General features: G+C 30.1%; 5 protein-coding genes and 2 pseudogenes across 13 annotated transcripts; 2 read left to right on the forward strand and 5 right to left on the reverse strand.

Moving 5' to 3' along the window:
- Positions 1–340: 340 nt before the first annotated feature.
- Positions 341–2,108, reverse strand: LOC129286952 (CBL-interacting serine/threonine-protein kinase 20). The gene has a single exon (XM_054923064.1). The coding sequence runs from the start codon at positions 1,889–1,891 to the stop codon at positions 548–550; it is 1,344 nt and encodes a 447-aa protein (XP_054779039.1). The 5' UTR covers positions 1,892–2,108; the 3' UTR covers positions 341–547.
- Positions 2,109–21,814: 19,706 nt separating this feature from the next.
- Positions 21,815–22,555, forward strand: LOC129286211 (protein DOG1-like 4). The gene has a single exon (XM_054922222.1). The coding sequence runs from the start codon at positions 21,815–21,817 to the stop codon at positions 22,553–22,555; it is 741 nt and encodes a 246-aa protein (XP_054778197.1).
- A 7,146-nt stretch (positions 22,556–29,701) lies between these two features.
- LOC129286212 (protein MALE DISCOVERER 2-like) lies at positions 29,702–33,394 on the reverse strand (annotated as a pseudogene).
- A 1,367-nt stretch (positions 33,395–34,761) lies between these two features.
- LOC129286953 (protein MALE DISCOVERER 2-like) lies at positions 34,762–40,905 on the reverse strand (annotated as a pseudogene).
- A 3,380-nt stretch (positions 40,906–44,285) lies between these two features.
- LOC129286951 (disease resistance protein RUN1-like) lies at positions 44,286–48,272 on the reverse strand. The gene is made up of 2 exons (XM_054923063.1): positions 47,657–48,272; positions 44,286–46,968 (listed from the first exon to the last, which is right to left on the reverse strand). Exons 1-2 carry the CDS (start codon positions 48,226–48,228, stop codon positions 46,173–46,175), a joined length of 1,368 nt encoding a protein of 455 aa, XP_054779038.1. The 5' UTR covers positions 48,229–48,272; the 3' UTR covers positions 44,286–46,172.
- An 8,531-nt stretch (positions 48,273–56,803) lies between these two features.
- LOC129286949 (TMV resistance protein N-like) lies at positions 56,804–62,921 on the forward strand. Of its 8 annotated transcripts, none has more exons than XR_008587551.1 (7): positions 56,804–57,518; positions 58,272–59,370; positions 59,472–59,744; positions 60,187–60,993; positions 61,639–62,217; positions 62,302–62,425; positions 62,508–62,921. XR_008587551.1 is itself a non-coding variant. In XM_054923060.1 (6 exons), exons 1-5 carry the CDS (start codon positions 57,013–57,015, stop codon positions 62,197–62,199), a joined length of 3,246 nt encoding a protein of 1,081 aa, XP_054779035.1. In that variant the 5' UTR covers positions 56,804–57,012; the 3' UTR covers positions 62,200–62,217; positions 62,302–62,921. The 8 variants fall into 8 exon arrangements, 3 of the variants coding, with proteins under 3 accessions (XP_054779035.1, XP_054779037.1, XP_054779036.1); XR_008587552.1 differs by having other exon boundaries at positions 62,517–62,921; XR_008587553.1 differs by having other exon boundaries at positions 62,302–62,365; positions 62,497–62,921.
- A 3,617-nt stretch (positions 62,922–66,538) lies between these two features.
- LOC129286948 (disease resistance protein RUN1-like) lies at positions 66,539–72,021 on the reverse strand. 2 transcript variants are annotated; one of them, XM_054923059.1, is made up of 6 exons: positions 71,378–72,021; positions 69,064–70,168; positions 68,695–68,967; positions 67,681–68,484; positions 66,797–67,398; positions 66,539–66,712 (listed from the first exon to the last, which is right to left on the reverse strand). In XM_054923059.1, exons 1-6 carry the CDS (start codon positions 71,884–71,886, stop codon positions 66,619–66,621), a joined length of 3,387 nt encoding a protein of 1,128 aa, XP_054779034.1. In that variant the 5' UTR covers positions 71,887–72,021; the 3' UTR covers positions 66,539–66,618. The 2 variants fall into 2 exon arrangements, with proteins under 2 accessions (XP_054779034.1, XP_054779033.1); XM_054923058.1 differs by having other exon boundaries at positions 67,681–68,487.
- Positions 72,022–72,089: the final 68 nt, after the last annotated feature.

The raw sequence follows: 72,089 nt of genomic DNA on the forward strand, positions 1-72,089 counted from the left end.
TCTCCATTGGTATGAAAAAGCAACCCGTCTGGCCCCCAGCGTTTTCGGAGTTCTGTTCCTTAAAGGTTCTAACTGTTGTTGATCTTGCTAGTTATAAAAAAAAAAAAAAGAAGAAAGAAGAAAAAGAAAAAGAAAAATATAATCATTTATCCCCTACTCTTGTTAGATTTTACGTCTTGTCCTAGGTACTCAGTTGTTATTTTTTGTTAAAAAAAGACGTTGGCGATGAACGACGTCTGCGGCAAATAATAATCGTCTTTGAAGGCATAAAATTTGAACTCTACAGTTCTGTACAACATTATTACACAGCCTAAGGGCAAGACAAGAAGAACAACACATACACGAGAAACAACCTTCACAACTTTGCAGCAAGTGATTCTGCAGAGTGGAAGAACACATATCTGAACAAAATACACATGAAACAGAACAGTGCATCAAATTACATTCCAAAACCAAATTCAAAGAAACATAAACCATATCTTCTGGTGTGTGTATTTGTGTGTGTGTATATATATATATTGTTGCTGATGCTAGCTAGTGCTTCTAGCTACTGCTCGCCTCCTTCCCAAGCCCACACTATATCCTTCAATGAAGGCTTCAAGCTCTGATCCCTAAACTGAATATACTCAAACGTATCTCCTGCAGTTTTCTTCACCTCCACAACATGAAACGATGACGTCACCTCAAATATCTCTGCATCGATTCCAAGTGTTCCTTTCCTACCTGATTTGCTTCCCTCCAATCTCACTTTCCCATCTTTCTTCACAACCTTGAATCTGCTCTCTGCTTCTGCTATTTCTTCCAGTTTCGACACAATTTTCGAGGCCGGCTGAGTTGTGGTGAATCTAGCTTGTTGCCTCCGACGCTTGTCTTCCTCAAACAAACCAGAGAGATCAAATCCTGAAGATAGAGATATTATATCAAACGCATTGAAGAAAGATGGCTTCACTTTCATTGTGTTTTCGTGGGTTTCTTCCTTTGATGGGCTTGATGATGAAGAATCAAAAGCAGCTTGAACGTCAATTACAGGGTTGGAAACTGGTGATTTGGGTGGTTCAATCTGCTGATACCCAACTTTAAACCAGCCATTTTCCATAATCTTAGCAATACTCACTCTTGTTCTTGGATTTGGATCGAGAATTCTGGTGATAACCCTTCTAGCTTGGGGTTGGAACCATTTGGGGCACTTGAAATCCGCAGTATTAATTTTCCGATACATTTCAATTAGATTTTTATCCTGAAATGGAAGAAAACCTGCAAGAAGAACAAACAGAACAACCCCACAAGACCATATATCAGCTTTTGCTCCATCATAACCTTTCTTGTTGAGCACTTCAGGGGCTACATATGCAGGTGTTCCACACGTTGTGTACAGAAGACCATCGTTCTTTCTGGGTTCGTACAAAGCACTCAACCCAAAATCCGAAATCTTCAGATCCCCATTTTCGTCCAGAAGCAGGTTCTCCGGTTTCAGATCTCGATGATACACCCCTCGGCTATGGCAGAAATCGACGGCGCCGATTAGCTGTTGGAAGTACTTTCGCGCCAAATCCTCCTTCAATTTCCCTTTGGCCACTTTGGCGAAGAGCTCGCCGCCTTTGACGTACTCCATTGCGAAGTAGATTTTGGTTTTGCTGGCCATTACTTCGTAGAGCTGGACGATGTTGGGGTGCCTTACGAGGCGCATCACGGAGATCTCGCGCTTGATTTGGTCGATCAAGCCGATTCGGAGAATCTTCTGCTTGTTGATGACTTTAATGGCGACGCTCTCGTTGGTTTTGATGTTTCTGGCGTGGTAGACTTTGGCGAATGTGCCTTGGCCTAACAAACGGCCTAGCTCGTATTTCTGCATCAGAATGGTTCCTTTCTTCTCCGTTTGTTCTGAATCCATCGGGGTTGCAGAGGACGGAATTATGGGTTTCAAGGTTGAGATTTTGGGGAGGAGGAGGAAGGTGAGGAAGAAGATGGAGGAGGAGGAGGAGAATTGAGTTATACGGAAGCTAACGGATTCACAGGATTGTGCCGAAGTCAGTTATTTTCCTCTATTTGTAGAAAATCAGTATATAGATATTACGATTCAGTTTGGTTTTCAGCCCTCGTTTTCTTCTGCCTTATAAAATTTTATCAGACAAAATAAAGGTATAACATTTCGTTAAGTGCAAAAGAATTAAGTAAATTGGCTCTCGTTGGCTCGTTAGAGGTTGAGTATGTCTCAAGGCAACGAGAGGCGTTTAATACAACTGGTCAAGTGAATTATGGGGTCTTGCATTTAGATATTAGAATATGCAATTACATTAAATAAATATAATAAAAACATTCTCAAGTTATTTATGAGAGCTCCATTAGTAATATCAATCTCACATAACAGATTTCGAATTGATCTAAGTGAAAAGTAATAATATCTCAAGTTTTTTAAATTAGCAAGCAATGAAAAAAAAAAAAGTATAATTCATTCGTACAACCATGCAAGGTATTTTGTGAAGAATTAAGATATTAAAAAATATAAAATATTTTTAATATTTTAAAATATAATTATTGTTTTTTTTCAAAAGCATTCATGTTAAATAAATTATTTTATATTTACTTTAAAGTAAAACACCTTATAAAATAAAGGTGAATATAAAAAGATGATATTAATTTAAAGATAATCAATTATTTTATTAAAAGTGAAATTTGATTCAAAATGTCTTATATTATTAAATTGAGAGAATATGTCTCAAGCTCAAAAATCATTAATAAAATTACCTATGATCAAACATGTGTCTTGATAGAATGAGAATTATATCCATGCAATTTTTTTTTGTTACAAACAAATGTAATAAAGTTACACATAAGCCTTTAATATGAGCACATTTTTAAATAAGAATTTAAATATTAATTCATCACTTTATAAAAAATTAACTTTTTTTATTTTTTGGCATTTGGCTTTTGGTTTTTCAAAGTATCCTTATAGTTGCAGCTATAAAACTAATTTCTCCATATATTTGAGTGCTATTTAAGCACTTATTCTTTCTCAAGTGATATTCTTTTACAACAATCAACTTGTTGGTTTGCAATTTTTTTAATAAGAACACATGGATGCAATTTTTTTTTGGGTGCAATCATCCATGCAATTTTTATTAACAAAGTCATAATATGTTTTTTTACCCAAAAAAAATTATAATATGTTGTTGTAAGTTGCAATGAAAGATGACACATGTTGCTGTACTTAATACACACGCACACTCTTTAGAATATAAATTTTAAATATAAGTCTACTTTATTATATTTAAAGCAAATGTTTGACATGTATATTTTTAAATGTTTGTAAGAACGATGTAAATAGATTAATGTTAATATTTCGGCACATGCAATTTTTGGGGTGCCTATTATTTTGCTTACAATATATTTTGGGGAAAAAAGAAAAGCTAAGAATTAATGTTTATATGGTTGAAAACAGAGGTACACAGAATAGATTTTCATTTTATTAAAAAAAAGATTTTCAAAATCAAATAAGAAAAAAACTTGTAGATAAAAACAAATATTCTAGGTTCACTAAAATAATAAACATTGTTTTATTTACATGTTTGTTGTGAAGCAACATGCATGTTCAAGTCTCACACACTTACAGACAATATATAACTTCTTGTAAATGTCATGAAATAAAAAATTAACTAAGACTCTTGGAGTTCCGGAATACTTCCTATGTTGGTTTTGATTGGCTCTCCTCTTCTTTTTTCCCTCTAAATTTTCTTTTATTTTAAAGTTTAAAGACATTTTACAAATTTAAATTCAAACGTTAAAAAATCTAAATTCATTAACGTTATTTTTTTAATAAAAATTCCAATAAGTACAATAAAATGTTAAAAAAGAAAAGTTAGATAATAAAAGTATGGATAAACATAACTTTTGATCCCTGTACTTTACTCACATTTTGCTTTTGATTCCTATATTTTTTTTCAATGTTTTAAGTTTATACATTTTTGTTTTTCATTATTTTCGGTTCTTCTAAAAGTAAAGTGTAGGAACCTTAGAAGGATCTAAAAAAATAAAAAATAAAAATGTAAAGATTTAAAATATAAAAAAATATAAGAATTAAAAATAAAATATAAATAAAGTACATGATTAAAAGTTATATATATATTTTTATTCTAAAAGTATTTAAGGGAGACAAAGGAGGAGTGAAAGTATCTAATGAATACGTGTTGCCGTACCAAAAAAATAAACTTCTCGTCGAATGGCTGAAGAAGATACACTATGTCAAACATAGAGTCTAAGCTTTTGGCGAATAGCTCCCAACTTTATCCCTTGACTTAGTTCAGAACCGGAGAAAATGAAAACACCCAAGGTCATTCAAAATTCAATTTCAACCATTGCAATATTGATGAATCCAATGAAGTATACTAGGAATACATGCAAAAGAAAATTCTAGTGATTTCAAAAATGGAGATTTCTTAAAGATTATGCCCTGCAAGAAAACTCCATTTAATTTAATTATTCCTCCTGCTATGCTATGATGATTGCTTTATTTTTCTCTTAAACTTTTGGCATTTTATCTTCCATGAATGTGTTGGAGTGCTAAATCTGATTAGAGCCCTCAAAACATTTTGATCTACTATTCGCAATTTCAGAAAATAACTCTTAACTTTACTAATAAAAGCAGGTGCTTTTGAAATAAGAGTAGAGTTCAAACTGCAAACCATTTTAATGAAGGCAATTTGATCCTTAAATTCTTGTATGACTTAATCGAGAGTAATTGTGATTGCCTCATGCAGAACTAGAGTTTTTTTTTATGCCAAATTAGACGAATCAAAGTGAAAATACTATCAAGGAGGTAAAACTCCTTGTCCTTGACCAAGGCATCTGTAATCTGTAATCTTCCTGAAGCCACGTAAAAAACCTTATTCAGCTAAAACAAACAGAAAGAGATAGAAAGAACACCCAATCAAATAGCCCTTGTGAAAGGGAATTCACAAAAAGTGTTGAGGAGAGTCCAAAACCTCACAAGTCACAGCCAAAATGACAAAACAAAGATGAATTTTTTTTTTACCAAAAATAAAGTTGAATTAATAACGTTAATTCTTTTGGTGCAAAGGTTCAGCGCAATGCTCTTTAATTATATATGGCATTAATTCCCATCATAAAATATTTAAAATAAATTTAGATGTAAATCCATGCACTTGCTTGGTAAAAGCCCCGAAAAAAACTACATGCATTTACATGCAATAGAAATTTTTTCATAAAATTATTCAAAATTTGAAGAACCGACAAATTATTGACAATAACAAATATAACAACAAGCGCATGAATAAATTATAAAATAAAAAAATATCTGTAAGTCCTTATAATTTTTTTTAATTTTAAATTAGATTCTTGTAATTTATTTTATTTTAATTGAATCCTTATAATTTTATCAATTAATTTTTTTAACACCTGAAAATTCACATTCTTGAATTTTTTTGAAAAAATTAAGAACTTTTATTTTTTATTAAATGATTACATAACTTTAGAATTAATTACATGATTTTTATAACTCAAAATTTATACAATTAGGTTATCTTTTAAACATTTTTATACTTATAGAATTTTCATTAAAAATTAATAAAAAATTTAAAATTTTCATTACATCATTTTAATTTTGGCTGAAAGAATTAAATTAAATTTTCTACAAGCTATAAAGCATTTTTGTTTGGAAAATTTAATTCTTCACTATTAATTTTAACATTCAAGGATTAACATATTTAATAGATCAAACTATAAAAACTTGATTGAAAAAAAATAAATTACAAGAATCTAATTCAAAATTGAAAAAAATTATAAGGACCTGTAGATTAATTCTCTGTCACAAAATAATAGTATTTCTCATCAAATTTTTATATAAATTATTGACATTTCAAACATTTATATAAAGTATATAAATAATCGTTGTTATTTTCTTTTTATTTGTGATGGTTAATTTTTTTTAACCATTCTATTCATTTCCTATCTATTTTTACTATCAACATAAATACTTTTCCATTCATCCACCAATAATTAAATTCCCCATAAATCCGATCTATACTCATACCAAATTAAAGCAAGTAATTCTTGATTTTCCAAAAGGCACAACAAGTCAATATTATAGTTATTATTGTTATATTAAAATTTTTTTAAATGTTATTTCTAATAGATGAGTGTATAACAAAATTCTCTTAAAAATTTCATTGCCAATTTGAAATCTTGTTAGTATAAGATATATATATATATATATATATTACATCAATGTTCATTGAATTGGGAGACACGTTTTGGTCTAGATGAGTTTTTGGGATTTAACTCATCTAAATTTTTTCCTTAAAAACAATTTCTTTTAAAAATATTTGTTTTTCCTTTTGAAAAATTGACTAATAAAAATATTTTTATTTTTATTTAACATAAAACAAGAAGTGTAAGAAAATAAGGGTAGTGGTAAGCAACAAAATTCACAATAATTCCAACTCTTAAAACTTGAGGGTGACAGATGTATAATGTCTGGCTCTTAAGCTGCCAACTTCATTTTCAGTTTCTGAGCTTTCTTCATCAATTAAAACTGTGCCCCCCCCCCCCCCCACCAATAATCAAACCAAAAATAATTAATGCTTGCTTATATAATGTCAAGTAGATTCGGATTCGTTTAGAAACAACTGAAAGGAGCAATTTTCTTAAATCTACATTTTAAGCATCGATCAATGTACTCTTTGAATTAATGACTTGATTACTGATTCTTCTGGTGTATAACTTTATAAAGTTTATATTTTATAATTTTTCTAAAAACTATTTTACATTAAAATATTTTTTATTTTGTGTCCTAATGTTATTAAAAAAAATAAAATTGCAAACATTGATATACAAAAAGAAAATGGTAAAAATCTATTATTATGCTAACAAAATCATTATACTATATATATATATATATATAAATGTATATAAACACTCAACTACCAAAAGTTTTATGTTCTCTTTATTGCACACATAAAATAATATAAATAATATTTTATTAATTTTAAATCAAATTGATTGTTTTAAAAAAATTTAATTTTTTATAATTCCAATATAAATATTGTTTCTGGCCAGGTAAATGAATCTCAACTTTAAAAATGAATAAAAATTCTTTCCCAATGAAGACGCACTGAGGTAAAAGATTTAAAAGCTGTATTATGATTTAAGGAAAACATTATTTATAATTTTTCAAATAAAAATTTTTCATGAATTTTAAAACTTACGTATATTTTATGATAACGTAATCATGAAAATTTCTACCCTGCTTGGATTTTGGACGACATAGGATCCGAATTTATTGATGTGGTCCTATGTGGATATTACTGCCGTGACAAAGAAAGTTAACTCGGTGAGTGGTCCAAACGAAGTAACGAACCCACATTATTAGATTTTTTGGACCCCAGTGCGACCAATAAAACTTGACATTTGGAAGAGCCATGTTGGTGCCACGTGGCTAACAGCATCTCAAGCCATAGTTTTAAATTTGCATTATCTGAAGAGAGAGAAGGAGAGTGAAAGAATTGAAAAAAAAAAGAAAAAACAAGAAAAATCACATCTTAACCATACAATTTAAAATATATTACAAAAGAAAGAACGAGGTTTAAATTTTGTAAGGTACCTCTAGAAATAGGCAAATTTAAAAAGAAAATAATGAGTGAAATTTCTCACTCTTTATACATGGTTAAGAGTTGTGAATGTGTTGGTTAATATATTATATTCTTTTCATTTTAAATTATAAAATATTTTTAAATAAATTTTTATATTCAATAAACTTTATTAAATATACTTAAAAATTTTATCTTTCTAAAATAAAATATAAACTTCTAAAAATATTTTTAATTTAATATATTAAAAAGAGAAAAGATAAAAATTAATTATAGAAAGAAAAAAGATAACATTAAAATTGTTGCATTCAATGAAATTTTAATCTACCCAAAATATTTTATAATTTGAGATCAAAAAATTTCTTCAAAAATGCTCTATAATTTGGAATGGAGGTAGTAGTTAACAAGTGTGAGGTCATTCACCATTTCGAGACAATTTATAAAAATACTCAGTCTATAATATAAGTTATCTTTCTCAATTAATATTGGTCTAAAATATAAGTAACTTAAAATTTATAAATATATTTTTATTTTTTCATCTATTATATCTATTAACCTAGATTATTGTGTTTACTGAGAGTTTATAACATTAATTTCACTCATCATGAATTAGGATTAAAGAAAAAAATAAAAAATAAAATATTATAATATATTTTTTATGAGAATAAATATTTAATTGATATATAAATTGTTATTAAAATATGCTTATACTTTGGATTGAAAGAGTATTAATTAATCGTTAACTAATAAGACATATATGTACATTGAATACGAATTTCAAACCTACGTCCTCAGTTGGCCGACTCTTAATAAATGAGAGAAGAAGAGAACAAGTAAAGCAAAATAAAATCAAAAGCAAAATTATTTATTTCATAATGACATGATAAGGAATTAAAATGACAAAAATGAGAATGTACATGATATGGGATTATTTTGAAGTTCATACAATCTTTCCTCTGACTGTCATGCTTATTTATGACTTTTTTTTTTTTTTTAAGGATTTTGTATCAAGAGACGTGAAAGTGAGAGAGAAATGAGGCTTCAGGTTGGGGTTCATGGATTTGTGGCCGTAGTCATAGGACTTCACTTTCATGAGAAGGTGGCGTGTGGTCCGATATCAAGGGCACGTGGTAGAACCATTCATTCATCTTGAGGCCAAAATCTAGGGGGAGAGATTGTTTTGATAGTGCTTCTTGCAACTTCCGGTTTTGTTCATAAATTATTTTTAATTTATTTTCTTGAAATCAAGACAAGTTTTAAAATTTATTATTTTTTAAGGAAAAATATAATTTTTTATTCTTATAATTTCATAAAATTTTACTTTTAGTCTCTATAATTTTTTCAATATTTTAAGTGCTTATGGGGGCTAAAATCGTTGAAAAAAGAAAACTATAGGAACATAAAAAATAAAAATCACTCAATCTTTTTAAAAATATAGGAACTAAAAACATGGAAAACATTTATATGAACTAAAAATAAAATTCAATAAAATTATGAGGACTGATGATTGGGTTTTTTTTTTTCCTTTTAATTCTAATAATTTTTTAACTTATTTTCATTAAATATATGTAATTTAATAATATATTTAATTGGAGGTAAAATAAAAAAACAATAAAAAATTAATGACATGCCTTGTAAATTTGATCAAAAAAAATTGTTTCCGCTCTATCTTACAAACAGAATAAAAGGGAAGTATACCAACAGGTTTTGGTTCTAATGAAAAGGGCTATGACTATTTAAGAAAAAAAAATCTTGAATTTAAATATGTGTGAATGTAGAAAGTACCTTTGAAAAAATTATCCTCAATTGAAATTGACAATGTTTAAATCTCATTTAGCAAAAGTAGTTCCTATACTTTTTCTTTTTTTTTTAACTTACCTAAGTTTATTTTTGTAATGTTAGTATTTATATTTTTAAATACGATCACAAGGACTTACCAATGGCTAACATGTATATAGACACTGTTATTTCTTGTGCTGATATATTAAAATTATGCTCGGTTGTATAAAAAAATAAGTACCATGCAAAAAAAAAAGATATTAAATCACAATCCTTAAACACATAATAAATGAAGTTTTCGAAGAAATTAAAACTAGGGCATACAGACATGAATTTTAGCAGTCATTTTGCTTATAACAATGTCCAACTCATCATAAGTTTACCAATTTGACAATAGAATTAACAAATTTATGTACATAGCAGTAAATTTAATTCTATCAATGATAGTAAGAACTAATGGTGCATACTGACAAAATTTAAGAGACATGAAATAATGAAAAAAAGGTAGAGGTTCTTACAACAAAAATAGGTTGTAATTAAATAAAAAAATTAATTACTTAATTCTTATAATCTTGACTTAATTATAATTCAGTCACTAAATTTTGATTCGTTATAACTCATTCCATGAAGTTTTAATTCAACTATAATTTAATTCATAAACTTTGACTTTTACAACTCAATCTTTATATTTATAATCATTTAAGTATTCATCCCTATATCTTAAAAAATAAAATTACAAAGATAAAAAAATATTTTAAATTTTTAATATTATAAATATTAAAAGGGATTATCAATCTAAAATATTTTTAATCCTTATAATTTTATTTTTAAAATATAGGGACTAATGATTGAAATTATAGAGATAAAGTTTAAGAATTGAGTTATAACTTAGTTAAAATTATAAAGACTGAGTTACAATAAGTTAAAATTTAAAAATTAAATTATAATTGGGTCAAAATTTAACAAAATAAATTATTAATTTTTCCTTAAATAGAGGACCGACAAAACAAGTATATGTATTTTCCTTTAAAAAAACATGAGAGGATATAATATATACATATATATACTAGACTCGAGAATAAGGGTCTGGCTTAAAAGGTCGAGCCTAGAGACCTATTTAAATAAGAGTTCAGGCTTTAAAAATTAATTTTTTTTAAAGTAAGTGGGCTTGAAAGCCTAGTCCTGATAAGCCCTATGAAAAAGGGCTTAGGCTCAAGCCACCCTGATAAGCCTGATATCTTATATATATATATATATATATATACACACACATACATACATACTACCTCCATTTTTATATATAAGAGGTTTTCTAAAACTTTTTTTATCCATAAATATAAGAGGTTGTTAGCATATTTTTTAATAAATAGATTACTATACCCTTATTAAATTGAAAAGAGAAAAAGATAAGTACTGACATTAATTTACTTTGAAAAAATATATTCATTTTTATTTACAATAATTGAGGGTAAAATTGAAATGTTTATGTGCTTTTAATTAAATAATTAACTTTTATTAGTTTCTGTGATTTGATTAAAAACATCTTATATATAAAGATAGAGAGAGCATATTTGATTGATAATGACACAATTTAATTAATATTTATTGTAGGTGTTGAAGAAGAAGTTGTAAAGATAGTTGACATTAAATTTTTACCTCTATCTTCAACAAGTGGATCTATATATGAGAGATCTGATATTTTATTTTTAGATAATGATGAGGAGGATTTAGATTTACATTGATAAAAATTTTAATCTTTATTTTAAATTTAAAATTTTAAATTTTTATTGAATTTTATGTGAGACTTTGATTTATTTCATGTTGAATTTTAAAAATATTCTGTTTAAATTAAAATGTTAAATTTTTTTTTAAAAAAAGGGCTTAAGAGCCCAGCTTGAACCCTTTAAATAAGGGCCAAATCTTAAAATTAAATTAAATTTTAGATAACCAAACTTTAAAACTTGAATCTTTAAAAACCGAACCTATAAAAACTAGGTTCTCAAGAGTCAAGGCTTACCTTAATTCTCACCTCTAATATACACACATAAATCATGAACCTGTTGCTCTCCAATTAATTAATATTGACCACTGATGGGTCCACCTCGCGGGCCCCGTCTCATTTACAGAGACAATTGCGAGATGTACTGTGATCTTGGGCCAACGTATCCTGCGAAATAAAAACTATTCATTCATTAATCTTACACTATCGGTTAGAAGTTGACAAGGTCAAGCTTGTGTATAACTCTATTAAAATAATATATTTGAGTGGATAGAGTCTCAAAAATTAATTGCAAATTAAAGTAGGTCTCACAATTTAAAAATTATAAAAATATTAACAACAAAGTGTTCATTTCGAAAATGAAGATCAAGAAAATATAACTTTGAGTCTTTTTTTTTTTAGTATTTTAAATTTCTATATTTTTAAGTGACCTAAAATATTAAAAAATAAAAATATAAGAACTTAAAACATGCCAAAAAAAATAGGAATATATAATAAAATGCGAGTGCAAGAATCCAAAATAATATTTTTTTTACGAAGATCAAACCCAAACCACACGTCTTCATGCTGAGGTTTTGTGGATTTGTGGCTAAATATATGCCACTAGCACTTTGATAGGAAGGGTGGAGGATGGTCTGAAATCAAGGATATTTTCTTAGATGCATTAAATTCATTAATTAGCATGTACGTGTTGTTAAGGCAAAACACAATATATAACAGTGATTTTTATTAATTGATTAAAAAAAGATTACATGCACTAATCGTCCAAACCCACAAAAAAGAAAAAAGCATCATTTGCTCATTAAATTGCCGGATCCCATCCAGATCCCAGATAAAATCAGTGGCAGCTGTGTGTGTGTGTGTGTGTTTGCAATTACACCATTTCATTTTAGGGGAGCATTATTTAAAAATAAACTTGCCCCAAACTACAAAGTTATTTGGATTATGATAATGAAATATACTTTTGAATGTATAATTACTAAAAAAATATTAATTTATGATGATTTATAATTTTTATTATACAAATGTAATATTTTTAAAATGTTTAAAAATATGATAAAAATTTAAATACCATAAAATTTAATATGTTAAAGAATAAAAATAAAAAACATAAAGTTTGATATATTAAAAAACTTATATAATAAATTATTCAACATATATTAATATTTAAAATTAACATGATTGAAAAGATATACTCCCTTCATTAAAACATGTAAGGCATTTTTTGAAGAGTTAAATGTTTAAAAAATTTAAGGCATTTTTAATCTTTCAAGGTATTATCATTGCCTTTTTTTAAAAATGTCCCTATTGATAATAACTTTACATTTATTGTAGGGTGTTTAATAGGGGTAAATATGAAAAGATATGGTTAGTTTAAAAGTAGGTAACTACTTTATTGGGGGTGAGATTCAATTAAAAATACCTTATATTTTTGAACGGAGGGAGTATGTGATATATTTTTTTATTCAACAAATATTAAAATATTCGGACAAGCCATTGTTGGTTAGTAAAAATTCTAAATAACATAAAAATTAATATATTAATTAATAACAATATAAAATATAAAATTTGACATATTGGACAAAACTATATAAATAGTTGAATATACATCAATGTTAAAAATTAACAAGATTAATTATTCAATATATAATGCTAAAAACTTTATCTCTAATAATAATTATTTAAATGATAATTATATTTATAATAAATTAACAATATGTTTTAAATAAAAGAGTAACATATTAAAAGGGTAACATGGTCAAATAATATCTCACTTTTTAAATCCTATCTCAAGTTATTTTTGCAAATCCACGTGCAAATTACTTTAAGCAATACTTTTCAAAATCACATTTTTTCAATTATTTGATACTCAAATAACTTTCCATATCTCAAATTCTAAAAATTGTTTTCTCAAATATGAAATGTGATTTACCCAAACACATCTTATGATGTGATATTATAATGGCTACGCAATGAAGGTTGCTGATGATGAAGTGTGCATATCCTTTTTTTTTAAAACAAAGTCAAGTGACATTGGAGTTCAAAAAATCTATATAGCCTAAAGGTGAATCTTCAAACATCATGGTATTATAATTCATTCTTATGAGAAGTTAATTTGATGAGTCTATCAGCATATAAATTTACTTTTTTTAAAGTATGATCAAAGATAACTATCCAATCATACATAACAAGAGACCTGGTCTTCCAGATAGCTGCGAAGAGATGGTATATGGTTCTTGGAAAACTCATTTTAGTTCAACATGAGAGTTTTAAAAAAGTTAGAATAGACATTAACTTTAATGAAATTACCATTCTAACAAAGGGTGAAATGAGGGACAAATCCAAAATCTTCATATTGGGCCATAAAATTGAAACTTTGTCTAAATATGGAGAGCTAACAATGATTTCTACATTTTTCATAAGCAAAATACACTTATTTTTAAAGAAATTTTGGAGTATGAAGAGCCACTGTTACTGCTGGCCTTGCTAAATTCATCGCTAGGTGCAATCTTCAAAGATATCCATGAAATTTGTAGCAATACTAGAGATAGCATGAGCAAAATTATCCAACTCATGACTTAGCGATGGCAACAGTTATTTTTGCATTGAAGATTTAGCTCCATTATCTTTATGGTGAGACTTGTGAGATCTATACTGATTATAAGAGTCTAAAGTACATTTTTGAGCAAAAGGATCTTAATCTTAGACAAAAAAGATGGATGGAGTTATTGAAGGATTATAATTGTACAATTCTTTACCATCCTGGAAAAGCAAATGTAGTGGCTGATGCCTTAAGTAGAAATTCGATAGGTAACTTGGCGTATATGACTTTGACAAGAAGGCCTTTGGTGCAAGAAATTCATAAACTTGAGTAGAGTAGAGTGAAGCTTGAGATAGTTGATAAAGGAGCATTTCTATCTCACATACGAGCTCGTTCTTCTTTAATGGAACAGATTAAGAGTGCTCAATTTTCGAATCTAAAGTTATGTAAGTTAAAGGAAGCAGTTATCTCAGGAAATAACATTGAGTTTGAAATTGATCAGGAAGGGATATTAAAGTGCAATGGTAGAATTTGCGTGCCACAAGAGGAAAATTTAAAGCGACTTATTATGGAAGAGGCTCATCCTTCTGTATATACTATTCATCCAAGAGCAACAAAGATGTATCAAGATTTAAAACAACTGTATTGGTGAGATGGCATGAAAAGGATGTAGTAGACTTTGTCTCACACTGTTTGACATGTCAGCAAGTTAAAGCAGAACACCAGAAGCCAGCCAGGCTACATCAAAGATTAGAAATACCAGAGTGAAAATGGAAAAATGTCACAATGGACTTCGTTATTAGGTTGCCTCATACTGCTAAGGGGTATGATTCTATTTGGGTTATTATTGATAGACTGATGAAATCAGCTCATTTCATTTTAGTGAAAATAATATATAATATTAATAAATATGCTCAATTGTATATTGATGAGATTGTGCAATTGCATAGGATTTCAGTATCTATGATTTCTAATAGAAGTCCTCAATTTACTTCTCAATTTTGGAGATCTTTTTAAGAAGTTTTGGGTACTCGATTGGATCTCAATACCACTTTACACCCACAAATCGATGGCCAATCAGAGAGAACCATTCAGATACTTGAAGATATGCTAAGGTCTTGCATTTTAGATTTTGGTAGCAGTTGGGATCGTTACTTAGCTTTCGTGGAGTTTGCTTACAATAACAGTTATTAATCTAGCATACAAATGGCCCCATATGAAGCACTTTACAGCAGGAAATGTAGGTATCCTATTGGGTGGTTTGATGTTGGCGATACTAAGCTTTTGGGACCGAATTTAGTACAAGATGCTATTGAAAAAGTGAAAATAATTAGAGAAAGATTAATAACAGCTCAAAATTCACAGAAGTCTTATGTTGATAATCGACATCGAGAGTTGGAATTCATGGTTGGGGATAAATTATTTCTTAAGGTATCTCCTATGAAAAGGGTAATGAGGTTTGGGAAGAAAGGTAAATTAAGTCCAAGGTATGTTGGTCTATTTGAAATTTTGGAAAAAATTAATGCAGTTGCTTATCGTTTGGCGTTACTGCTTGAATTGTTGGGTATTCATCCAGTGTTTCTTATATCAATGTTACAGAAATACTTATATGACCTTCTCATGTGATAGAAACTCAAGGGATTCAAAGAGCCCCAGACTTATCTTATGAAGAACTTCCTGTGGCTATTTTGGATTGACAAGTTTAGAAGTTACGGTTGAAAGAAATCGCTTCGGTGAAAGTGCTATGGCGTAACCATTCTCAAGAAGAAGCTATGTAGGAAATCAAAACTGATATGCATGCTAAGTATCCACACCTATTTGGGGATTAAGGTAAGCACAAATTTAAATTTGAAGGATCGAATTTCTTAAGGAGGGAAGAATGTAATAGCCTTAAAAACAAATATATGTATATATATATATACTTATTTAATTAACTATATGAATATATTTTAGTTATGTTTGGGATAATTATAACAATATGAAGTATTGGTAGAATGAAAGTATGTATGCCAAGCAACCTCAAGGTTCCAGGTTCAAATCTCTGACGCAATAAAAGGGGATTTTATTTTGTTCAGCTTCTCTAAAATTATAAAAATACCCCTCTCTCATCAAATTTATTTTTATTCTTCTCTCCCTTATTTGAGTCGGATATAGAGTACAAGAGAGAGCTAGAGGGATCTAAAATTTTAAGGTAACTTGTCTCCTCGTCCCCTTATATCTTCATTCCTCTCCTCGGTCTCAAGGCTCATCGGTGAGAACAGAGAGGTGTCATAGCTTGGAAACTTCTAAGAGGTTCAATCTCGCATCTCTCGTCTCTGTTTCTCTTTTTCTAGTTGCTGTTTGGTTTTTGTCATTTGTGTTCAGGTTATTACTAGCGTGAGACCAAATTGTTGGAGCTGGGAGTTTTACTCACGAGCTTTTCCTTTCCCAGCTCAACCATGAGCTTTGTGCTCTGCTATACTGGTCTGTACTCTCTATTTTAGTTGCCTCTCCATTTTTTGTTGTCTCTGGCCGTGTGACTGTGTCGGGTTGTAGGGAAGAAACCAAGTTTCCAGAGCTATTGTTGTTGCTGTTGAGAGCTGGGTCTGCTGCTGTGATGTGGTTTTCCTCTTTTCTTGAGTGCTATGATCTGTTCTTCCTCTCCCCTATTTAGTGTAAGTTTTGCCTTTCTCTTACTTAAATGTACGTTGCTAGTTGCTGGAAGTAAGGGAGCTTCAAGACTTGCTTTCTCTTGGATAATATACGTGTGATTTGATCATTGAAGTTGGAAAAGTTTGGCTCCCCTGTTATTATGGCTATATGTGCATGAGGAGGAAGTAGAATTTTAATTTAAATAGAAATTACAAGTGTAGAAGGAAGGAGATGATGTGGTAGCTTAGAGTTTTATTTGAAAATAAGTGGATTATTAATGTTGTAAGGGTAAGGAATGTTGAAATCTTGAACGGAAAATTTTTATCTTAGTTTGATAATTATGCCATAATTATTCAATAAAATGAGTAGTAGGAGAAGTAATGCACCTAAAGTATTTGGTGCAAAGATTAAGAGAAGTTTCTGTCTCAAGAAAGAAAAATAATAATAGTAGATTGGCATGGGTAAAACAAGCTGGAGTAGACTAGTGATATAAATGGTACTTAGACTAACTCTAAAGTATGAATATTAATTTTAAAATGATGGGGTTGATTTGGAATTGTGTTAAAAAAATTTCATTTATTTACATCTTGATCGGGTGTAAGGAAGAACGAGACCTTAACCAGAATTAAAGGAAGGATATTTTTGAGAATTTGAAGTTCTAACAAGTAAGTGAATAGCGTTCCCTTTAATTTATTTTTAATTGTATTTCTATTTTTAATAGACTTTCATTGAGATATTTCACTCTTATGAATTATATTAGTTTGAGACTTTGAAATATCGATGCTGGATAATTAAAGGATGATATATGCATTTATTTCCTCAAGGAATATATTTCAAAGATTTATGAAATTAGTTGGTTTATTAAACTCTAGAAATCCTTGATTATTTAGATAACGCAAACTTATACATTATTTATGAAAGACTATTTTCAACAAGTCTTAAATTGAAATTTAAAATGATTCATGCGAGCTTGGTATTGAAAATGCAGATTGTATTTCAGAAATAATTATTCTTCTCGCATGTTTGAAACATAATTTTTGAGAGGATTCTAAACAGAACACTGCTGCTAACGGCAGTTCCGTTAGCCTGTAGCGCGTTGTGGTTAAACACTAGTTAGTTTGGTTCGTAAGTTTTGTTCTCACGTTTGATATTCATGGGCTTTGTACCCGCGTTTGATTTCGTGGCCTGAGCCGCGTTTGGTCATTTATCCTTGTGGAATATATGTCCACGTTTATTTCATAGATTCGACTGCGTTTGGTTATTTACTCTCGTAGACTGGTGCATCCACGTTTGTTTTTGTGACATAAGCCGTGTTTGATTATTTATTCTCGTAAACTGTGTGTTCACGTTTGTAAACTATTTTGTTGAGTTCTCAAAATTTTAAATGTTGATTAATATGTGTTTTTGAAATTTACATGATTTTGGCCAGAAATTTTACCACTTTGAGTTGTATGTGAGTAAATTATTTTCTTTAAGCATGATAACACAAATTTTTTTCAATTTACTCTTATTTTACAATTATGATTATGACTTACAGGCTTATAAATTTTTTTGTGAAATTATTTTTAATTAATTAACATCATTATTAGAGTTTGTTGATTTAAATTTTAAGAATTTTACCATGGGAATGCTATTCATTGAAAAAATTATTTTGGTTTCAGATTTGTTAGTTGACACTGATCCCACAACCGACTTCTAAAGGGCAAAATAGCTACAGTGGGTGGAAATTTTTGATTGGTACTGTTACTTTTAATATAAATATATAATTTGTATGTCTTTTTAATTTAAAAGAAAGATTAGATGCTCTACATAGGTTATCGATAAACTTTATTTTTGGTTTGTATATTGGTTACTGGCTAGAAGGAGCTACGCTCCTGATTTATAGTGTTATCTATAAAAATTTCTGTTGTAAAATTTTTGGAAGATCCTAATTATAAAAAAAGTTCTGCCGAAATTTCTACAAAAACTTTGAAGTCTTCTTATGATAAGTAATATTAAAAGTGTTATAAATTCTATATAATCTGATTATTTTAAAAAAAATGAATTGAATTTTTCATGTTAAGGTTTACGGGAATGCACGATATGGTGCCGATCATCTTCTACTCTCCGGACATGACATAACTTATCTACGACTGAGATATATAAATTTATAATTAACTGAACTGATATTTAGTAGTTACAATTCATTTTTTTAAAAAAAATTATTAAGGATCTAACGGTTATTAGTTAATATGATTTCTTGAGACTTAATTATGTCAAATTTAAATTCGTTTGAAGACGTTTTACACGTAGAATTTGAATGTGCTCCCAGGCCGACACGTCTCACCCCGAAACACATGAAATGAAAGTTCAGGTGTTAGAGATCTGTAGATTTCTCCTCTGTTGTTTCTCTTGGACGGTCACGAAAGCCAAACCCACAAATAAACAAATATTGAATCCTGACCGTTCACAGTAGTCAAAGGTCAGTGTTCTTTGCTAAATGTCGCGCCCAAGGCTGCCAGCTGCCCTGTTATCCTCGATATATTCCTTTCACCATTTTTGCTAATCTTTTCTGAAATTAAATAGTATTTTTCTTATCACAAAATAATATACACTTCAAAATATTTAATATTTTATTATGAATATATATATATATATATATATTTTATCTAGCAAATTTTAAATTTAATATGTTTTTATAAAAAATTTAGGTGAGTTAAATCTTGATAACTCAATAAGTCCAGAACATATTTCAAGCACAAAAAGTGATTAAGGGCTGTTTGTTTTAGATTATTCTAAAAAAATCATTTATTTTTTGAAAAAAATTATTTTGTGAGTTTTTCTTATATTTATTTAAACTTTTAAAAATAATTAAAATTTTAAAAAAAGATTTTTGAATATTTTAATGAGCTACTTTGAATATTTTTTTAAAAATAATTTAATGCAGAAGATGAAAAAGAGTATTTTTAAAAAATGAAAAATGAGATGACATCATAAAATTTTAAAATAATATAATAATAAATTATTTTTATAAAAAAATAAAAAAATCATAAAATTTAAAAATAAAAAACTAATAATCACTTTATTATTATTATAATCAAACATAAAATAATTTTTTCTTTTTATACATTCTCTACAAAATAAATTTTTTTATAAACTCTCTAAACTTTTTAAAAATCATTTATGTTTTTAATATTAAACAAACAGGTCCTAAAACTCACAAGCTTATAAATTATTAGTCAAATCCTTATCATCTAGGTTAATTTTTGTTGTATTTTGATCTAAATTTAACTTGATATTTTAAATTTATTTTTTTATTATGAGATATTTTAAATTTAATTTGTTATATTTGACATTTTATTGATACTTAATATGTTATTTTCTACATGTATGTATGTATTAGTATAATTATAAGCTTTTTATGAGGGAAACGTGAAACACATTTTTTTTAAAAAAAAACTAAACCTTTTATTAGTAGTCAAACAAAATATACAGTGATATAGACTCCATCTGCGCACATCCATTTTTTCTAAAAAATATATTAATTTCTAATAATTAGGCAAGTTAAGATCCTGATCTTTCATGCTTATTTTGTTTTGGTTTTCAAATAGTTTAAATATTAGCAAATTTTTATTTTATTTAAAATATATACTCCATCCGTTTAAAAACATAAGACATTTTTTGAAGAATTAGATGTTAAAAAATATAAAGTATTTTTAATCTTTTGAGGTGTAATCATTATCCTTTTTTCAAAAATGCTTCTATTGATGAATGACTTTATATTTATTATAAAGTGTTTTATAGGGATAAATATAGAAAGATAGGATTAGTTAAAAAGTAGGTAACTACTTTATTGAAAGGTAAAATTTGATTAAAAATATCTTATATTTTTAAAGAGAAGGAGTATATCTAACTTTATATAATATAACATTAATAACAAGTACCAGATATTTATAAATTATGAATTGTGCAACTCCCCTGAAATTCTATACAAAACATGATTAGGCCACTACCTAGTTCAGTTACAAATGAATATAATATTCTTGAAAGATCATCTCAACATCAAAGGCTGATAAGGGTGCTGTTTCCATATAATAATATTCAGATAAGGGTGCTGTTTCCATATAATAATATTCAGATTTTAGTTTTTCTTACTACTATTATTTATTTTTATAATTTTTTATTAATTATTATTTGCTTTATTAAGAAGAAAAACGTAGAGATATGTAATGGAGAATTTAAAATGAACGAAAGTAATTTAACATTATATATATATGTGTGTGTGTGTGAATAATTTAATCAAATAAGTTATAATGTTATATTATTTTAATCAATTAAAATTTATTTAATTCTTGTACATCAGAGCGGAAAAAAAAAAAAAAACCTAACAAACTTTTAAGTTTCGAACAAAATTATAATATTTTTTTAAATATTTGAATTGTCATGTAATTTTTAAAAAATATTAACTGTCAGTTATTCTAATGGCAACACCACTTTTTTTTTTTTAAAAAAAAAAGTCTTGGATTCGAACTCAATGTTAAACGTACTTGTGTGGATATGTCTGTTTCCCTTTCCTATGAAAAAAATGTTAGGCTAAGGGTGAAATTTTAAAATTTTTTAAAAATGTAATTTTAAAAATAATTTAAATAATATTTTTTAGCGTACATTTTTGTAGTCCTAAAATCCTTGAAAAAATCATTTATGAGTAGTCGTTCTTTTCTCCCCTTTGAAGTTATGGGTCTATAGCTCTACCCAATTTCTAATGAGTCTAGAGTCTAGCTTGACCGTAACTTAATTCCATTTACCAACAAACTTTGATTTAGAATTGGTCGACAAGAATTCAACTCATAATTTAGTCAAATTCATGTTTTGGATGTGAATATCTAGTGAGTGTTCTTTAAATACTTTTGTAAGAAACTAATGCAATTTAAATTTGAAGGCTTACCTTAGTGAGAACCCAATCCAGCTAACTTAATTGATATATATATATATATATATATAATTCCATTTTTGGTTTTATTTATTTATTAAAAAAAAACTAGAAGGAGAGAGTCAAGAGATGATGGTGATGTACCTGTCCCAAAGTGCAAAGCGTCAAACAGAGCTTGTAACGCACTAGTACCCATCTGCTGCGCGTAAGCCATGCATCCATTCTCCACCTCTTCTCCTTCCTTCCGTGGCCTTCCCTCCTTCCTCCATCTGTTCTCTCCTCCTCCTTTTTATACTCTCTCTCCCTTTCTCACTCCCTCAGTACTCCCCTCACTATCTCCTCCTCCTTCCACCATGAAATCCCAGGTCCAGGACAGGTTCCGTGACTTCTACCACACCTGGTTCTGCAAGCTCGAAGAAATCCTCCACCAGCTTCTTCAAGTTTCCCAAATGGTGGCCTCTGCCAACGACCAACACGTCGACGTTCAGCATTTGGTCAACTCTGTGACATCCCACATCAAGCAGTATTACACCGTCAAATGGGCTGAGGCTCGTGAAGATGTGCTTCCCTTCTTCGCTCCCACGTGGCTCACTCCTCTCGAGAATGCCTGCTCTTGGATCACCGGATGGAAGCCGTCCATGGTCTTCCGGTTGCTTCGGAGTCTCGCCTCCACGACGGCGTCGTTTGGCATGAGTGACGAGCAGGCTAGGAAGATAGAGGAGCTGAGGATGAGGATGAGGATGGAGGAGGAGAAGGTGGAAAGAGAGATGGAGAGGCTGCAGGTGGCCATGGCTGACCACAAGATAGTGGAGCTCGTCAAGCTCTCGAGCCGGGTGACGGCGGAGGGAGGCGGTGACGGCGGAGGGGTGGCGGCGAAGGAGGTGGAAGTGGGGTTGAAGGGAGTGTTGGACGGGTTGGAGAGGATGATGAAGGGGGCAGATTGCGTGAGGCTGAAGACACTGAAAGGAGTGCTGGATGTGCTGACGCCATTGCAGGGTGTGGAGTTCTTGGCTTCAGTTCTTGCTATGCAGCTTCGTTTGAGGCAATGGGGGAAGAAGGAGATCGACAGACATGCTTCATGTCCCCCAGATTGAATGAGCCACGACAAGTTATTAATTGAGTGCGGATAAAAAACTGCGTGAACTTGTAGGCTGTTTTTTTTTTAATGTTTTATTTAAACTTCTTGTGTTTCAAGAGAGAAAAATCTCAAAAAGAAAAAAATATTTATGACATTTTAGTTTAGAAAAATTACATGAGTCCCAAATAAAAAAACTTATTTATATATAAGTCTCATGAATTTGTGAAAATATCTCTAATCTCTTGATTGTGATTAATTTAGGATAAAGGTGAAAACTTAATTAGCCACGAATTATTTTTCTAGCACCACTAAATATCAAATACTACGAGTTGAAACGAAAAAGATCATCAACTATAAGAAACGTAGTATCCACAACCTTTCGTCCATTTTGTCTAGTGTTCATTGATTAGGTTTGTGGGACCTATGAATTTTCACGTTGACTCGCTTTTTACCAACCTTTCAGCGCATCAAACCAGTCTCTTTTCTTCACCATCTTTGTTGTCTCCCATGGCCAAATGAAAAGCACAGTGGAGATCTAGTTGAGAGAGGAAAAAAGAGGGTGAATGAAGCTAAGAAGTGGGATAAGAAAAATCAACCCATCATCAATCAAGTGAACGAAACAATAAATTGAACAAAAAGGTAAGAGTTTGATGGAAGGCAAGAAGCACAAGTGCCGACATTAGAGAACATAAACACAGGAGCACCAATTTTTTTGGAACTGGTGCTTATTCCTAACCTGGTTAAGAAAGGTTGAACCAACGATCTCTACTTTCTTAGTCTAATGAACACAGACCAAGTTTCATCAAATGGCCCAAAAAATGCATTTTTATGGAAAAGAGAGGGATTATACCCTTTCTTTATTTTAATGAAGGGGAATACAGTCACTTATTACAGAAATTATTAGCCTTTTTGAAAATGAGCTTCTAGTTACAGATTAAATAAAAGAAGCAGCAGATGGAGGAGGAGCTCCTACTCTACGAACCTGAAGTCGAAGAGTAACAAGCGACAGCCCTTGCTATCGTGATAGCAAGTTCAAGGTTTCTCACTGCTTTTGTTTCATCTGTGAGGTGTTGTCCTGGATCATGCTTTCGAATTGCCTCCATTTTGTGTTCAATATTGTGGAAATATGGATGAAAAATATTTGAGGAAAAGAGGAGACTGGTTTGATGTGCTAAAAGGTCAGGGAGGAGTGAGTTAGTGTGAAAATTTGTGGGTCCCACAGTCATGATAAATGGACGTATAAAGAAAATGGATCAAAGGTTGTGGATGCTATGTTTTCTATAGTTGATGATTCCTTTTGCATCACCCATAGCACAGGATACTTAGTAGTCTTTAAAAAATAGTTTATAGTTGAATTATTTACACATGAATCCATTAACTTATGAGGTAAAATTATACAAATACCCTTGAGCACACACTTCTTTGACCAGCGTTGACCGACAATTGGAAGTTGTTGACCAGTGGCCAGCATCAATTAACTGATCACTAGTGGCGCCGACTGGCGAAAATAATTTTTTTTGAAGAAAATATTTTTATTGGATTCTTTATATTTTAATATTTATTAGTTAAATGTTGTAGATTCATGAGTTAAATTTTGTAGATTTACAAGTTAAAAATCTTAAGTTCATAAATAATTTTTTTAAAAAAAATAATATTTTAATATTAACATGTCAATATCCTAAATTTACAAGTTACCAATATGGTAGATTTAAATGTAAATCTACATACTTTTTACATTGATTCTTCAAATCTTATAAATTGATTTACAAGTCTTTTTACATTTACAAGACATCTATTTAAATTTAGAAAAAATAATAATAAAATTCTTTTAAATTATATAAATGATAATTTAGTCCCTCGAAATGTTATAATACAAATGAAGTTTCTAGGAGCTTTTCTATCATTAAAAAATTAATATAAATGATCAAATTGTCTTTAGTTTAGGATTTCAAATATGAACTTGCGAATTGCTATTACATTTTTGCGATTTTAAAAAGAAAAGTTATAAATTTTGGAATAAAACTTCTAAATAATAATTGATATTTGCAACACTTGAGGAATATCAGAATTTTAAATATAAACTTATGAATTGTTGTTGAATTCTTACAATTTTAAGAAGAAAAATTGTGAATCTTGAAATAAAACTTGTGAATGACAATTGATATTTGAACTAAGGACTATTTAGTCATTTATATTAATTTCTTAATGATAGAAAAGTTTCTAAAAACTTTATTGGTATTATGACATTTTAAAGGACCAAATTATCATTTACATAATTTGAAGGGATTTTGTTATCATTTTTCCTTAAATTTATAAGCCAACATTGAAAATTAAAAAGTTAATACGGTAGAAAATGCTTAGTCTATTTGTAGATTTAATAGAGTGATTTGAAAATTGGGTTAAGGTTCAATTTTATCCTTGTACTTATTTTTTAAGAGCGTTGAGCACCTTATACTTTTAATTGGAGCAATTTTATCCCTGAACTATTTTTTGGAGAAGCAAAAAGCTCCTTTTATTAATCAACTGTTTTTTTTTTGTTTTTTACTGACGTGGCATGTGTGTGGGACCCATGCACAGTGACATGTCTTTTGATGTTAATTTGCCCTTAAACTCTTTTTTAAAAGTACTAAGCACTTGAAAATCTTTTTCTTGAAGCACTGGGCACCTTGAAATCTTGTTAAAATAAAATTAATTAAATATTATTAAAATATTAAGTATTTTAATATTTAATAATTTAAATATTATTATTTAAAACATTACACCACCTAATTTAATATTTTTTATATTTAAATATTATTTTTGCTAGCATTTTATAAATTTATAGGTAACTTTTTATTTTTTATATATCGATATTCAATTTTACCTCTGATACAATATCCAAATTATTATGCTTTTTTGTGTGTCAAAACTTACTTTTATATATATATATATATATATATATTTATACCAAAATTTTTGGAAGGTGGCTGAGCTCGCCCAAGATCTAAAGGGTAGGGAGCAATCTCCATTCCTCCTAAGTGATATCAATGTTGGGCAGGGCAAGCCATCAATTACCCTCAGACGTTTTACCTAGGCACCTCGAAATTAGGATGCCTCCCCCAACGCCTAGGGCAACTCCATAATCGAACCTCCTCCATGATGTGAGAGAGTCCAAGGCCTTCACCAATTGAACTCAAGGATGAGGGGTATTTATTTATATTTTTAATATTGATTAAGTTTTTGAATTTTTTTGATCAATTAATAATCTTCCTTCAAAATATTACATTATCAAAATTTAATACTCTATACTTTGCAATGTTAATAGTAAAATCATAAATATGACAAATCTAGAACTAACCATATGACAATAAAAATATTTATTTAAAAGATATTATTTATTTTATTAATATGTTACAAAAAAAGTTACGTAACAAGAGAAAAATGAAGAGATGAGAAGAAAAAATTTTCTTCATTAACTTGGAGGTTCATTTGCTTCATTTTTAATACAAAATTAAAAAATATTAAAATATTAAATTGGGCGGTATAATGTTTTAAATAGTAATATTTAAATTATTAAATACTAAAATACTTAATATTTTAACAAAATTTATTTAATTTTTTTAACAAAACTTCAGGGTGTTTAACGCTCTAAGATAAAGACTTTAGGGTGCTTAAAGCTACTAAAAAAAAAGATCAAGGGCAAATTAATACTAAAGGATATGCCATGTTTTACATGTCACTGTGCATGAGTTCCACGCACATGCTATGTCAATAAAAATTACCTCACTTGAGAGTATAGGGTGCCTAGTACTCCTAAAAAGTAAGTATAGTGGCCAAATTGAACCTTAACCCTTGAAAATTTTGTAAATCAATATGTAAAATTTGAAGGATCAATGCCAAAAATATGTAAATTCATCTGTAAATTTATGAGGTTGATTTGTAAATCCAAGGAGATTGAATTATGAATATCAAAATTTCAATTTTTTAAAATATTTAATTTTAATTTTAAGACTTACAAATTTACGAAATTATTTAAGTTTCAAATATTAAAATATTAATATTATATCGTAAGAGATTAATTTGTAAAACTTAGCCTCTAAGCACAAGGTTCTTGTATCGGTGCAACATGTTTGTAAGAATTAATGGTATTTTTATCTTTTAACTATTGGCTCATAAGCATTTGATGTTCTAAACTTACGTGTAATATATTTTTTCATTTCAATATTTGAAAGCGAAGCATTTAGTAACTGATAGTTAAAAAAAATTATTTTGACTATTAGTTAGTAACAAAGAAAATTACAAAAAATGACTTAATGATTATAGAAAAAGATCCAAAAAATTATAAATAAGTATTCTATAAAAATATTAGTACCTCCTAAAATTACAAGTAAATATTAAAAGGCAAATGTTATTTTTTTTACAGGAAGATAAATATTATTTCTTGTCCATGTTAAAGACCACAATACTATTCAGACCAATAAATTTGATTGGTTATCAAGTGATTATCTATCAGAAAGAGGAAAGAAAAAGAGAGAGAAGAGAGAAATGAGTAGGAGAGAAAAATTATATAACTTTTATTCAAATGTTGAAACTGAATATAATCGAAGAATTCTATAATTATTTATAAAGTCTTAAAAATAATAAAAATAATAATAAATTTAAATTTAAATCTAATTATAATATAAAAGATGAAGATAAGGTATCTAGTTTGACTAAATATTTTATTTTATTTAAAATAATACTTAAAGATAAAATAACAATCTTTAGATACTAAATTAAATTTTAATAAATCCTAAATCAAATCAAATATAATTCTCATCACCATTATTAGTAAAAATAATGGTAATAAGTAATTAAAAATACTATATTTATTTTAATAATATTTTACTAGAATATTAATACTTCAATATATAATAGTATAAATAATAATAATATTATTATTTAATATCTTAGTGGTGATGCAATTTTCTCACACTTTGCTACCTATAAAAAATTTTAGGATTTTGGGCATTTTGCCCCTCAATTATTCACATACTTTTATGTGATGTAATTTCCTCTTCAATATTTAAAAACTGTGCATTGGGCATTTTGTAATTGAAAAAAATTAACTTTAATTATCAATTAACTTAAAAATTGTGAAAAAAGACTTTAAAAATTGTAGAAAATAACCTGTAAAATTACACAAAGTACTTTATAAAAAAATTAATATTAATTTAAATAAATAAAAATAAATTTTCCTTTGTTAATTATAAAGAGAGAGGGCAAAAATAAACACAACAATAATCATTCAGATATATTATTAAACTTACAAATTTCCAAAGGTGCCTTTAGTTGAATGTTCTTGTTTCCCAATAAAAAATTGGTCTTGACTTGGAGCATGATCAGGTGGAGAATTAGAAGCTGGTACAGGTGATATATTCTGTTGCTTGGCATGTGGCATAACAGGAAAAGCTCCACTACTCAATGTCGCCGGAGCAGAAACAATAGGCTTGGTTGGACCAACACTGACAAGTGCTGCTGCAATGATCAAGTAACCTATGATGTGCGGAATTGATGAGGTTCAATGTTTTGAAAATTGTACTTAATGAATTTGCAATATTGGTGAATTAAGATTCTCATAATTTAATCAATTAAACAGGTAAAAATTGGTAATGTAATAATAAAATATAAAAAATTAATATTTATATTGCATATATAAAAAATAAAAGCATTAAAAATATTGATATTATTCCCAATTCAGAGTTGTTCAATAATAACATATCAAGGTTTAATATTCTCATTTATTTCACACACACATATATATTTTATTTACTTTATTTGTTCTTTTAAAACAAATGAGTCCTCAATTTTCTCTACTTTGTCATTCATATAATGTCAATAAATAAATTATGCATTCAAAATTTTACTACAATAACTTAGAGGTAAGTTGACATTAATATTTCTAAATTGAATAAGATTTTTTATTAAGAAATAAAAGTAAAAAGAAAAAAATAGTTCAATCTATTCAAGTTTCCAGTTAATTCTAATTCTTTCAAAATTCCCCATGTTTGACTTACTTATACAGATTTACTTATATAAATATGTGATTTTTAACTTGTAAATATTAAAATATAAATAATTCAATAAAATTTTTTCAAAAATTCATTTTTTTAACCAATTAATGGCTGTTGATGGTTGCTTAATGCTGGTCAGCGCTAGTCAAAGGGGTGTGAATGCATGGGTATTTATGTTATTTTATGTGGCAAATTAAATACAAACATGTTTTATGAAACTTTATATTTTTCATAAATTCGTGAGATTTCGTTGTAAATAAATTTCTTACATGGAACTCATTTATAATTTTTCTACTTTATATCTTATTGTGGTGCAATTTTCTGATATTTTGCTCCCTATAAAAAGTTTCACTTGTGCCCGCCCAAAAAAAAAAATGCCTACCGGCGCATTTATTTATTTTTAAATGTATACAAATTTAAAATTTTTAGTATATTGATTTAATAATTAATTAATTAATTAAAAATTTTATATTAATTTAATAAATATATAAAATTTTGTTGTTGTAAAAATTGATATATTATGCACAATTTTTTTCATTAACTAATTTTTTGCTGTTCACTTGAAAAGTGTTTAGATTTTACGTCTTCACATCCGTAAATGTTACTCTTACCAGCTAATTTGATAAAAAATATAATAAAAAAAAGATGGGCCTAATTTTCTTGTTCCATTTTTATAAAAATGTGAATTCTTACCAACTAATTTGATAGAAAAATGTAACCAAAAAACAGTTGGGCATCATTTACTTGTTCCACTTGGATAAAAATGTGAAATGCATGTGGCACAGTGGCAGAATGAAGAGCTTTGCACTAGGATTATATACACACACAATCTCAAATAACTATATTAAGGGGATACAATATTTTAAACACTTGAGATGAAAAACCCATACACTGATTTTTTTTTTTTTTTGGTAAGAACCCATACACTAAATTTTAAATTGAAAAGTTATATATTTAAGAAAAGTTAACAATAACCACAAAATTTTTTTCACTTGCCTTTAAATTGAACTTTTTTAATAGTTGCTTATCCCCCTAAAAGAGTTTTTTTTATTAATTATTCAAAAAGCTCATTAAATAAAAATATTCTGAAATTTAAATGATAAAAATGAATTTTTGTGAGGGTAGAAAGGAACAATAAAAGAATTTCGTAAATCCCATACATTAATGTAACATCGTGAAGGATAACAATTTAAGAATCTATAACAGAAGTTATAGAGTACACCCTTAATTGGCCTCTAGGGACAATATTTCCAGTTCAGCCCACCAAAGAGGAGAAAGCCTTGGAACTGCTTGATCAGGTGATATACTAATGACTCCTCTCAATTTAGAAACTGCATCCCTCATTGTAGGTCTTGACCTTGGATTGGTTTGAATGCAATCTTGTATTACTTTGCAAATGACATCAAGTTCATCCTTTTCATATGATTGCAAAATGGGATCAATCATACAGCTCATGCTTCTGTTGCTTTTTATTCGCTCAGCAGCCAAAGAAGTTCATAAAAAGTTTAATTTAAATATTAATAGAAAGACCGAAAAAAGCCTAAAGAAATTTATAAGGATTGAATGATGTTTGAAACTCACTAGTTCTTTAAGATGACCTTGTTCTTGAGAGTAAAGGAGTTTTCCAGAAATTATCTCAAGTAATACCATTCCAAAATTATAAACATTCATTTCAGGATCTGCATTGGGTGGCAATTGAGAATGGCTGGACCTTTTTCCTTCGATTGACTTGTCTTCTAGTATCAATAGCTTATCAAAATGACTATCTGCTACCTGACTATTAAAATTAAAAATATATTACTTGATATAGTGATAAAAAATAACAAAAAATTAAACTTTTTTTTGAGGGGTTTAATATCAACTTTAAAGGGATCGATTGAGTGTTGATGAGAATACACACAATTTACATTTTAGAAGAAATGATTATACCTTAGCAGCAAAATCATCCGTTAAGTATATGGAAGATCAGGTAAGGTTGGAATGAAATACTGGTGGATTTAGATCATGGTGCATATACTGCAAACAATAAGCAATTCCCATAATAATCCTTGTCCTTGCATTCCAATCAAGATGTTCATCTTCCTTAACTGAAAATTCAATAATATAGGTATGAAATCAAGATTTTCAGTTATAAGAATATATAAATTAACTTAGATTTGTCCTATGTGAAGTGACAATTAAAGGCATTACCATGTAGATGCTCAAACAAGGAACCATTAGGAGCATACTCAAAAACCATCATCCTTGTGAATGGTTCTTCTTCCTCACAAAAGCCAATAAGATTGATAAAGTTCTTATGGTTCACACGACACAATGTACTAATCTGAAGTTTTTAATAAAAAGTAATTAGTAAGAGGAGTTTGAGAATGTATAGTTCTATATTCAATTGAATCATAGTTTTCAAATCGAATTGTTTTACTGTCATTGGCTTTAAAAGCAACCAACCCTTTTCCTGTAGAACATATGTGTATTCTTTGACCATTCTTTAGAAGAAGGCACATTAGTAGAAACAACTGCAATCTCAACTCCACTGGACAATGTTCCTTTATATATGGTGTAATCATCAAAATTATCAATAATATTACTGAAATCCTCACAGGCTGTTTCCAGCTCTGGTCGATTCAGCTTGGGAACTCCTGCATTTAAATTATAAGTCAACAAAAAGAAAATAACTGAATGATAACTTATAGGCATAACTAATTTTTTACACTAAAGATTTCAAACAGCATCACTGCAAGATAAGTCAATTTCCTCTTTCTCATGACTACAAAAAAAAAACATAAAAGGAATTCTTCCTAAAAATGCTACTCTTCAAATAAAAAAGATGAAAAATGCACAAATTGAAAGGGTGAGCCTACACACCGAGTTAGCTTGGGACTATAAGTTATTAATTATTTTGCAAATAATCGAATCCTATTTGTTACAGGTTAACCTTTAGAAGTCAAAAGAATCGAACTATATCAGGGGAAATGTCCCATTACCTTGCATTTGACAATAAGAAATTGTAGTTTGTATCCACCTATGAAAGTATTGCCTGTTATAAATGCTTTTTGCAATTGTCCACTAATTCCTGTCTTCCAGGGGCTTATGGTTTTTTATGCTCATGCCTGCCACAAACAAAATGTAACCACAGCAATAATGACCAGTGCAGCTACAAATGAAATGATAATAATTATACAAATCCATAAATTTTTAGAACTGCTTTTTGTTGGATGTTCTTGTTTTCCAGTGGAAAATTGGTCTTGATTTGAAGTATCAGGTGGCGAATTAGCAGTTGAAGGTGGCACAGATGATATGTTTTGTTGTTTGGCATGTGGCACAGTTGGGAAAGCTCCACTACTCAAGGTTGCTGGAAGAGAAACAATATATTTGGTATAACCAACACTGACAGGTACAGCTGCGAGGTTACTAGATTGATCAAGTAAACTACAACGTGCAGAATTGATGAGGTTTGGTAGAGTTTGGGGAATCCCAGGCTCATGAAAATCTACATGAATCAAGGAATGTTTAACAGTCATGAATATTGCAATGGCTAAATAGGTCAAAATTCATGAAACAATATTCACTGACCATGATGATTGTGAAAGATATTCACATGACAAACATCAGGAACTTTGTCTAGCAACCTTCAGAGAAGCAAATACATATTTAATCATTAAAACATAATAAAAAGAGTAATATAATAAAGTTGCACATGAGATAACAAGTCTATTAGCATGTGAAATATATTTTAACAGTTTATTAGCATATTATTTTTGCTTTATAATACGTCTAAAATAAAGTTGATTTTATTAAAACAGAACCTTATAATGAATGGACATTATTGATCTCAGTGTTTATTCAAAGACCAACAGTCAGGAGTTTTTTTTTTTTTTTTTTTGGTTGAAAAAGGAAACCAAAAGGACAGTCATCCGATGTCTCTTGACATCGATCCGAGATGCCGTTGATACTTACGCTCAAATGCGTGGTCATCTGCTCACCTTGCTCATGATTTTCTTATTTTACATTCCTTCTAATCTTATTTATAAAACAAATAGAGAAGATTTTCTTTTAATTTTATTTATAAGTCATCTCATTAAATTTTTAATACAAATTTCCTTGTTTATCCTTCACAGAATATTGGAAAAAGAAAATATATTATTAAATATATATATTTAATAAGAGTAAATTTAATAATTTATTAAACTTTTTGATAAAGTTAATAAATTTTAAGACTTTTCTTGACTGCATTACAATGTATTGAAAGTTGCTTATAAATCAAATTAGTGAAATAGTAAACATGCCAGCGCCGGCTTGCGTTTCTTGCTATGCAGCTTCGTTCCCAGATTGAATGAGCCACGACAAGTTATTAATTGAGTGCGGGAAAAAAAAAAGCGTGAACTTTTAGGCTGTTTTTTTTTTTTAAAGAAAAGAAATGTTTTATTTAGCTTCTTGTGTTTCAAGAGAGAATAATCTCAAAAAGAAAAAAAAATTATTTATGACATTTTAGTTTGGAAAAATTACATGAGCCCCAAATAAAAAACTTATTTATACACAAGTCTCATGAATTTATGAAAATATCTCTAATCTATTGAAATTTAATTGTGATTGATTAAGGATAAAAGTGCAAACTTAATTAGCCGCCAACTATTTTTCTAACACCACTAAATATCCTATAAGTAGGTATAAAAAAGATCATCAACTATAAAAAATATAGTATTCACAACCTTCTGTTCATTTTATCTAGCGTACATTTATTATGTTTGTGAGACCTATAAATTTTCACATTGACTCACTCTTCCCCAACCTTTTCGCGCATCAAACCAGTCTCTTTTCTTCACCATTTTTGTGCTTGTTTGGATTGCTTCGTTGATTGATTTCTGAAGTCAAAAATTGATTATTTAGAAAAGTTACCCAAACATCAATTTTATTTGTTAATCGATTGTTGGTAAGTTGACATTAATATTTTTAAATTGAATAAAATTTTTTATAAAGAAATAAAAGTAAAAAGAAAATAGTTCAATCTTTTTAGGTTTTGAGTTAATTCCAATTCTTTCAAAACTGCCCATGTTTGACACATACAGATTTACTTATATAAGTATGTGATGTTTAACTTGTAAATATTAAACTATGAATAATTCAATAAAAAATTTTCAAAAATTTATTTTTTTAACTATTTAATGGCTGTTGATGGTTGCTTAATGCCGGTCAGCGCTAGTCAAAGGGGTATGAATGCATGGGTATTTATGTTATTTTATTTGACAAATTAATTACAAACAAGTTTTATGAAACTTTATATTTTTTATAAATTCTTGAGATTTAGTTATAAATAAATTTCTTACATGGAACTCATTTATAATTTTTTTTCTACTTTATATCTTATTTGTGGTGCAATTTTCTGATATTTTGCTCCCTATAAAAAGTTTCATTTGTGCCCGCCCAAAAAAATGCCTACCGGCGCATTTAATTATTTTTAAATACATACATATTTAAACTTCTTAGTATAATTAATTAATTAATTAATTAAAATTTTTATAATAATTTAATAAATAGATAAAATTTTATTGTTGTAAAAATTGATATATCATGCACAATTTTTTCACTAACTAATTTTTTTACTGTTCACTTGAAAAGTATTTAAATTTTACGTCTTCATATCTGTAAATGTTACTCTCACCAACTAATTTGATAAAAAATATAATAAAAAAAAAGCTGGGCCTAATTTTCTTGTTCTCTATATAAAAAATGTGAATTATTACCAACTAATTTGATAGAAAAATGAAACAAAAAAACAGTTGGGCATCACTTACTTGTTCCACTTGGATAAAAATGTGAAATGCATGTGGCATAGTAGCAGAATGAAGAGCTTTGGACTAGGATTATATACACACACAATCTCAAATAACTATATTAGGGGGATATAATATTTTAAAAACTTGAGATGAAAAACCCAGACACTAATTTTTTTTTTTTTTGGTAAGAAACAATACACTACATTTTAAATTGAAAAGTTACACATTTAAGAAAAGTTAACAATTACCACGACAATTATTTTTAACTTGCCTTTAAACTGAATTTTTTTAATAGTTGATGATACCCCGTAAAAAGTTTTTTAATTAATTATTCAAAAAGCTCATTAAATAAAAAATATTCTGAAATTTAAATGATAAAAATGAATTTTTGTCCTTAATTATAAAGAGGGGGTAGGAAGGAACAATAAAAGAATTTTGTAAATCCCATACATTAATGTAACATTGTGAAGGATAACAATTTAAGAATCTATAACAGAAGTTATAGAGTACACCCTTAACTGGCCTCTAGGGATGATATTTCCAGTTCAGCCCACCAAAGAGGGGAAAGCCTTGGAACTGCTTGATCAGGTGATATACTAATGACTCCTCTCAATTTAGAAACTGCATCCCTCATTGTAGGTCTTGACCTTGGATTGGTTTGAATGCAATCTTGTATTACTTCGCAAATGACATCAAGTTCATCCTTTTCATATGATTGCAAAATGGGATCAATCATACAGCTCATGCTTCTGTTGCTTTTTATTCGCTCAGCAGCCTAAGAAGTTCATAAAAAGTTTAATTTAAATATTAATAGAAAGACCAAAAAAAGCCTAAAGAAATGTATAAGGATTGATGTTTGAAACTCACTAGTTCTTTAAGATGACCTTGTTCTTCAGAGTAAGGGAGTTTTCCAGAAATTATCTCAAGTAATACCATTCCAAAATTATAAACATTCTTTTCAGGATCTGCATTGGGTGGCAATTGAGAATGGCTGGACCTTTTTCCTTCGATTAACTTGTCTTCTAGTATCAATAGGTTATCAAAATGACTATCTGCTACCTGATTATTAAAATTAAAAATATATTACTTGATATAGTGATAAAAAATAACAAAAAATTAAACATTTTTTTGAGGGGTTTAATATCGACTTTAAAGGGATCGATTGAGTGTTGATGAGAATACACACAATTTACATTTTAGAAGAAATGATTATACCTTAGCAGCAAAATCATCCGTTAAGTATATGGAAGATCAAGTAAGGTTGGAATGAAATACTGGTGGATTTAGATCATGGTGCATATACTGCAAACAATAAGCAATTCCCATAATAATCCTTGTCCTCGCATTCCAATCAAGATGTTCATCTTCCTTAACTGAAAATTCAATACTATAGGTATGAAATCAAGATTTTCAGTTATAAGAATATATAAATTAACTTAGATTTGTCCTATGTGAAGTGACAATTAAAGGCATTACCATGTAGATGCTCAAACAAGGAACCATTAGGAGCATACTCAAAAACCATCATCCTTGTGAATGGTTCTTCTTCCTCACAAAAGCCAATAAGATTGATAAAGTTCTTATGGTTCACACGACACAATGTACTAATCTGAAGTTTTTAATAAAAAGTAATTAGTAAGAGGAGTTTGAGAATGTATAGTTCTATATTCAATTGAATCATGGTTTTCAAATCAAATTGTTTTACTGTCATTGGCTTTAAAAGCAACCAACCCTTTTCCTGTAGAACATCTGTGTATTCTTTGACCATTCTTTAGAAGAAGGCACATTAGTAGAAACAACTGCAATCTCAACTCCACTGGACAATGTTCCTTTATATATGGTGTAATCATCAAAATTATCAATAATATTACTGAAATCCTCACAGGCTGTTTCCAGCTCTGGTCGATTCAGCTTGGGACTCCTGCATTTAAATTACAAGTCAACAAAAAGAAAATAACTGAATGATAAATCATAGGCTTAACTAGTTTTTTACACTAAACATTTAAAACAGCATTACTGCAAGATAAGTCAATCTCCTTTTTCTCATGACTACAAAAAAAAAAAAAAAACATAAAAGCAATTCTTCCTAAAAATGCTACTCTTCAAATAAAAAAGATGAAAAATGCACAAATTGAAAGGGTGAGCCTACACACCGAGTTAGCTTGGGACTTTAAGTTATTAATTATTTTGCAAATAATCGAATCCTATTTGTTACAGGTTAACCTTTAGAAGTCAAAAGAATCAAACTATATCAGGGGAAATGTCCCATTACCTTGCATTTGACAATAAGAAATTGTAGTTTGTATCCACCTATGAAAGTATTGCCTGTTATAAATGCTTTTTGCAACTGTCCACTAATTCCTGTCTTCCAGGGGCTTATGGTTTTTTATGCTCATGCCTGCCACAAACAAAATGTAACCACAGCAATAATAATCAGTGCAGCTACAAACGAAATGATAATAATTTTACAAATCCATAAATTTTTAGAACTGCTTTTTGTTGGATGTTCTTGTTTTCCTGTTGTAGATTGGTCTTGATTTGAAGTATCAGGTGGTGAATTAGCACTGGAAGAGAAACAATAGATTTGGTATAACCAACACTGACAGGTACAGCTGCAAGGTTACTAGATTGATCAATTAACCTACGACATGCAGAATTGATCAGGTTTAGTAGAGTTTGGGGAATCTCGGGCTCATGAAAATCTACATGAATCAAGGAATGTTTGACAATCATGAATATTTCAATGGCTAAACAGGTCAAAATTCATAAAACAATATTCACTGACCATGATGATTGTGAAAGATATTCACATGACAAACATCAGGAACTTTATCTAGTAACCTTCAAAGAAGCAAATACAGATTTAATCATTAAAACATAATGAAAAGAGTGATATATATGCCCACATATTGAAAATAAGATAAGTCAGAAGTTATCTACGCACAGTGGCAGCACCAAAGCATTGAAGTATTTCACAAGTTCCCCTTTAATTTGAATAACTATAGAAACAGCCTTGTTTAACAGTATAATATGTCTCTGCCATACACTGCGCATGTCATGCGTTTAAAGTTAGAAAAACAGGGCTCACAATTATATATAAATTGATTATTTGAACTCATATGTAAGACATAAGCTTCTAATTAATTAAGGATGTGATTAAGAAAGCACTGGTATGCTTCATCCTTCATATATTCTGCATAGACAAATATTTGAGAAATAAATAAAGGTACTCTACTATTTCAACTTAATCAGTGGGCATCTCTATGCTATGTGGGAAGGTGTTGTCACATGATTTCTGCTGCGCATGAAAGTTAATACCAGAAAGAATTTATGTGACATTCCAATTTACAAAAGCAATATTTCCGGAAAGAAAATTTGTCATCCTCAGTGATCAGCCTCAAGGTATAAGGAAAAAGAAAAAGAAATGGAAATAAAAATTAAATTGGATTAGAAGAAACAATAGAGTTATGCTTACCCATTGCCAAATTTTCTATTCAAGCCAACAAAAACAGATGTTATAGGTGAAGTACACTTGTCGACAAATAACCATTTAGAGGGTAATTTGGGCTTTTCAACATCTTGACAAACATTGACTTCAATTTTATTGCCACAAAGCAACCTGCAGTAAAAGATACTTTCCTCTAAGTAGCCAAATATTTAACAAAGCATGCTAATTAAGAATATAGTTAACTTACAAGTTTTTTAGTTCTGATAAGCTGCTAATTTCCACAGGAATACTTCCGGTAAAGTTGTTGTCCCTAAAATCCAATAACTCCAATTTGGCTAAGCCTCCAAGTTCCTTGGGAATGGTTCCAGAGAAATTGTTCTTGCACAACACAGTGATTCAAAGAAGCAAAGGAAGATCCATAACATTAATAAAAAGGGTAGTTGGATAGAAAATAATAAATTGAAACAACTGCATGATAGTAACATCTTTTGACAGTACACGAACAGCTAAACTAGTAAGGCAATAGAATAATTTAATAATAGATGCACAACAAAAAACAATTCTAACCGAAAACTTAAGTTTTCATATTACATAGCATTCTAACAATAACACAAGTAAATGATATATTTTTGAAGTTGATTGAGCTGAGAGAAAACTAACTATATTTTTGAAGTTGCACATTAGTACATGTTAGATTAATTTTTGGCATGTTTGGACGAGAGAGGCAATACATACTTAGAAATCACATCACATAGAAGATGGAGTGGAAAGATAAAGATAAAAAAATAGCAGAGTTAAGTTACCGCAAGTCATAAATTTGATGTTTGCATTCTTGATGCAATGTAATACATATAAAATTTAACTAAGAACTGGGAAAATGTTAACAAACTCTATTTTTCCAATTGAAGAACAATTACATTGATAATATCACAAGTAGTCCTAGCAAAAAATAGAAACTCAATCATTCAGAAGCCCACATTAGGTACAAATCTGAACTGTATTTCAGATTTATTGACTATGATGGAAATGAGAGAACATGGTGAAAAAAAGGGCAACTTCTAAAGAATAGATAAACCAATTTCAGGGAGGAAACACGGGAAATATATATATATATATATATATATTATACAGCACCTCATGACCACTATTTGAATTTCACAAAAAATAAATTCATGAGAAAGGTACAGTACTTTGATTAAGTCTTATTTTTTACCATCTATCGTCCATTATTCAAATATTTCGCTATATTTCAACTTAGAACTCAACTGGCTCAATGTAACTTTCATCTCAACATGTCTTCTGTTGACGAACACAAAAATTTCTTAGAAACAAAAAAACAGAAACATTTTGAACAATACTTACAGAGATTTTGAGTGACTAAGCTTCCCAAGCTCTGGAGCCAATGTCCCTTCCAAAGATAACGAGTTTAAGTCACTACAAAAAAACAAAAAAAAAAAATCAGCAGAAGAAGAAATATCCCGTAAGCATTTAATAAGTGCCATGTAAAACATTAGGAACACCCAACCATTAAGAAAAATTGCAAGTATTTGTCTGAGGAAAACTAAAAAGAAACTTACAGAATTTGAACTTTACTGTCAATGCAATGAACACCAAACCACTCGCAAGGGTCACCATCACTTGGATTACAATTCATCAAAGCTCCATAAGGATCAAACGTTATTCTATCTCGGAACTCCAGCAAGGCTGACCCTGCTTTTTTATTGATGAATGTTCATCAAAGCAAAACAAATGGCTTACAAAGCCCCTATGTTAAAAGAAGAAGAAAGACAGATTGTTGGAATTACCTTCATTGTTCAGCGACCAACACACTTGAATTTCCCCCAAAGAAATCAAGGCAACATAAATTTTGAACCATAATCCAAATTGGTTCCATCTATACCCCATTGCTTTCTGAAGCCAATGCCAGAGCAGTTAAAGCAGAGGGAATGATATGTAACACAAAAATTGCCAGGTTTTTTCGTTTCTGTGCAGAAAAAACAAACCCTTAATCTTCAATCTACTGAACTTCGCAATATGCAGAAAAACTTTCACTAGCTATACAAATGAAGACGAAAAGCAAGGGAATGGAAGCACTGGGGTCCGAAGATCGAATCAGGGTCCCTCATTTTTTTTTGTAACTTAATCTCTCGTCTACAACCTCTTGCTCAACATGGCCATAAACAAGCTCAGTATCTCCCCCTCAATAATACTCAGCAATATGGTCGGATTGAACCTGGAATCTCACCTTAAAGGAAAAAGAAATTTGCAAAATGAATGCTAGAAAACAAAAGGAATATGGAATAACCTGCAAAGCAAGCGAGCTTGCTTCTCAGGCATTAAAACAAAAACAAAAACAAAAACAAAAGAATAAAGAATAAAATGCAATGAAGCAGCCATTCACGGAGAAAAGGGGGGGGGGAGAATGTACCTTGCGGGAGGGAGAAAATGAAAGAATGTACAGGAAAATGAATGCCTTCAACAATGTTTGATGATTCAGGGGAAGAAAACGAACTGCAATCTGGGGGAGGGGGGGATCGGTGGGGGTTGATTGAGGAGATCAAAAGATATATATCATAAATTATAATTTTCTTTTTGTATTGCTGCCCTTTTCTCAGGATGATTTCAGAGGACGATCCTCTCTTGAACCATCTTCCTCCCTGAGCACTTTCTTTCTCTATTTCGTTCGTTTTTTCCCCCTTTCTATTCAGATTCTCTCTCTTTTCCTCTCAGGTTGGCTCTCTCTCTCTCTCTCTCTCTCACTGTGATCTACCCCCACCTGCCACTCCCCAACCCAACAAGAAGAAGTGTGAATCTCAATCGATCTTGCATTCTCATTTTTCCCCCTCTTTTCCCTCTTTCTTTCTGACGATCTTTTTCTAAATTATTTCTTTTGCTAAATTTTTTATCACACACACAGATTGCGACTCGCACCATTGAATCAGAATATAGAAAAATGCAGTTGATCGCGGCCCACATTTCCCGCTCGCACCTTCTCTCTGACGGTTTGGGTTTTCTCGCTGCCTTACGTGCTCCCCTCTTTGGATTTCGCTGCGTGATCCCCAAAGATAGACATCCGCGTCGTTGCAGGTTGACAATCAGGTTGGTGTAGTAGAGATGTAGATTGGACAGCTAGAATCTTTACATGATATATTGTTGGGATGTTATAGCTCTGTTTTTTTTTTTTAACAAAACAAAATCTTATCTTGACTTTTCTTTTCAGTTTTAATTACATTAGTTAATATAATCAATCCATAAAATATAAAATAAAATTTACCAAATGGATAATTTTTGTTTCTAAACAATACACAAAAAGATATAAATATTTTTAAATTTAATTATATGTCATTTTTATTTTTTAATTTTAAAAATTCTTTCTTTCATTATTATGATGTTAAAAACATTTAGTACCGATTAGTTTTGAGTAAATTTAACTATTTTTTTAATATTTTTTATTAAGTTAAGAATTATTTTTTCTTCTTAACTTTTATTTAAAGGATCATTTTTACCTCTCAACTCAAATATTTTAAATAAAAAATAAAAAATATAATATGATGCTTACTAACGATTAATTAATAGTGACAAAATGGCAAGGTGATGATTAAAGGAATATTTAAAATTAAGAAATTAAATTAATTAATAGTTGAGTTTAGAGATATTTATAATTTTTTGTATACAATTTAAAAACAAAAATAACTTTTTACTTAAAAACTTATAAAAGCAGCTTATGGATACTAGATTCGAACCCATAACCAATGACCAACTAAAAATAAACTTCATATTGCTGAGTCATGCAGCCATTGAAAACTCATTTTCAAACTATATGCAGCACTAAGTTTTTATAAATATATATTCTTTCCAGTTCTTTAAGTTAGTTCTCGAATATTTATCACAATTAAAGAAGGGCTTAAAATTTATTAACTCTCTTGAAAATTAACAAAGTTTTTGACTTTGCGCATATGAAACCCATCATTTGAAAAATAAAAAGCCAAGAGTCCAAGACAACATAAACCAATATTAACTAAGGATAATATGAGAAAAATAAGGTAATACATTACAATTATCATATAGTGCCTTGTAAAAGGGATAAATGATCTTTTTACCAACCAATGAACCTATAACCAAGTGCAATCAAGTTTCCCGTCAGGGGAGGAACCAGCATTAAAACTATGGAGGGCCAATTTTTTACAATTAATTTATATATTTAAATATTTCTTTTAAACGATTTTTACAAATAATTTTATAACTTAAAAGAAAGAGATCATCAGATTAAAAATTGTGTATAACTATATATAATATTTTAAAAAAATGTTTCAAAGTGTAAAGTGATACATCTGATATTTATATATATTTTTTAAAAAATATTATAAGGTTTAGATATTTAAAATAATTTTAATTAACATTATATACAAATTAAGCAAAAAATAAATATGTCTTCATACAAAAATTCTTGGCTTCCAGAAAATTTAATTAAAAAAATAATGTTTATATAATATTAACTGAAAAAATAATTTAATTAATATTAACTATTTCTTTTATTTTTAGGAGTGAAGATTTAATAAACTAAAATCTTTTAATAAACTGGGACATTATGTGCTTTATTTTTACTTAAATATATTAACAAGAAATTATATATAACTAGTAGAGGGAGAATGACAAATAAGAACATAGCTAGTAAAACCGTTAATATCAAATTAAAATTTTTTAACATTGACATTTTCAAATTTCAGTATTCTTTTTATCATGTTTTGATGTTAAAGTTCTTAATTTAATATTATTGCTTTTAAAAGGTCCTTACTTATCATTCTCCCATATATTTATATATTTATAGTAGTGGGTCCATTGGCCTTGAGAGGGACACAATATTGCATACCTAAGTGCTTGCTGGAGCCACTATTTGCTTGAACCTTACTCCTTTCAAGAGACATTTTTTTTTAAGATTTGAATGTTAAAAAAATATAAAGTATTTTTACTATTTTAATATATAATTATTGTGTTTTTTTCAAAAATATCCCTAAAAATAAATTACCTTATATTTATTTTAAAGTAAAATATTTTATTAAATAAAAGTAAATATAAAAAATGGTGTTAATTTGAATATAAATAACTATTTAATTGAAAATAAAATTTAATTAAAAATGTTATATATTTTTAATAGATAAAAAATTATAAAAAAAGAACATGGAAGAGTGTGGGGGGCCTTACTCCAACTTCCGCCCCTGTTTCCCACTATGCGGATTGGATCCTGCCTATTTTCAAGAGTTTTCACACAAATGTTCCTTTATTAAAAATAATCTTATTCAAAGAAAGGTTGAGTATTAAACGTGGTCATCCTTTCACTAAATTTTTTTTTTGAAGCACATGACAAAGTACAATTCAATAATTAATAACTGAGTTCAATCTCAAAGTTAAATGATTTTTTAAATAGTTTTTATTTTATTTTGATATTTTTTTCGACCACATAGAATGAAGGATGTGGACAAAATAATACTTTATTTTTGAAAAATAATTACATCAACACACACATGTATATATTAGAATCTAAGTTATCCTGTTCACAAGTTATATAAACTAGACTAGATATCTAATCATTCAAATTTCATACAATGCACAGCAAAAAAAAAAAAAAAAGAATATCTACTTGCTTATATTGCACTGCTACTTTTCATTAATTTATATGAAGAAAATGTACAAAAATATATACTAAGAATTTATCTTTTAAAAAGATAAGTTATCATTCAAACCCTAACACAAATGCAGAAAAAATAGATTGAAATACTATTTGGTCAAGAAGAAAATAACTTAGTGAACCATAATTATGTATTATTGTCATGATCGAATTATAGGCTGTTGAAAGAAGAGCGACAAAATTGGGCTGTCATTTAAATAGGGCTCTGTTATTGTCAAGCTCCGAAGAAATTTGGGGGGGGGGGGGGGGGGGGAACTACCAGACCAACACTATCCAAGGTGGTCCAGGCACGCATGAAACCCTGATGTTTTCTGTGATTGGGGTTTTCATTGAATCTTGATGTTTAGTTTTAGGATGGTTGAACGAGGGTTGTAACTTTGATGAATTAGATGTCATATAATCATATCAACGGTAACTTATATCCTTTATTGATAACAAGTCACCTCCTTGACAATTGGAACACGTTCATCAACCTACTCAAACAAAAATTATAGTAGTATGATGCTGATCTGTTGATACTGAAATTGAAGCCATTTCTCAGTGACCACTCTCTTGGCGGTAAACGGTTAAAAAGAGCATAAAACTTGAATCAATCAATAGGCATCCGTTATAATGGAAGGAATTAATATTATAGTCCTTTATGTAGGGTTCAAGTCAATGTGAATGTAAAAAATACCTTTGGAGAATTACTTCCAATGAGACCTGACAATATTTAAATCTGACCTAATCATATAAACCGATCAACCAGAAAGAAAACTTGTACGAGAATTGCTTGATACTTGTACCAAAACTTAAAATTTACATGTGTGGGCCCAAAATGTTGAATTTTATTCCAACAGTATGATCTCGGGATAGATACACGAAGCTCAATTCACATCAGAAAAGGAAGCAGAGACAATATCGTTATCTGAACATTTTTGGTTAAGCTGATTCTGATATTTAGTTATACATACATACACATTGATATTGGAATGACTGATTATAATTAGCTCAAGTAGAGTTTTCCCATGCGTCATGCACCATATCTGCTAAACTTATGCTTGTTATATCTTTACAAGCTGCCTCATTTTTCGTCTCTACGTTACCTGCAGTTTCGCATCAGGTTTTGATCACTGGATGAGACGCACAATCCATCTTTCAGCCTCCTTCTAGCTCAAATTGAACCCCTGAACGTTGAAGAGTAAAGACTGAGGCAAAAGCATACATCACAATAGTGTTCCTGCGTATGAATGAATGAATATTAGTCCATCAGAAATGTATAAACTAAGGGGATCACAAAATTAGATACCAGGAATAACCTACATGTCAATCCGTCAGTATATTCTGCAATATGTCAACGATAAATTGCCTAGCATTTTCAAGCGACTCATCTCTCAATTGCAGGTAACTATCATATAATAAAGAACTCACGGTAACACTTAAATATGAAAACCACCAGCAAATTGAAAATCAGCAACACAGAGAACTAAATAGAGTTGTTGATGTTTTTTTTTTCAATATCCAGAGGCAAAAGCTTTCCCAAACAAATAAAACCATATCCAGAGGTGTATTAAAGCAGTTGCTCTGTGTGATATCATTATTAAGAGACATATACACGTATACAAAAATAGTGTCTCCAAAACTCACATCCAACAAACAAAATACAATTTTTGCAACACTTCTAACCTGTAAATTGACTCCAAAAAACCAGAATACAAGAGAGCACCTTCATATAAGTGGCTTCCCAAAGCAAGTAAAGCATATATTCAACATAGGAATACGCTAGTGCTGCAACACACTTACCATGTGTATTGACTCCAAGAAGCCAGGCCACATGAGTGCAAATATACATGCATAAACTATTGATATCACTTATTCAGTGTACATCAGAAAAACATAAATTTAATTGTTTCAAATATTCATTATATATCTTCTTTTTTTTTTTTGGGCCATATATAAATTACATATCTATCTTATAACAAAATGAGTTCAATAAGCCCTTTCAACGTCTAGTAAGGATAGGAATACAAATACCAACTTATTACCAGATAGCTTGACATGAGAAGCTTGCCTTTCCTGCCCCATGGGGCCTTCCATCTTTGCTATCTCAGAATAAAGATGATCTTTTCAGCATTCAAGTCAGTTTCATATGCTATTTGATCGCACAATTCATTTGTCACTAGCCGGAGGCTTCAAGGCATGTTTTCATGGCCACTTCTCCCCTTTCCCTGGACCCAGAAAGTTGCTTCCCTCGTATTTTGTCCCTGGGAACTAGGGGTTTTGCCATTGAAGCATCAAGGTACAGTCGGCCATTTCAGAATTAAGGTCAGTACCATAATTCTAATCAGTGTTCAATAATGTCACGGGAAGATGGTCTTCCCCCCAACCCATACCAAGGGTTTCAAAGTGAAAAAAAGCCCGCTCTTAATTCCTAGAAGTTGCTTCCCTTTTGACTGACTAGCCAGACAGAGCAAGCAAAATTTGAGGTAGTTATTCTATTAAATAAATCCTGGCCAAAAAAAAATCTATATATGAAGTAAATATAAATCATGCATAAAAGGTTATATTGCTGAACAAAACCTAACATTTCAGAGACATTAAACCAAAGTAATATGTGTGTGTGTGTGTATTCATTAACTAAGGACAAAAGGGTAACATTCTTCATAGAAATTCTGTGTGTACGAAAGAATAACAAACATTAACAGTTCTCGAGCATCCTACTTTCCCATTATTTTGAGAACATCTTCAACCTTCCTTCCTGGAAGTCTCTCCAATTGATCTAATGCACATTTCCATGCTTCCATGCTTTTATGATTTAATTTGGAGCCCGTCACTTTCAAAGCCAAAGGAAGGCCTTGTGCATAACTCACCACACGTTTAGACATTTCTTCATATTCTGCTGGAGGCTTGTCCAAGTGGAAGGCATACCGAGAGAAAAGCTTGAGAGAGTCATTGTCGTTTAGCTCCTTCATTCCATATTCATTATCAATATGACCATCAATCAGTAATTGCTTGTTTCTTGTTGTTACAATGATTTTGCTACCATTTCCACACCAACCACAATATCCCGCAAGTTGTTCTAACTGTTCTATCTCATCCACATCATCGAGAACAAGAAGAACTCTTTTATGGTGTAGCCTCTGCTTTATCTTAGAGATCCCTTCATCAACACTTCTTAACTTGATCTTCTTCTTCTCATCAAGAATCTCTGATAGAAGCGTCTTTTGAAGACGTAGGATGCCTTTGCGTTGTTTTGAAGCTTCTCTGATGTTGAAAAGAAAACACGCCTCTTCAAATTGGTGGACAATTGAATTGTATACAGCTTTGGCAAGTGTCGTTTTGCCAACTCCCGCAGTTCCATGAATTCCCAAAACAGACACAGTATCAAGAACTGAAGTCACATCTTCCATGCAAGTGTCGAGTCCAACTATATGCTCCCCAGTATGTAAGCGTTTAGGAGGTAACTTGGAAAACGCTGCTTCAACAATCTTCTCAACGAAGTCATATTCAGATCTACACACGAGTGCATCAACGATTCTTTATCACCATGAAGTTTTAAGGATAAATTTAAGTCATTTCTTTTTCATCATTTCATCAAAATAACACACAAAATACAATGGAGTAAGCAAAACCTGCGAGTTGAAAATTACAGCTTAGTTTGTAATCAGCAAGTCATGTTAATAGTTGGTGAACACATTGGAGCTTCAGCATACTCACATAACCAATTATACTTTAGTCTTCATAATTCATATAACAGACTCAACTAATTTGCTTATGTTCACGAGTTGATTCTCTTCTGGTCCAATAAACAAGTTAATTCTCCAAATACACAATATTTTAATTTAGTTTTCTAAAGTTTAAACATCTTATTTTAGTCTTCCATAGAATATTTTACCTTCCATATCCTCACCCCTTAAGTCCTGACTAATTAGCAAAATATTCTAATGTGGCCTAACTTTAAGTTGAGTATGAAATTTTTTTGGACACATTTTTAAGGACCAAAACATCAATGTACTCGATTTTTATTGGAGTTATTAAATTTATAGATCCCTCTTCATTTTATCCCAACATTCCACCCAGGATAATCTGCAGAAAATTCATCTTTTGACATATGATAAATAATATAATTTTTAATTAAGTATTAAAAATATACAAAATTCAATTCAATATCTTTAACCCATAAAAAATGCACGGTACTTACCCTTGTTCAAAATGCCATCCGGACAAACCGGCGGCTTCCTTCAAAGCCGACTTCCATTTCTGAACCCGTTCGTCTCCGAAGCTCTGTTGATGAGCAACCATGGCTTCTTCATACACACTTTTCTGATGCCGAACAACTGTTGGTTCTATTTTGTAGAAGATCGGAAAAACCACTCGCTTCTTTTTCCTCCTACATCTCATAATCTTGACGAGCTCATCAAGGCACTCAGGGGAAGAAACATAATCCTCAGAGAACACAAGAATCGAAACCTTTGATTTTCCAATTGCTCTAAGAGGATCAGGTGATGCGAAAACTTGTTTCCTCTTCCTCTTCCTCTTCCTCAGTTTCTTGGGGTCGATGAAGATGTTGCGGATTCCCTTGTTGCCCAAAGCATCGCAGAGAGCGGTAGTGAATGTTGATTCGCTTGTAAAATTCAGGAAAACATCGTAGTGAATGGGAGTTGATTCGCTGGAGGAAGATCCAGCAGATGATAGCTCTTGATTTGGGGTAATCATAACTGACAGACCAAGGTATTGGGTTTGGAAAAATGCGATTGACTTGCGTTGAAACATATAGCCAATATGTGGAGCTTTCGTGCCCGCGTTGTGATTTTCTCCGCTTCTTCGTAGTTCGCACGGCACCTCCAACGCCTATTTGGGACGCGGGAATCGATTAAGAAAAAAAATATTCATAAGTAAATTATATATTATTCACAAGGAAAAATAAGGGTCGGGTCCTGACCCATGTTCTCAATGATTGACACGGAGAAGCGAGAAGGAAACTTCTAGGTTCTTCTTACCACGTTCAAAGTCCAAACTTGCTTCACGAACTCATGGCTTAATGGCTAGAGTTTGTGAGACAATTTTAACAAAATTTTATTTCTTAATAAAATAATAATTTATTTTTAAATTAATCTTATTTTTTATATTTATTTTTATTAATAGGATATTTTAATTTAAAATAAATATAAAGTGATATAATTATTTTTAAAAAACATCATAATTACACCTTAAACAAATTTAAAATATCATACATTTTTAAATATTCAACTTCTCAAAAAATCTATTACATTTTTTTAAATTAAGGGAGTAAAAGTTTATTTAGTAAAAATTAATTTGATAAAAGTACATTGTATTTAAATTTATGCTTGAAAATATTTTTCTTAAAGCACAGATTATTTAGATTGTATATAATAAAAAGTACCTTTTCTAATGCATTATTATTAAAATATTTAAAAAGAGTATTGATTTTTATTGTTCATAAGTTTTGTTACATAAATACAATATGTTAGAAATATTTAAAAATTATATATGATTGAATACTGTATATAGTGGTTTGACCTAAGTAAATATAAAGCCTCCCTTATTATTAATAAATAAAATCACACAAAAAAATTGTTGTGTTTGCCTGCAACAATTACATTACTGTGTTTGATTGAGTGTCCCCTTCTCGTGTTGTTATTGTCCTTTTTTCAAGAGTAGTTTGATTTGGATCTTATTTAAATCACATTACTATTTTTTATATTTACTATTTAATTGAATGTTTCACTTTAAAATAAATATAAAATAATTTATTCATTAGGGGTACTGAAAAAAATAATGATTATACCTTCAAACACTAAAAATGTCTTATATTTTTTAACATTTAATTCTTAAAAAATAGCAGCAAAAAAATTCATTATATTTTTTAACAAATGGAGTAAGTTTACTAAAATAATATTCCAAATATGTAAATGCCAAAAAAAATTTAATGAAATAAAAGATAAATTAGTCAATATAATTTATATTTGTTCTTATTTAAATTTTATAATTTTGATAAAATATTTTTAAATTATTAGCATACTCCTTCCATTCAAAAATGTAAGACATTTTTTAAGGAGTTGAATGTTAAAAATAAAAAATATTTTTAGTCTTTTGAGGTGTAATCATTGCCTTTTTTTTTTCAAAAGTTTCCCCATTAATAATGACTTTATATTTATTATAGGATGTTTAATAATAGTAAATATGAAAAGATAGGGTTAGTGAAAAAGTAGATAACTACTTTATTGGAGGTGAAATTCAGTTAAAAATGTCCTATATTTTTCAGTAAAAGAAGTATGTAATTGTTAAAAGTTTTCTTTGGTAAAAAATATACTGTTAGAGTTCATAGACAATTTAATTTAACACTTTTATCTAAAAAAGGAAGAAAATTTAATTTAATACACTGTTTATATTTTATTATTTTTATAAAAAAATTATGTATAAAAAAATTTAGAAGACAGCATAATTATATAAGTTTTGAATTATAAAAACCATGTAATTAATTCTAAAATTATATAATCATTTAATAAAAACACAAAATTTCTTAATTTCGTTTTTTAGGAAGAATTTATGGACTTTAGTTTTTAGGGATTAAAAAAATTTAACCAATCAAACTATAAGGGCTCAATTCAAATAAAATAAAATGTAAGAACTTAATTTAAAATTGAGTGAAACTGTATGGACCTGCAGATATATTTTTTCTATTATTTATAAATCATAATTATAATGGTTGTAAATTAAGAAAATAATATAATCCATGTTATAACATCATTTATTAATTATATGTACAACCATTACAAGTAACATAATGATTATTAAAAAAATATTAATTGCACAATGGAAGATAAATTCATTAATATTGTAAAATTAATTTGGAGCCCATAATTTTTTTTGGCTTACACTTGGAGCACATAACTACATTAATTTTTTTTATAGGTTTTCAAACCATAATCAACTTTTACATACTCCCTTCGTTTAAAAATATAAGACATTTTTAACTGAATCTCGCCTCTTAATAAAGTAATTACTTACTTTCAAATCAACCCTATCTTTTCATATTTACCCCTATTAAAAACCCTACAATAAATATAAAGTTATTATCAATAGAGACACTTTTGAAAAAAGACAATGATTATACCTCGAAAGACTAAAAATACCTTACATTTTTAACATCCAACTCCTCAAAAAATACTTTATATTTTTAAACGGGGAAAGTATAAATAATTAAGTAATAGAGTTTTATACCTTATCCATTTGAAAAACATGAGAAACACTTGTTATATATATGCTCACATAATCTATTTTATGATTTGTCACCCAGTGTTAATAATAAATTATTTTTATCTAAATTGTGTTATTCCCATATAAATTTCATTACATATCTATCATATATTATTTTTACTAAAAATATTAAATCCACTTCTAATTTTTACTATAGATCCTACATAATTTTTTAAAATATAAAAATTTTATTATTTTTTGCACTTTATTTAAAATTTTAACATTTACAAATGGAAATTTATATGACAAATATTTGTATCCTATGCAAATAAATTTTATTAATTAAACTACAAGTCCCATAATCATTTTCTTTTACTATTGGTAATTCTTTGCATATTTATCACCTATTATTTTTATTAAAAATTTTATATTTATCGCCAATTTTTATCTAGGATTCTATATTATCTTTTAAAATACAAAAATCTTAACATTTTTTACATATTATCTAAATTTTTAACATTTATCAATGTAAGTCTCACACCCATATTTTTTAAATAATAGATCACACATTCACTTTTTTATCAAGTCTATTACACCCCAAAATTAATGATGTGACCAGTATGAAATATGAGATAAACGCACATTTCATAAGTTTTAATTAATCAAAGATTAAGCTAAAGTATCAATATATAATTTATATATAATTACAAAATTTGTAAAGTTTTAAATATTTGTAAAAATTTCAGCAAAATTTCCTCTATAATATAGACTTCTCAAATTTTCTATAATAGCAAAACCTGTCAACCAATCTAACAAAGAAGCTTAACTTCATACTAATAAATTATATACCAATAAAATAAAACTTGAACGTAATTACAATATACGTTGAGTACTAAATTAAAATCATATAATATAATACATATTTTCACCAAAATAGATTATCAAAGTGTGCTTCTACTATTCAAAAAGCAATGTAGCCTCTTAATGATCAGTAGAAGGCACATGGTCAATTACAATATATGAGATTAAAGAAATTTTTAGCGAGCATCATTTCAATCAAAATTATAATGAAAAAATATGAAAATAGTAACTAATAAATTTAGTTTAAAAATGAAATGATTAAATATATACTTAAACTAACAATAATTAACGAGGTTGCTCAATAATATAACTGTAAAATTAAATAATGATGATAGAACCATATGAGTTTATCAAAATTTGTATTGCTTATAAGTTATAAAAAAAATTCAAGTAATGGTACAATTAAGAAGAATGTTTTTAGAGAATTAACATAAAAATAATCAATTTTAACTCAAATCTTGAAGGGTTTTATCAGAATAAAAAATGAATAACAACCTTAGCTCGAAGCTACAATGACAAGTGCAAACATGAAACTCACGAATACAAACGCAGACACAAGGCACATAAAAACAGACACAAGCACGAGACTCACGAATAACAATCCTTCTGTTCCATGTGCGTTGGCTTTTGCATGAAACTAACACCTTCTATAAATATCTTGCTAGCTAGACGTACCATGATGCATCAGGGGCTAATAGCACTGATGTTAGCATCTAATGCTTTGAATTCAGTTCCCCTACCTAAAATCAAGCATGTATGAAGCAAGAAAAACAATTTAAAATTTTTTACTTTCAAACATACTGTTCAACCAATTATTTTCTATTGCCCAAATTTATTATCATTTTTCTTTGTACACAAATCATTATACTAAAAATTTTCATATCAAACTAGAATTAAGTAATTAAGTTGCTTCTAAGAAGTAATACCATTTGTCATATATCAACTTCAATAATCACTTATCAAAAACATAAATCATTGGTAAAATTAAGATATCATCATTAATAAAACAATTATTAAAAAATAGGATTAGCAAAGATATTTGTATAATTTATAAAAGAAATAATAGTAAAATTTAAATAAAAGAATTTTATCAACACTTTGCTAAAAATTTATTTGGAATGCTACCTACTCATATGAGTGTTTTCAATAATCATATAATTAGACTCCCTTAAATTCTTACTATTTTAGTGATGCCCCAAATTAATCTAGCACATGAACCAACAATTCTTATATCATTATGATTTTCCTTTTTAATATAAGCAAGCAAAATTTACATCAAAGCTATTCAATACTCTTTCTAGACCACAATATAAGTCATAGTTAACTAATTTATAATTTATGAATAATTTTAGTTAAAATCTTAAATTTCTAAAAATGTCCATATTTTTTCATTTATATCCTTAATAAATACCTTATATAAGGGTATTAGTAATAGTAATTTAAAATTTCAATACATGATCTCTTCAAAAAGAGTAATAAATGACGTAGGGACATAGTTAAAAAATAAATATAAAAATTATCTAATGCTCTATATTTTGAATCAAGTAAAACTTATAAAAGATGCCTTATATTGTGGTTTGGAGGGAATAATTCTTTAAATTTCTCATTAACCCCTTAAACTCTTAATAAAACTTTTAATAAATTTTATCAAATAGTCAACAACACTTGACAGTATTTAATCCCAATCATTAACACAGCTCTTATTTTAAGGTTAATAAAAATCTTAATTGCCATTTAGTCTAACAATTTTCCTTTAAGTGTCAAGAAATCGTGCAAAGTGTTAATGAATTATATTGTCTTTATAATTCTTCTAGGCTTTAATATGGAATTTAAACAATCTCATTTCTATCAACTTCTTCTTTCAATCATTCCTACAAAGCTCTATGAAAACATTTAATATTAACTAAATTATGAGAAGAACATCCAATGAAATTCAATAATTTCTAACATCTAATTTCTGCACTAATTTTCAGCTCATCAATATAATAAAATAGTATCCAATATTAACCAAACCTACTACCAAATCTCCCTACAAAACTCACAACCGAAATATTAAGGAACAGGGCACTTCTTCAGCCAGTGGAGTAAAAGGATGCTTCACGTTGCTACTGAAATCTAAGGAGGAGAAAGAAGAACCAGTGTCCTGCCTCTAACCAAAGTGCAGTAGGAGCTATCACTCCTCAGCTCATAAACCACACCAAAGAAGAGGATAAGACTTTCGCCTAGCTACTCTTAGAGGAGGATAAGAAGCAAAATTAATTGACCCAAAAATGGGAAAAACTTAAGCTTACAATTCACACACACATGGATGTTCAATAGCTAAGGAGGAAGGAAGATGAAATCTAAACTTACTCACACACCACAAGCAGCCTCATAGCAAAGAGAAAATGAAAAAAAAAAAAAAAAAGCAACCACTTACCTCCACAGTGGCGAGCAAACAATAGGAAAAGGGAAGCAGACAAGTTGCCGAGGGTGGAGAGAGGAATGAAGGACTAGGTAGTCTATACTATTAAATGACGTGAAATAAATTTTACAATTTTAAAAATAAAGCATCTAATAACCTTTGTTAATTTTTATTTAATGGATGTTAATTTTCATATGGAGCCCACAAATTTTTGACTAAAATGACACATGATACTCTAACAAAGCAAAATAAAGGTACAAGTTTAGACACAAATTATTTTTAGAGGAGCACTAGGTAGCCTTTTCTATAAAAAAGGATCATCTAGTACCTTCTTATTAATTTTCACCAAATGTTGTTTATTTTTAAACTTATAGGACCCACAAAGTGTCAGTGTCTCAATCTTTTTGCTTTCATTCTCAATACCGGGTCGAGAAGAAGATATTCAAAAAGTTTTTATTTAAAGACATTCATGAGAATGATGTCAATGAAGTAGAAGAAGAAGAGGAAGAAGATAAGGCTTTGTTTAAATCTATGTGGTAATTTAAGTGAAGTATTAATTTGAATTACGATGGTACTACACGTGAGAGAAACTTGATTCTAGTTTAATTTAATCACAAATTATTTCTTCTACTTCGTTTGTATTGTCTTTATGAATGTCTTTAGATAATTTTTTTTTTGAACTGCTTCTTCTCGAATTGATATTGAGAACAAATACAAGAAGATTTAAGAGATTGACGTGTTGTGGATCTCATAAGTCTAAAAATAAATAACATTTAGTCAAAATTGATAGAAAAATGTTGGATGATCTATTTTTTTGTGGTAGAGGCTATTTGGTATTTTTCAAACAATAGTTTGTTATTAAATTTATACCTTTACACATATTGTGCCACGTGTTATTTTAGTCAAAAATTTATGAGCCCTACCTAATGTCCATCAAGTGAAATTAATGGTGGATTATTGAATGCTTTATTTTTAAAAGTTAAAACTTTATTTCGTACCATCTAATAGTATAGGTTATTTAGTATTCTTGAAAAAATAATCGATAACTAAATTTACATTTTTACCTAAAATTAAAAAACAAAAAAATTAGATGGATACTGTAGATCCACAATACCCATCTAACTATAATTACAATATATTATAGATTATAGATTTAAGCTTTAAAATTTTCATTTGGTTGGCAATTAATAGATTTTGTTCATAAACCTATGTTTATAAAGTTATTATTTAACATGTAGAGAAAAAAAAAAACTGAGGAATTAATCGAAGAAGAAGGTGAAGGATATACGGCCATGGGGCGACAGTTTGAAAAGTGGAGGGACAAATGAAATGGGGTGGAGAATCAACGGAAGAAGACACGTGGCAAGAAAATTTTAAAAATAGGAAAAATTTAAATCCTTAATCTTATATATTTAAGATATTTATTTCTTATTAAACTAAAATATACATGTATTTTATAAATAATTTATTTTATGATAAATTTTTATTATTAACATTATTAACTCATTAAAATTTATTTATTCTAATTTGATTAGATAAAAATATATTAAATATATAAAAATTTTATTTTAAAAATATATCTTACACTTAAATTTACTCCCTTTGATCCTATTTGCTTTGGAGTATTTAATATCCCATATTTTTATGTCGTGCAATTTTTAAAAATTTTTAAAAATTGTGCATTAAATATCATGCTATTCTATTAAAAAGTTAATTCTAACTCTTAGTTAGCTTTAAAATTATAGGAAAGGAGATAAAAAATTATAGGAAAGAACCTATAATATTACATATAATTAATTTATAAAAAATTAATATTAATTAAGTTTCTTAAATTATATATAAATTATAGAATATACATGTTACTTCTTACCTGTATAAAAGGATAAAATATGATTTTGATCAATCATTATTTTTGAAACTTAATTAATATTAATTTTTATGTGATACTTATTTGTAATTTTATGTGTCTTTTTTTATAAATTTTTATATTATTTTTTTATAATTTTTTACTTAACTACAATTAAAATTAACTTTTGTAATGATAAAATACTCAATGTATTATTTTAAAAAATTAAAAAAAATTACATTTAAAACATAATGTATTTCTAAGGGAAAATGATGATAATTTTTTTTAAATTATTTAAATGATATTATGATCTCTTAAAAAATTATAATTTTCCTAAAGTTTTTAGAAATTTTTTTATCATTAAAAAATTAATATAAATGATTAAATTATTTTTAATTCAAATATCAATTGTCATTTACAAGTTTTGTTATGAGATTAACAATTTTTTTTAAAATCATAAGAATTCAACAGTAATTTACAAGATGGCATTTGAAATTATGATGTTTTTCAAGTATTACAAATATCAATTTTTATTTATAAGGTTTGTTTTAAGATTCATAAATTTTCTTCTTAAAATTATAAGAGTGTAATAGTAATTTATAAGTTTGCATTTGAAATTTTGAACTAATGGCAATTTAATTATTTATATCAATTTTTTAATAACAAAAAAGTTTTTAAAGATTTTTAAAAAATTATGATATTTTAAAATATTAAAATATTATTTATATAATTTAAAAAAATTTTGTTGTCATTTTTCCCGCTTCTAATAACAGTTGAGAGGGTAAAAGTTTTCTTTAAACCTTATATAATTTAATAGAATATAATAAATATAGTTTTGAGCCCGATTTAAAATAACAGTGACATCACTGAAATTCTCCCTTGTTTCTATTCATCCACCGAATCCGTACTCTTGAGTCTTGACATAGACGCGGTTTCTCAGGTCATGAAAGCAGCGATGAGGACGAGGCGTCGCGTCTTTCTTTCTTTCTTTCTCCCCCCCCCCCCCCCCGGTTTTTTGTTGTTGAAGAGTTTATTTTTTGGTTGAAACGCAGTGAGGCATCTTGATGAGCATTTTGCCAGGTGAAAGCATCAGATCCCATAGGGCGGCCAGCTGGAATTAAATTTGTGCCTCACTCTTCGCCGGTGAATGACACTTCTGTAAAATTTCTCTCTGCTTACAGAATCAAATATCAATATCTAGCAATTTGTCGTGGTTATCGCAGCCATGGCGATTCAAGTTCCATCACCATCATCCTATGGCTTTGCCCGCGAACCAAAGTTTAGATATGATGTTTTTCTGAGCTTTAGAGGTGAAGATACTCGTCACTCCTTCACTGTCATCCTCTACGATGCTCTGCGCCGTAAGGGAATCAACGCCTTCATAGACGACAAGAAGCTCGGGAAAGGGGAACGGATCTCACCGGCGCTTCTTAAAGCCATAGAGAAATCGAGGGTTTCGATCATTGTGTTCTCTATGAACTACGCTACTTCCACATGGTGCCTAGAGGAACTGACCCACATCATTCGATGTAAGAAGGAGAAGAACCAGCTGGTTATGCCAATATTCTACAAGGTGGATCCAATGGATGTCCAATATCAGAGGAATAGCTTTGGCGAAGCCATGGCTGCTCATGAAGACAGGTTCAGAAATGATTTGGAGAAAGTGAGAAGATGGAGGTTTGCTTTGTCTGAAGCAGCTAGTTTGTCGTCGGCCTGGCTTTTTAAAGATGGGTAGGTTTCTTTATTTTATTTTCTTTATTGCATTGTGCTGATAGAATTTTCAAATTCTTGATTACTGGTTGCTGATGATTCGAGACGCTATTGAATATATCTGAAATTACTGGTTGGTGCACTTTAAAAGGTGAATCCCTTCACTTGGGGTCTTAACAAATCGTGTAGAAGAAATGTTATTAAACAGAGTATCTATTGTTGTTGAGAGTTGTACCTTTTCTTTCTTGTTAAAGTTTCTGAATCCAGTTCATAACTATTTCTATTAATTCTGCTTAATTTGAAATCCAATATTATTGTGGACAATCATATATGACTATAGAATACATTAGCTTTTGGGGTGCACTATCTGATTTATCACATGAATGATAGATAAGCTTCACTATTTGTGTGGATCGGTAAGATATTATATTTGACATTAATGGTTATTTGTTATTACTTTAATATTTTTTTTGGATGGCGAGTTATTACTTTAATATTTGAAAAGCATACTTTTTTTTTCGATTTATATTTTTTTGGGTCTGATTCTATCTGGTCCATCGGCAAATATTTTTAAATTAAATATATATTGTATATTTTTTAAATACTTTTATTCTGTTTACAATACGAGAGCTAATTGATACATATTGATGTCATCTTTGAAACATCAAAATATGATTTTATTAAAAGATATATGGTAAACTGAAAAAAAAAAAAAATTGAAGACATTTTGCATGAATATCTTCATTTTAAGAGTAGAAAATTTCCTTTTTGTAGATACGAATTTGGGTTTATTGAAAGGATTGTTGAAGATGCATGTGCTAGGCTGCCTCCTAAACGCTTCCATAACACTGATTACATGGTTGGACTTGAGCCTCGTATAGAAAAAGTAATGTCACTTCTGGGTGAAACTGATGATAGAGTTTGTATGTTGGGGATTCATGGAACCGGGGGGATTGGCAAAACAACCCTTGCAAAAGCCTTGTATAATACAATCTTCTACCAATTTGAAGGTGCATGCTTTTTGTTTGACGTTAGAGAAGAATCAACAAAATATCATGGCATGGTTCGCCTTCAACAAACGCTTTTATCAGAGATTCTTGAGGAAAAGAGGATAAAGTTTAGCAGTGTTGATGAAGGAATATCTATACTAAGACACAGACTCTCACATAAAAAAGTTTTGCTGGTTCTTGATGATGTTGATCAGCTTGATCAGTTAGAACAACTTGCAGGAGGGTGTGATTGGTTTGGCTGTGGAAGCAAGGTCATTATAACAACGAGAAATAAGCAATTGTTAGTTGCACGTGACATTGAAAAAACATATGAAATGACGGCGCTGAATGATTATGACTCTCTTGAACTCTTTTGTTGGCATGCCTTTCATTTGAGCCATCCTCCAAAAGGCTATCAAGATATGGCAAGTCATGCCATAAGATATGCACAAGGCCTTCCTCTTGCTTTAAGATTAATAGGCTCCAATTTGGCACATAGAAACTTAGAAGAATGGAGGTCTACATTGGAACAATATGAGAGGATTCCGGAAAGAACAATTCATAATATACTAAAGATGAGCTATGATTGCTTACAAGACAATGCTAAGCGTATTTTCCTAGATATTGCTTGTTTCTTTAAGGCAAAGACATTTGTATACATTGAAGACATAATAGAAGCTTTTGATTTTGGTGGAAGGTTCTATTTTGAAGTGCTTGTTGAAAAATCTCTTGTAACTATTTCTGGTATTGGTAAGTTGTGCATGCATGATCTAATACAACAGATGGGTAGAGAGATTGTTAGGCAAGAGGCACCATCAAGTCTTGATAAACGCAGTAGAATATGGTATTACAAGGATGTTCTTAAAGTGCTATGTGAAAATTTAGTAAGTATCTAAATCTTGTCTATTTCCTAGTCATGTACATTCAATTTATTGTGCTATTTGACCATGTCTAACAATGTTGTTTATGTGGATTTTCATTATAGGGAAACAGTAATATTGAAGGAATAATGCTTGATCCACCTCAACAAGAAGAAGTGAGATGGAATGGTATGGCCTTTGAGAAGATGACTAATCTTAGGATTCTTGTGATTCGGAATACCCAATTTTCAACTTACCCTAAATACTTACCCAATAGTTTAAGATTGCTTGATTGGGAGGGATATCCTTCAGCAAATTTACCACCAGATTTTTCTCCTAAGAAACTAATTTCCTTGAAGTTATGCAATAGTATCTTCAGACTGGAAGAGCCGTTCAAGGTACTTTTTTTTAACCTTTACGATGGTGTTCTTGTCAAATTTCTTTACCTATTATTTGTTTTTTTTTTTTGGGAAAATGTCAAGCTACATATAATTCTAGCTTATAAGAATCTAATATATTTATAAAATTGAATAGATAATTTTGTTTTACAGCTTGTTCACATGTTAATAGCTACTCTGTTTACTTTAAAAGCATATATACTCGTCTTTCCACAATAAAAAGGATATGCGTGTATCTATTTCTGAAAAATAATTATCAAATTCATTACAATAATAATCTAATAATTAATGCAATAATTTATGGTGTTCAATACAAGGGAGCTTTTTCAGAAATTGGAGGTCTGTATAAGCTTAGATAAGAGACAGGTTAGAATATTTTACTCCAAATAATATCTCTTGATAGTTACTGTTAATTAAATTACCTAGTTTTTTTGTTTTGCAGAGGTTTGAATGCGTGACATACATGAACGTTTCACATTGTGAATTCATAACTGAAGTACCTGATATGTCTCAATTCCCAAATTTAAAAAACTTGTTGTTTAGAGAGTGTTGCAATCTGAACACAATACACTATTCCGTGGGATCTCTCTCTAAGCTAGTCCACTTAGATGTTAGTAACTGCAACAAACTTACAAGCTTTCCACATGAAATCAACATGCCATCTCTTCAAGATATTAATCTTAGCCGTTGCAAGAGTCTTGACTACTTCCCACATATAGTGGGGAAGATGGATGCATTAACGGATATTTGGGCAGAAGACACTGCTATTAAGGAGCTCCCACCTTCCATTGGAAATCTTACCGGGCTTGAATGTTTAAATTTAAGCTCTTGCAAAAGTCTCAGGGAGCTTCCAAACAGCTTATTCACGTTGCAAAATCTTGAGTGGCTTGAGTTGAGAGACAGTCACCCTCCTAGCAGAAAATCTTTGATGAAATTAATGCAAGAGAGGCTACTAGCTGTTAGCTGCGCAAACATAAAGTTCTTGAATCTTGAAAACTGTTGTCTGTTGGATGAAGATCTTATCCTAATATTGAAATTTTTCCGGGATTTGCAAGAGTTAACTCTTTCAGGGAATGATTTTGTGTCCCTTCCTGAGTGCGTCAGAGAGTGTGCTGAATTGCTGAAATTGGAAGTGGATGACTGCAAGAAGCTGAGAGACATACCAGAGTTGCCATCAAAGCTAAGCGACATTAAGGCAGAGAATTGCACATCATTAACTACCAAGTCATTTGATCATTTATGGTCTCAGGTTTGCCTCATATCTTTTTTGTTTTTTGTTTTCCCGTTTGTTATGTAACAGATAAATCAAATTAAATACATCTGCAATTAGTAAGACAGCTATTGGTAATTTTCATTTAGGATATAGATACATTTTTCACCCTCTATTTTCCCTAAACAATCATTAATTCATTTCTTGACCTTTGGCCAAATTTTTTCCCCTTATAATTCTTTGTTTTATCTGGTCAGATTTATTGGTCCATGTTCATCATGGCCCCTCTGTCGCTGTCACCGCCGCTGCAATTATTATTATTATTATATGTAAATCCTTTCCTTAAAATTCCTTTAAAATTGTTGCTGTAGCTTCTCTTCCGTCACTTCCCCACAAATTAATGGTCAGGTTAACCGATTTCTGTGTAGAACTCTTTGCATTGCATGTCAACAGTTTAGGCCACGTCACACGTGTTAAACTCTTTTGCTTAGATGTCACCAGTTAATTTTTGAAAACATATTAATGTATGGGAGATCAACTCATAATGAAACACCTATGAGTGCCTAAATTGCAAGTGCACTCGTCTATTAGGAATGGAAATAGGAATATTTTATCTTCATTCTTTCACCTGTTGTTTTCAAATCTGAAATCCCCTTTGGTACCCGGCCCCTTTGGGTAAATCAGGTCAAGAATGAAATTGATCTCTTGAGAATATGTATGCCAGCAACAACATTTCCTGATTGGCTTGATGATTGCTGTAAAGGAGGGACACTGTCTTTTCATGCTCGCGGGAATTTCCCTCGCGCTGCCCTAGCATGTGAGTTGGGGAAAGCAGACAGGAGAGGGAGACACTTCTTCCATGTTTCTGTGAACATCAATGGTCATGAAATACTAAGGAAACAAGATGTAAATTATGGAAGTACACAAGGTCACGTGTTCTTGTTTGATTTAAGATGGTCTTTTGAGGGAGCAGAGTGGAAGAGGCTTGATAGGCATCTGAACTTGGATTGGAATGATGTGGAAATACAAGTCACATGTTTAACACCAAACTTGCCTGTAGTTTGCTGTGGAATTTACGTGTACACACAGCACACAAACATGGAGAATGTGCAGTTCAATTCTTCTCAGCTTTCCATGAATGCTCCTACATCTCTGAAACGAACAGAGACTGCTTCTCCTCCTAATGAACCACCCAACAAGTTCCTGAGAAAGTTCATGGCTGCTGATAAAAAGAAAACTCAATAACTCAAAGAAATGGACAAGGTCAGCCTCTACTTTCTACTAGTTGTTTTTTTTCAAGGTTTCTGCTTATTATTAATATTAATTTTCCTCTTTCCTATGTTATAGGAGAGTAATTAAACGACACCAAATTTTTCATTCTGTCGCAAGAGAATGATAGTATTTCCTATGGGTGAGCATGTTTGGGGGTTTTCGAAGTACTAGCTATCAAATGTTAAAGAATTTTTTTTTGGTAACGATGATTATTAAATTTCTTTGGTCAAAGATGATTATTATTATTATTATTATTTTTTGATAACAAAGGCCCTAACTAGGGGTCACAGGCACGTTGCATCTCCTTATTTAGCAAAGCTAGAAGACTATCAGAGGGAGCACTAAGAATATAGAAGCCAAGATCCATGTCCAGCGCTTGTTGAGCAAGATGTGTGCTGCTGCGTTTGCAGACCGAGGTAGATGGGTAAACATAACTGTCCATTCACGCAGCGGGCAAGTATCGATCTCATTCAAGACTTCATAAATGGGATGAATATTGTCTCTCTCTCTCTCTCGGTGTTTTTTTTTAAATATCGTTATAAATGGGTCATGTACGTTTATGAGGAAAACATTGGCATGTCTTATTCCTTCCTTATGTTGGAAAAATTAACCCTTTTATTTTTTATAGTTTGCACACATTTCCAACTCAATCCCTATGCATCTGTTTCAATATAACTCAGTCCTAATTTAATGCTTCTATTAGAAAAAGTTAATCATTGTAGTTTGATTTGAATTTTTTTTTTTTTTTTGAAATTTATGTGAGTCCCTCCACATAAGTAGGTGTTGTGTTAGAGATAAAGAAGTTAAAGTCCTACATCAAAAAATTAAGAGAAATTTTAATGAGCTTGAGTCTTTTGAGCATAACAATTGTAGATACAAATCGAGTATCAGCTATGACAAGTAACTTGAATGGCACAAATTCATTAAAAATTGCCAATTACATATAATGACACATGATGAATGTTCTAATAAAACCTGCATCATCCTTAACCTCTTTTATGCAATGACATTCGTCACATACAATTTCATTTGCATTTGTGTTTTTTGCTGCACATGTATTCTTTAATATAAGATTGAGCGTATGCACAACACATGACTTCTAAAAAATGGTGGGATACTCAGTTTCTATAAGTCTACTTGTGGATTTGCAAATAGATGCATTATCAATGATTATTTGAACTACATTTTGAGGCTTGACCTCTTCAATTACTTGACGTGTCATGTCTTGATATTAAGGGTATGATCGGTTATCTCATATTTCATATTAGGGTTAAGCTAGAATATTGATATATAATTTCTATATATTATAATAAAATTCGTAAAGTTTTAAATGTTTTGTAGAAATTTTAGTAGAGTTTATCTTGTAATTTGAACCTCTTGAAATTTTTACATTGACAAAACTTGTCAACCAATCCAGCAAGGGAAACTAGCTTTACATCATTTGAAGTTAGAGCATCTTGTCGGGTTGTAACATAACCCCATGTTTGTTCTTGCCTTAAAGATTGTCCTCATTTTTTAGATGTTTTTCTTGACATACCCCTGTGGTCAAGGGCAGGGTCATAGATATGCTAGGTTAAAGGAGGTCAACTCTATAGGCAAATTCAGGAAATTTTATATGAGGCTGAACCTTCAGACCCTCAATCTCATGAGAGTGTTTTATCATCTACACATAGGGGAGAATGGAGGCTTTGAAAATGGGTTTGAACAGTTGAATAGTTTGCAAATTAGGGCTTTAGTCAAATTTTTTATGCAAAACGCAGCATCCCACATCGAAGCTGTGTCCCATAGTATCCCTCAGTGCCCCGCCATGTTTCCAGGAAAAAAAAAAAAGTGTTGAACATGGACGTATTCGTGTGAAGCGAGTGTTCATGTCTGGTATGTATTCGACACAGATACGCCACCAAAATCAACATATCTGTGCTTCCTAGTTGGGTTTATAGTATAAACCCATTTAACAATTAATTTTTTTTTTCTTTTGTCTCTTACCTTTGCTTGCCTTTCTACTCATTGTCGTCGTTTCTTTCAATGTTTTTTTGGCCAAGTTTCTTTCATTAATTGTATGAGGATTGTGAGATTTGCATTTGCAATGAATGATTTTATTATGAATAAAAGTGTATTTTTGTCTTTAAAATATTTTTTAAGGAGCACCTAACATCCTAACATTTTTGGTAGGAGCATCTTAACACTTTAAATTTTTGAATGATCAACATTTAAGGTTAACGTGAAAATTTTGAAGAAAAGGACAAAAAATTCTGTTTTAATAACTTTAAGGGTAAAATTGCTTTAACAAAAATATTAGAGGTGCTTTTTGAAAAATATTTTGGAAAAAAATGTATCTTAATCTTTTTATTATTTTCTTTGAACGAGGATTATGCAATTTGCATTTATGATGTTGTATTCTACTTTATTCCTAGAAGAGTTTGATTGGACTTTTATAACTTTAATGCTGTAATTTACGTTATTGTATTCAATATTTCACGATAATATTAATTATGATTGATTCAATTGATTGATTTAGTGAATTCTTTAATTTTATAAACACTAATTCATTGTAATAATATATTTATTTGATTCTATTATCGATTATGACATCGATCAATTCCTTGAAGCATATTAGAAAAGATTTTACTGCAAACTTACTATTCAAATTTACCATGCAAATAACAATTTAATAAAGATCAATAAGTTTCTAGACATAAAATTTGTATTTAATTTTATCTTAAACTTATGAAGTGAGAATTGAGAAGCATAAAACTTAAGTATATTTGTAGTGAAAGAAATTGAACCCGCCAAAGAATTCAAACTGGGGACGGCTGGTGAATTTGAACTAGAGGCCGAATGCTTTCATAAGTTTGTAATGGCCAAGATCTAACTACAATCCTAGAAGATTCATATAATTATATCCCTTTAATCAATATTTATACTTTATGGCTCTTTGACTTTTTTAAGCCAAACTACACTTTATGGGCCATTGATAACCTTAAAAAACATCCCATAAGTTACAAATTCATAAATTGGGAAATCGATTTATGTGATTGTACAAAGTGAAGCAGTCGAGTTTAGAATAATAACTAAGAATAAAGATCAAAAGAAAATCCATTTAGGAGAGTTACGGGATATATAACATCACTAAACATGGAAAAAAGTTTTTAGGAGATTATGGGCATATATGGATCCACACTGCGTACGCGTGCACTCATGTATGTATGATAACATTTATAAGAATGAACTATTTCAACAATTTACTATTGATAGTGCATTAGAAAATGAAACTATTTGTTACACTGAAATCCACAATTAATCTTGTTTCAAAAAAAAAAAAAAACTTTATTTGTTTAACTAAGAGATGGGTAGCAATTGTAACCTTTGATAATCCTAAAGACTTGTTTGATATGATGAAAGAGTTTAATGAAAATGAAGATGGAAGTAGAGATGAATATAAGATTTAAAAATATGTTTAGTATGCTGTTGGAATCATAATATTATTTTTATTTAAAATATAAATATTTAAAATATTAAAAAACTAAAATATCTTTTTTTTTTTAGACAACCCAGACTTGTATATCTACCCTCCACTAGTATCACCATTGGCTACCTCAAACCCCAGTCAAAAAAAAAAAAAAAAAAAAGCAAACCCAAATCAACATTTACCTTCAACATCGAAACCACATACATACTCATTCCAGAAATCGCCACCCACCTTCATCATCTGACCCACCGGAACCATTCCAGACCAATATACCCGATACTTAAAAAAAAAAAAAAAGTAGCACACGCATTTCAACACCCACTTTCGTCACCTAATCAAGGCCTTAAATCCCAACCCCATCGGACCTCTCTAGGTTGAAGCCATGGGTTCATCTTCATTTTTCAAGCTTCAAAAATTAGATCTACGTACATTCTACCAAAAAAAAAAAAAAACAACCAAATCATCCATCAAGAACCAAATTTCATAAAGACCAACGAGAAAAAGAGAATCGGAACATCGCTATAGGCATCAACCAAAGCAAGCAGTTGCAGATCAAAATCAAAGAAAATTGCTACAGGCATCGACTACAAGATTGAAAGGAAAAAGGGAGGAAGGGAGTTGATGGCGGGGCAAGACAAGTGCTGGCGAAGACCAGTGTTGATGGCGTCTATGCTGTTTGGTGCGAGACAAGCGCCGGCAAAAATGGTGGTTGTGGGGCAAAAATGTCTTAAAATTTCATTAATAATACAATTTCATAAAACTCATCTCATTTTTATGATCTTTTCATGAAACTCAAGTCAATCATTTTTTGTGGAATTCAATTATACATGGAAATCAAATCCATTCATACCAAACTAACATTTTTTTCAATTCCATAACCATTTCCAATTTCATGTTCTGAATTCCAGGATACCAAATAGGACCTAATAATACAAGAATCTCCAAAGATGCTTACCCATCAGAAAAAATACCTTTTTCTTGTACCATGAGTGAAAATTTTGGAGTGGTTTACTTCTCCTGCAATACATGAAAGGGAAACGAGATTATAATAATAAGCAAAAACCTTGAACAACCACTAATTGGAAGGAAGTAAAGGCTCACCTTGTCCCTTTCTTTGTGTTATTGAGTTTTCTTTCATCAGTAGCCTTGAACTTTCTCAAGAGCTTCTTGGGTGGTTTATTAGGAGGAGAAGCTATTGCCCTGCGTTTTAGTGAAGTTCTTGATATCACTGGAGACTTGAACTGGACATTCTCCATGTTCGTTTGTTGCTTGTCCACATAAATTCCACACTTAACTACGGCGATATCATGTGGGAGACAGGTTACTTGTATCTCCACATCATTCCAATCCAATTTTAGAAACTTATTAAGCCTCTCCAACTCTTCTTCCCTAAAATCCTTAAGCAGATCAAATAAAAACACATGGCCCGGTTTACCAAAGAAAACAAACACACGACCTTCTTCACTTGCATCAGCAGCATCACTTTGTATCCATGGCATTTTACGACCATTGATTCTCATAAAAACTTGGAAGAAGTGTCTCTTCCTTGTGTTGGATTTCCAGGACTTAATTGCAATGACAACGCGAGGGAAAATTTTCCCATGAACACCAAAAGACAGTATCCCTCCTTTGCAGCAATGGTCGAACCAATCAGGAAATGTTGTTGCTGGTGAACCGATTCCCAAGCAAAAGCAATTTTTCACCTGATTTATCAAAAGACCAAAGGCATTTTAAGATTTGAAAACAGAAAATAGAATACTAAAAGAGAACCTTATTTTCACCTGACAGACAGGAGCACTTTGAATTTATTATTTATAGAAATTGATAATGTTTCTAATATAGTAGATGTTAACTGTCTATCCTATGTCCTTCAATTAAATTTGGGAGGATAACAGTTAAGTCCTAAAAAAACACAAGCGCCCTTAGTTTGATTAGTCTTAGAAATAGCACAAGAAACAAAAAATATTAAAAAGCGTGAGAAAAACCTGAGACCATAGATGCCCTAGTGACTCCATAGTTAATGATGTGCAATTCTCTGCCCTTATGTCCTTCAACTTTGATGGCAGCTCTGGTATGTCTCTTAGCCTCTTGCAATTAGTCACATCTAGTTTTATCAGATTAGCACACTCTTTAATGCACTCAGGAAGGGACACAAAATCATTCCTTGACAGATTTAACTCTTGCACATTCTGAAAACAATTCAGGGTTAGGCAAAGATCTTCATCCAATAGACCACAATTCTCAAGATCCAAGTACTCTAAGTTTGTGTAGCTAATAGCTGGTCGGCTCTCTTGCATTAATCTCTTCAATGATTTCCTTCCATGAGGTTGAATATCTCCCAAATCAAGCGTGCTAAGATTTTGCAACATCAACAAGCTGTTTGGAAGCTCCCTAAGACTTTTGCAGGACCTTATAAACAAACTTTCTAGAGCTGGAAGATATCCAATGGAAGGTGGGAGCTCTATAATAGCAGTTTCACTTGCAAAAATATCAGTTAGTGAATCCATCTTTCCCAATATATTTGGGAAGTAGTCAAGACTCTTGCATTCTCTGAGATTGAGCTCTTGAAGAGATGGCATGTTGATTTCATGTGGAAAGATTGTAAGTTTGGTGCATTCACTGACATCTAATCGGACCAACCTAGAGAGAGATCCCACTGAATCATGAACTTTGATCAGATTGCGGCACCCTTGAAACAACAATCTTCTTAAGCTTTGGAATTGAGACATATCAGGTACTTCAGCTATGAATTCACAATGTGAGAAATCCATATGTGTCACATGTTCAAACTTCTGCCAAAAAAAAATAATAATTAATTATCTTGCTCGTTAGTTGGCAGAAAAACTAGCTTGTTTGTTGGAAATTTGTCTTAAATGATACATATCCTTAAAATATTTAGATGATTGCAAATTATTGTCTTAATTAATAATAAATTATTTGAGTATTAATGAAATGAATTTTATAATTTTTAGAGTTATAATGGGTATAAAAAATTGTACCTTGAATGGTTCTTCCAAGCTGAAAAGACTTCTATACAACTTGAAACAAACTAGTTTTGCTGGAGAAAAATCTGGTGGCAAGGTCATCGAAGGATATCCCTCCCAATCAAGTAATCTTAGGCTATTGGGGAAATATCTAGGACTGGTTGAGAATTGGGCATTTCGAACAATAAGAATTTTAAGATTATTCATCTTCTCAAAGGCTAAGCCACTCCACTCCACTCCTTGTTGTTGAGGTGGATCAAGCATCATTCCTTCAATCTTGTTGCTTCCCTATAATGCATGTTCAAAAAAGTTAGACATTGCCAAATTGTACTTGATAAATTTAATGTATACGTGGAAACACATATTAAAGATTTCCATACTTACTAAATTTTCACACAATGCTTTCAGTACATCTTTATAATACCATAATCTACTACGTTTACCAATATCTGATGGTGCCTCTCGCCGAACAATCTCTCTTCCCATTTGTTGTATGAGATCATGCATATACAAGCGACCATTCTCATCATTGATAGTTATTAGAGACTTTTCAACAAGAACTTCGATATAAAACCTTGCTCCATAATCACAAGCTTGTAGTATTTCTTCGATGAATTCCAATTTCTCCTTTTTAAAAAAGCAAGCAATATCTAAAAAGATACGTTTAGCATCATCTTGTAAGCAATCATAGCTTATCTTTAGTACCTCGTGAATTGTTTTTTTCGGGATCAGATCATATCGTTTTAATGTAGTTCTCCATTCCTCTAAGCTTTTATGTGCCAAATTGGAGCCTATTAATCTTAAAGCCAGAGGAAGACCTTGTACATAGGTCACAACACAATTGGACATATCTTGATAGCCTTTTGGAGGTTGGCTCTCATGAAAGGCATGCCAACAAAAGAGTTCAAGAGAGGCATGCTTGTTTAGCTCCTTCATTTCATATGTCTGTTCAATATTATGAGAAATTAGCAATTGCTTATTTCTTGTTGTAATAATGACCTTGCTTCCATTGCCAAACCAATCACACCCTCCTGCAAGTTGTTCTAATTGTTCATCGTGATCAACATCATCAAGAACCAACAAAACTTGTTTATGAGAAAGTCTGTGTTTTATTCTGGATATTCCTTCATAAACACTACTAAATGTCATCCTCTTTTCCTCAAGAATTTCTGATAGAAGTGTCTGTTGAAGACGAACAATGCCTTGGAATTTGTTTGATTCTTCTCTGATATCAAATAAAAAGCACGAACCTTCAAATTTGTAGAAGATTGAATTGTAGATAGCTTTTGCAAGAGTTGTTTTGCCAATTCCACCAGTTCCATGAATCCCCAACATGCAAACGCGATGATCAGATTTATCTAAAAGTGACACCACTTCTTCTATGTGAGGCTCAAGTCCAACCGTGTAATCAGTGTTTTGAAAGCGTTTAGGGGGCAGCGTAACAAATGCACCTTGGACAATGTTTTCAATAAACCCAAACTGATCATATCTACACAAACAAAAATCTCCTTTTAATATGAAGTCTTTTTTTTTTTTTTAATATATAGATAAGCTCAATCTAAGCTCCCAAATGTTTTAGTCCTTAATTGTCCTTTGGAATGTTTTTTTATTTCAAATTGTTAAATTGTAAAATATTTGCTTGTTCAAAGGATACTGTTTTAAGTAAATTCAAACGAAGATCAGGCTAACAACATAGATATAAAAGAATAAAATACAGAACAAAATTAAACTTTTAATTTAAGTATGAAAATAATAAAAAATTTCGTCACTATCAAATTTAAAATTTATATACCAAATCACACTATTCACGAAGCATAACAGTAATTTAATTTTCATAGAATCAGAGTAATTTAATTTTCAAATTCCATACATCAATATATAAGAATATATGTCTAGTTTGGTAAAAAGCTAACTGATTCTGCATAGTTATATTCGAATGTCCAAAATACTATCGGAGTCCGAAGTACTTTATGAACAACCTTGAACAAAAAATTGTGCAACTGCTAATAATTATCAATAGATTGCCTGCTTAAAAACATAGATTTCCTAAAAATCAGGCCAAAAAAAGTTGCCGAAGGATTATTGTTCGTCTTCAGAATTAACCGATCTAGCAGTAATCATATTAGCAATTGCTAAATAAAAAATATTTTTTTATGATTTCATTAGTAATTTTTTAAAAAATTAAAATTAAAATCAAAATTAAAATGAAAATATTATGTTAAAAACCTTAAATATTTCTTAAAAACAAACAAAAAAAATCCTAAATACCTAGGAAAAAATCTCAATACCCAAGTTTTGAGAAATGCTTCTTTTAGTTTTTATTATAAGTCATTTTCAACTATCTCATTGAAATAAAAAAGATGTAGTTATAATCTTGTAATTTTATCTCTGTTTAAGTAAAAATTTTTTAAATTTATATTATGAGTAATATTGAAAAAAATGTAATAAATGTTTTATAGTGTTCGTTGCACCAAGGATAAAAATACTTGTAGAAAGTGCATATAATAGGGCCGGAGGAAGTATTGAACTTTGAATTGCACGAGCAAAACTATCTTCAATAGCATGTTAGTATCATTAGCATCTACAAATAGAGTATTTAAAATTTCATGATCTGCAGAAGGCAATTAATTAGGAGATATATATAGTATAGCAAACATGCATACGTTTGGCCCCCCAAAAAAAAAAAAAAATTGCATACCCATCTTGAAAAAGCCATGCTGGTGACAAGCTAGCAGCTTCAGACAAAGCAGACCTCCATTTTCGCACTTTCTCTAAGTCATCGCTGAACCTATCTTCAAGAGCAGCCATGGCTTCCTCAAAGCTATTTCTCTGATACTGAACATCCAACGGATCTACCTTGTAAAAGATGGGCATCACCACCTGCTTCTTCTGCTTCCTACACCAAACGATGTGGGCGAGTTCTTCGAGGCACCATGTGGAAGTAGCGTAGTTGGTAGAGAAGACAATAATGGAAATCCTGGATCTCTCTATGGCTTTGAGAAGCGTAGGAGAGATCTCTTCCCCTTTGCCAAGTCTCTTGTCGTCAATGAAGGCGTTGATTCCCTTACGGCGCAAAGCGTCGTAGAGAATCTCAGTGAAGGAGTGGCGAGTATCTTCGCCTCTGAAACTCAGAAAAGCATCATATCTATACCTGGTTCCACTGTTGAAGCTGAAGGATGATGATGATGAGGCTACTGGAATCGCCATATGGTGGCTGCTATAATCGCAGTGGTGAAGCCAAGGTTTAAAGCTAAGGTTCTGAGATTTGAATAGTCAAACAATCTGAAGCGTGGAAGATGGTGGGAAGGTGAAGGTCCATCAATTTGATGTGGGTGTTGTCAGATCCAATGGTCTCACAAGTCAATGGTGAATATCTGTATCCAAATACTGCAGAGGATGACGCGTTTTTG

This window comes from Prosopis cineraria, unplaced genomic scaffold (assembly GCF_029017545.1).
Source record: "Prosopis cineraria cultivar Desert tree isolate PC_DT_omini unplaced genomic scaffold, ASM2901754v1 PC11, whole genome shotgun sequence".
Lineage (NCBI taxonomy): Eukaryota > Viridiplantae > Streptophyta > Magnoliopsida > Fabales > Fabaceae > Prosopis > Prosopis cineraria.

Bases quoted from the DNA above. Each gene is read 5' to 3' on its own strand.
- LOC129286952 (XM_054923064.1), bottom strand. From the start codon at position 1,891: ATGGATTCAGAACAAACGGAGAAGAAAGGAACCATTCTGATGCAGAAA.
- LOC129286211 (XM_054922222.1), top strand. From the start codon at position 21,815: ATGAAATCCCAGGTCCAGGACAGGTTCCGTGACTTCTACCACACCTGG.
- LOC129286951 (XM_054923063.1), bottom strand. From the start codon at position 48,228: ATGTTTCAACGCAAGTCAATCGCATTTTTCCAAACCCAATACCTTGGT. The intron at 46,969-47,656 runs GTAAGTACCGTG...ACTCGTGTGTAG, and splicing joins GGATGGCATTTTGAACAAGG to ATCTGAATATGACTTCGTTG.
- LOC129286949 (XM_054923060.1), top strand. From the start codon at position 57,013: ATGGCGATTCAAGTTCCATCACCATCATCCTATGGCTTTGCCCGCGAA. The intron at 57,519-58,271 runs GTAGGTTTCTTT...TCCTTTTTGTAG, and splicing joins GCCTGGCTTTTTAAAGATGG to ATACGAATTTGGGTTTATTG. The intron at 59,371-59,471 runs GTAAGTATCTAA...TTTTCATTATAG, and splicing joins AAGTGCTATGTGAAAATTTA to GGAAACAGTAATATTGAAGG.
- LOC129286948 (XM_054923058.1), bottom strand. From the start codon at position 71,886: ATGGCGATTCCAGTAGCCTCATCATCATCATCCTTCAGCTTCAACAGT. The intron at 70,169-71,377 runs GTATGCAATTTT...TTGTTTGTGTAG, and splicing joins GCATGGCTTTTTCAAGATGG to ATATGATCAGTTTGGGTTTA. The intron at 67,399-67,680 runs GTTTTTCTCACG...TTGATAAATCAG, and splicing joins TAGGGCATCTATGGTCTCAG to GTGAAAAATTGCTTTTGCTT.